The following is a 71,585-nucleotide window of genomic DNA, read 5'->3' on the forward strand; positions in this document are numbered from 1 at the left end:
TCTTCTCTAGGTTTCCTAGTGCTGTCACCATGCTGGGCTCAATTCACCTCCTGTTCAAGAAAGAGATCATGATGCTGTGACTGAGCTGGTTACAAAAGGAAAACTAACTGTGATAATTCAGATTAATGTACAGGCATCAGTTTTCCTTGGCAAGCTGTTAACACAGATGCAAGTCTTTACAGAGGCTCAGCTCTACTTTCTGCTGCCCAGACTCTCCCCTCTCTGATTCCCCAGCTCCCAGTGGAAGTGAAAGGGACAGTGCCAGGGCAGGTCATTTTGCTGCTTAGTTGCTTTCCTTGACATCCACTTACTTACAAACCTAAAAGCATAGTTATTCACTACTTCTTTTGCTGTCATAACTAAAGCCTGCCATCAGATACAAGAACCTCACTTCAAAATACACCAGAAGATTACCTGTGTCTCAGAAAGCTCTCAAGGGCAAGTCTAATTTACTTCTGTAGAGTCGAAGGGAGGGGAGAAGCTAGTGATGGAAATGTCATTCACCGGAGGGCCAAAACTAATAACATTGCACAGAAATAAAAATATAAGTCTATCCAAAAAGGAAACATAAGAATGCAACTCATACAACCGCAATTCAAAAATAAGAAAAATCTCAGATTTGGGAGGGCGATGATAGGGGGCCAACTCACTTCCTTGTCCGAGAGATACAACCGAAACACGGGCTGGTCCTAGGCAAGTCATTTAAAAAAGATTTCTAGTGCACAGAAGGCTGATCCAAACACCTGAGTTTACAGAGCCATGAATTCAAACCAGGGCTGTTCTCTTGGTGAACGGAACAGTGCTCCTACGGTGGAGCAAAGGTTAGGGCACCACAGCTACAGACTCACATCCAGAAGGAGACTTGAACAACCATGGGACAACCTAGGCAGAATTTAGAATATGCGATACAAGGCTCATTAATCCAGAAGTCCAAAATTCAAAGCCTAGACTTAATGGCTGAATCATCAAGTTCAAAATATGTGTGAAGTTCTGCTACTGTCAGATGTGAAAGAGAGCCACTGGGATTCATGAACTACACGAGGAAGTGTAAGTGCTGTGGGTTTTCAATTTCAATTTCCATGCTTTAGAACCCCTTACAAAGCAGTGTGCAAAGACAGCAAGTAGCATAAGGGAGTTGGTGTCACAGAAAAAAGCATGCTCAGGTTGTTTGCTTTACACTGCTTAAGCCAGAACTTACAGCAAGAAATCAGTATCAATAATAGCATTGCCCATTATTAAGGTCCAGGGACATGTTCTGGCCATATCTCAACTACACACTGGGAGCACTAGGCCACTGCATGCAGCAGGCTCATACGTTTTTATGCTGCTATTATTACTTTGAGTTCAATATAAGGAAACCCAGACTGCTGCCTGGGCAGGATGCGGTTGGATCCAAACTACTCCCTAGTCTGCATGATCAGGGGATGAACGTTCCTATATACACTGAGGTGAAAAAATGATGCTGGTGAGGGACTGCCAAGTCCTACATGCAACATACTGTCATCTAGGAGGCTAAGGCTCATGTCATATCCTTCCCACCCCTCCATGCTTTTTGTTTGGAATGGAAGTTTCTAGATCAGAAATGTCAAGTGAGGGAAACTTGCCACAGCAACTCTTCCTTCTTTCCTCATCCATCCTCTCATTCTTCCTGAACACCCAGTCATCCTCTCTGTTGGTCTGAGAAGAACCATCAGCTTTTTCAGGTTTTTCCTGGGACAGATATTTTTGAGCGGGTAAGTAACGATGCTGCTGTCAATGCTGAGCTGGAATGTATGCACCCTAATAGCCAATGAAAATTCTTGTGGTTATTTTTTATATGGTATCCATGGAGTATCTGCTTTCCTTAAAGACTTGTTTAGGGCTGAGAGGGGAACCACCCTACTTTTCCAATGGATTTGTGTTCCATGCATTTGCTTATCTATTCTTCAGTGTTATATCAAGTTGCAATACTTGATAAATGCAGTAAATCTAAATAGATAAATTAACAAAAATTATAAGTGTTGCTTTGAGAGTGATGCCAGCAGCTGTGATACAAGGGTAGGTATATATCAGTGATAACACATTAGCTGAGTGTAAAGCATTTTAAGATCCTGGATACAACAAAAGCAACAACAAAAGCCCCACAACGTGACTGCATTATTTATTCAATATAGTCTACACCACACGCTGCATTTGCATATAAAGAATACCTTATACTGAGTATACAGAGTTACAGAATGAAGAGGTAGGTGAAGTGTCTTGGATCATCTCTCCCATCTCCCTGCCAACACAGTATCTTTCCCAACTGGGTAGTTTTAGTGCTTTGTCCAGTCTAGATTAAAATGGAACTTAGTAGTTAGGCTTCTTTCAGGGATTCTTCCACAGCCCAACAGATCTCACAGTCAGTGTTATTTGATATCAGATCTCTATTTTTTTCATCTCTCCACTGCACCAAATTACCCTCAACTCCATTTTTTTCAGAAAACTTCAGTCATGAGATATCCTGAGGTTGGGACCCAATAAGAAATCGGCTTGATTATTCTTCACACTTCTTTTCATGCTCATGAACAAGTGATATTTGTAAACCCTATGTCGCATATATGGCAACATTAACTTGCACAACCATGTGATAACTGTTTTTAGGAATATTTCTCTCCTGAATGCAACCAATATCCATATGACTAAGTGTAACATTCCAAATAGGTAATAGTCAGTCATATTAAATTTGCCTTTAAAGAATTTTGTTCTCACCAAAAGTGGAGCTCTACCCACAATTGCAAATGTCCATGAGTCAAGTGTGCAAAATTCATCTTAAATTGATAACTTTTTTGTACATAAAAATGTTCACTTTTAAGCATTGTTTCCCAACCTGCTCGTGGGAAATTGGCATTTGAAGAAAATGGGCATTTTAGAAATGGGCATTTTAAAAAAAGGAGAACCTTGGCTTTCCAAGGGAACATTTCACATTTCTCACCCTGCAGTGTGATGAGGCAACATACTTTAAAATCATGTAATGACATATATTCACGGAAGAAGAGCCACCCAAGGTGGCTTCACAAGGAGAGAAGTTTCAGACATACTGCAAATAATGTTGCTGACAACTCTCCAAAATAGTGAGTACTCTTAAAATACCTTGACTTAAACTCTTTCCCAACATGTGACTGCTTGGCATGGTCCAACCCTGTCATTGGCATTCATTTGCAGATGACCTGCATGGCATATTTGATGTTTTGCTACTCACTGATTATGCACCTACACTAAGCTCATGCTGATAAAACTCACTCCCCACCATATCATCCCGCAGTTTGTATAAATAACAGCTGCCAGAAGAACTTCCTTCAGGACAGATGTAGTTGTTGGCTTTCTCACCAATGAAGCAATGCTTTAAGCCTTAAGCACTGATCTTTAAAATAGATATACTGAGGCACTGAAATGTTCTAAACATGATAGCCAGCCTACATGAATGGCATTAGTTCCTACTTACATACTGACTGGATCATTTATCCAGAGAAGGTTATTGTTTTTCTTTTTACTGAATATCACCTTCTTAACAAACACCTGAGTGTAGCATGATACTGCCCCTAAGAAAGAAAACCTAGTCTCAGTCATACCCTATGGATTTCAGGTTTTTGGCCATAATTTCTAGGGTCTCAACAGAAATGTTTCAAATAATATGCATGAGCTCTGCACCAGACACCTAGGCCCTAACTGAACAAAACACTTATTTTTATGGCTTAAGGTCATCCTAAAAACAAATTAATGGCCCTTCCTTAACTGAAGTGCTACAGAAATAGTATAATCACATCTCTATTCTTCAGACCAGGCATCTCCTGGCCCCATCTTACCCATTGTAAATATAACCTATTTATAAGGGGAAATTTGGGCATTTGATTTTTTTTGCAAATTTTTTCCCTGTTACTATGACAATGAAAATTTTCCTCTCATTAAAAAGGTAGGTACATATGTTTTAAAAATATGACTATGTGAAATGCAAGCAGTGAAAAAACTTGGAAAATTAAGTTTTTGTGGCTTCAGTGGAAAGGTCAGTCAATCAAACTTGGGATTGCTATCTCAGTTCACCAGCCCATATGGATTTAATACACAAAAGACCCATGTTTCCTGTGGAAACACAGCCAACCGCAAGCATTCATTTCCGAGTACTTAGGTATATTCAGCTGCGTGCACAAAAACTTAAAAGCATGGTCCTCTTAAAATATTTAAATTAGAAGTAATGTATCACTCATTTACAGTGTAAGAGTATTGGGTGTCCAATGGTACATCATGGTACCTGTATCTGCGGGTAGATAGGTAAGCAGATATGGAAAGGCATTTCAACAGATAGGTATGGTCTCACAACACGACTATTAACATATGGTATCCTTGGCAGCAGAAGTGGTCATTTAATGAAACCCATTGTAGGCTGTGCATGTAATTTATGTTTTAACTTTTGTAAACATCACCTAGTTGCTATGGCTGGAGGCTCTGTATAAATCATTAAACAAATATATTCAACAATTTACACGAAGTCAAGAAGCAGGAAATCTCCATTTCCATATTTAAATCTGCCCGCATGTACACCATTACTTTATTAACTTGCCAATATATGTACCCCATCTGCATACTGTATTGAAGACAGTTGGCTTTTTGGTAGCCTATACTTACAGAATTTTGTATGGAGCTATAGAAAAATAAGTTGTAGTGATGGTTTGTAACCTTTCTTCAAGTAACCAAGCCAAGAGAGGTCCACAACCAGATTAATAAAATTGCTGCTTATAAAGAAACGAGTCATGGCTACAAATTGCAATCAAATCGGGACTTACAGAGCAAGCATATATGATCTCTTCCAAGCTCACATCGGGCCTGTTCCAGCAATTGAAAAAGTCAGTCCTACCAGGGCTCAAGCACAGGCTTTAAACTTAATGTGAGTAATCACATTAGCATCAGTTGAACTTCTCTTGTGCTTAAACACATGTGTAAGTCTTCGTAGGATTGGTACCTAAATTCATATGGTTAGACTTTTATGGAATACAGAAACAGCAGAGTGCATAACTCTACGAAAAAATGTACTTTTATCATTGATTTTACTTACCCAAACAGTTCAGAGTTCTAATAAAAGGCACACAGAATAATAGTATGAAATTATTCTTATCCCTTATTCTCAGTAGCATCAGTCAATGAGAAGAAAAGACTACAGCCTATCTATATTTAATTATAAAGAAGGTTTCTCTCTGATTAATTGAATCATTAAACATGCACAGATACATTTCATGGTATTAAATATTAGTTACCTTCCAGTATATTAAGAAGTAAAAAATCAGAGTGGATTAAATGGGAAGAATTATTCTTAGTGTATGTCTTGCAGTGCATACAACCCTTCACTTGTTTCCCAGGAAACGAAAAGGAAGCGCAGACATTCAACACAGAACAAGAAAATGTGCATAGGCTGCAGAAAAACTGGCAAAAAATCTTGGCCTCTCTTTAATTTATTTATGGTTTTAGCTATTGTGCTGTTTACTCTAGCCTTTACAAAAGAACAATTCCAGCACTACTCATATTCCGGTACTGGGAGTTGGTGTTTCTATTAAAAATACAATAAAAATACTACTTTAGGCATTAGGAGATATGGAAAAACAGACCCAACCAAAATATCTGCAGCATATGTTCATAATAAGGAAAGACTTATCAAAACATTTTTATTTGAGAACCCATGTGTTTTAAGTGGCAAGTACCTGCATTAGCAAATGCCGTGCCTCAGTTCACAGGTGTACATATATATATACACACATATACACAATTTATGTCCAGATAATTCATTTCTGTCTGATAACTTCATTAAAAGAGAGTATAAAGGGGGAGATTAAAATAAAGAAGGAAATCAGGTGTCACTCACAGAAACGACAAGGCTGAGAGAATAGTTTGGAGCAGAGGTTTGAAGCTGCCATGCTGTGCCTTTCACAGCTGCCTACACTTCATGTCATTAATAACCAGTAAGTAAGATCTGCAGGTGGGCATATAGGGCACCCTGAGCCAAGAAGCTGTAGTTAGGGCTTCTGTCTCTAAGATGGGTGGCCAGGCTCATTTGCACAAGGCTGCTTATGTTTCCGTACAGAAGTGTAACCCTACTTAGCATAGCTTCAGGGAAGCTGCTCCAATACAGAGAATGCTAATTACTGTAACCAACTGGCAATGATGCATCCAAAATTAAATGGCCTGTGACTGAGCAGATGAACAATTTTTATAGCCCTAAGTTCAGGGAACATGGATATTCTGTCAAATTAACAGACAGTCTATTTGGTCTTAATAGGTAAATTGAAGTCTTTTTAAAAGACATTTAGATGTGCTATTAAGTTTTCAGTGTGAGTACAGTTCTCCTTCCAGTTTAAAGGTGTCCAGTTTGAATCTAAAGTACCTGTAGCCTATCACAGAAAAAAAGAAAAAGAAAAGCCACAAGATTTTATGGCCCTTATGAGCTTCATTTTCAGGTGAAGCTGCAACATGGCCTCTGCTCCTACTCTAGGTTCCTGTTCATCTCTTTGTACTCAGGCAAAATTCCCACTGAAGTCGATAGCAGCTCTGAGCACAGAGGCCTTCGGGCACAGACACTGCAGGCTGCCTCCTCAGTCTTCAATTCCAGTGAAATTTTGAGGTTTTTTCAGTAGAGCACTGTAAGATCAAAGTTTTTACTTGACTTTCTACAAGTAAATCAAAGCCAAGGCCAGACATAAATAGTCCTTGATTTTTCATGATTGTACTTAGCGAATGAATTACCTGTATATTTCAGCACAGACGATATAGCAGTCCAGCTTTCCTACAAGCGCTCTCAACAAATATATGTATTCATCAACTGACTTTATTATCCTCCTTAAAGTTACCAAGACACTTTTTCTGAATAACAGAAAATACTTCAGAAAACAATTGTATATAAACCACGTAGAAAAAAGTTCCAAAAGACAAATTTTACTGCCAGAGTGCAATCTTTTTCAAAGCATATTTTGTAGCAAGTGAGACTCACAAGGAAAGCTATTGGTGCCATATATCTGGCAGAATGGTTCATTTATAGATTTATCAGTAAGCAAGACTCTGGCTGCATTCAGGAAAAGCAGAGTTGTAAGCAAGTCTGGCTTAGTCTCCCCCCAGACAATAAACAGCTGGATTGAAAACCCGCTGCACCGAGGATATGATTACAGAAATGTCACTGAAATTGAGATCTTTAGTTACTTGTCAGAGTTCCCTTTTTTGCCAACCATATTGAATTCAAAGACAGATGTTTTGTCATCCCAGCTTCCCAATAGATAGGATGGGATTCACTTCATCAGTCTTAAGACAGAACTACAATGTCTGGTCTATTCACCCTAGGGTCCCTTTACAAGCATTGGAGAAAAACTAGGCACCTGTAGAATACAAGTCATCAAACCTACTTAGGATGTTTATCTGAAAATGTGATGCATCGGATCCTAGAAAGCTCTGTTTCTCTGCAGTGACTCCCAGATGGGTTTGGTGAGATTTGCTCCTATGTAGATACCTACATCTTTTGTTGGGTGAAGAAGAATCTACAAAGAAATTGTCACTCGTTTTTCAGACACCCAAGATGAAAGCTGCGTACCCTGCACACCCTTCAAAGGGCTCTTTATGGGTTCCTTGAAGAGTGCGTGCACACTGGGAGAACCCCTTTTTGTGGTCACCAGGGCTCAAGCAGAGTCTCCTTCTCCTTCACCCTCATGAGTGTGGAGGGGTGGGAGGAGCTGCAGAAATGAGCTCACCAAGGAGCAAAGCTGGCATAACAACTGCAGCCACCATTCAGCCAGAACTGATGGATATCGATAACATCATCAGAATATCTCTGCAGCTTTCACATTGGTCTCTCTCCCTCTGCTTATTGGCTGTTCACTCCAATTGCTTCTACCTTTGCTTTTCGATGTCTCCATTTCACTCCTAACATAACCCCCCCTGGACAGAGTTAAAAAACAATAACAGAAACCTTATAAAACTCCAGCAGTTCCTGGATATATGTTATACCCTTCCCTCCCTTCCTCTCTTGTCGATTTAAGATCTGTACAGCAGTCTATTTCTTAACTGTGCTTTTCCTCAGAGGCTAAATCTACATTTACCTGAGCTGCAGTGTCCCAGGAGCACCCTGAAGTCTCTGAAGTCATGTCTGACAAAATATCATCAACTATTAAAAACAGGGCGAGAAGTCTCTGTTTTAATCCGGTAACATAACCATAACAGACAACCAGAAAACATACTTGAATACTGAACATCTTTGCTAAACGTTATTTTAATGGAGAAACAGAGAAACTGGGACTACAGATTTCAGAGGTATGTCAAGCAGGAAAGACCCGGGACCAATTTGGATCTGTAGTATCTCACATACCTTTCTGGCAAATGCCTGGTCCTGCAAGGAGCTGTATATAATGCCCTGGTTGCCACTGCACTCCAGAGGGCTCTGATTTTGAGCCAAAGGTAAACAACACTTTTTTACATTTTTAACAAGAAACCAATTAGAAAGCCTTTCAAAGATCAGCTGAACTTACTAAATCAACTCAATCCACTTAATGCAAAATGTAGAGAGATAGAAGTATCAACTGCATATACTCACAGGAAAGACATTCTTTTTCTCTTACATTATTATAAAGTTAAAACAATTTCACTAAAATACACAACTTTGCATATTCTGGACTAAAAGAACTCTGTGTCTTTAGGGAGAGATTGGATTTTTTTTTAAAAAAAAAAAAAAAGAAAGAAAGATGCATTTCCATAAACTAGTGCTCGTATTCAGCTACTGGATTCATTCTCAGAAGTGCTGAAGTTGTTGAGCAGTGAGTTAGTGACACAATACTTCAGTGGGAAAACTCCAATTGGGCCATTTTGCAGGTGTCTGCAGCAAAAAGCCAGGAAGAGTTGGGGCACTGTTACAGTTGTCTCCCTCTATTGCTTTGCAGCTTTTCTTTTTCTTCTTTTCTGCCAGGAAAAAACTGTCCAGGATTACCGAGCTCGGTACAAAACTTAACACACTGCTCACATTCACACTAGCATCTGTCAAATCACTGGATAAACAGACAGCTGGCTCCCACCGCCACACTATTGCAAAGAAATGCTCAGAGGGCAATATATTTACCAGATCTCCTTAGCATCCCTCCTGTTTGAAGACATCAGCTGCAACTGGACTCAGAACTCACTTCTGATTACACAACATAGAGAGAATAGACAGGCATCTCTGTAAGGATGTAACACGAGTTAACAACACATCCCCTGTTACATGTGCTTGCTGGCACTCCTCTGCTGGAAATGACTGTCCCTGTAGCAGACAATACACTCCTTGATTTGCGACAATGCAAAAGAAACAAATTATGTCCGGCATCTTGACAGCCCATGGACAGTGAAAGCAAAAAACGAGTTTGACTTTGTAGCAAACATTAAGAGAACAGGGGTAGCAAACAGCTCAGAGGTCGTAAGATCTTAAACCACCACAGCTATTTGTAAAACAAATGGATTATTCGGATGCCCTCTGCACAAGGTGGGATGAGTCCCATGACTGAGTGTGGCTATCGATGGCTACAGGCTGTTCAGAAGGGACAAGTGAGGAAGGAGGGGTGGAAGGGTTGCCCGCTACATGAAGAAATGGATGGAGTGTGAAGAGCCATCTCCGAAGGATAACCACGACCAGGTTGAAAGATTATGGCTAAGAATCAGAGGCCGAGGCAACAAATGGACCCTTGTGGTTGGTGTCTACTACAGGCTGCACGGTGAAGGGGAGCCTATTGGCAAAGCCACCTAACTCCAGCTACAGGAGGCATCATGCTCACAGGCTCCCGTCCTGCTGGGGGGCTTCAACCACCCTGACATCTGCTGGAAAAGTAGCATAGCAAGCTGTAGGCAATCCAGGAGACTCCTGGAGTGCAGTGAGGATAACTTCTTAAGCCAGGTAATAGACAGCCTTACCAGAGGGGATGCAATACTGGAGAAGGCTCTGGGGAGACCTCATTGCAGCCTTTCAGTATTTAAAGGGGGCTTATAAGAAAGATGGGGACAAACTTTTTACTAGGGCCTGTTGTGATTGGACAACAAGTAATGGTTTTAACCTAAAAAAGGGGAGATTTTTACTAGATATAAGAAAGAAATTTTTCACAATGTGGGTTGTGAAACACTGGAACAGGTTGCCAAGAGACATGGTAAATGCCCCATCCCTGGAAACATTCAAGGTCAGGTGGGACAAGGCTCTGAGCAATGTCCTCCCTCATTGCAGGGACAGTCGGACTAGATGATCTTTAAAGGTCCATTCCAACCCAAACTATTCCATGATTCTATGTTGTCGCTGACACGATCCTTACAGGATGACTCTTCTGAAAGGGTAGAAAGCACAAACCAAAAAAACCAAACCAAATCAAAACAACAAAACAAAAAAAGAGACAATTTAATCGTCAAGATTATAGCTGCAATTGGACCAGATATGTTTAGTAACATCACTTGCATGTTACTGTTTCAGTATTGTTTCAGGTGTGCTGAAAGTGCTATGAGAAGAATTGTGTCCTCTCCAGGTGCATGGGACCAAAGAGCCCACACCCCTCCTTACAATGTTTCTCTTTAAAAATCCTTAGACTTTCTGTTTACAAATGCAACTTTTGCAAAAGCAAGTACTGGGTTTACTCCCAGGTGTAAGAGATGCAGTAGCAGACCCTGCAAGAGCACCTCCAGGTACCCTCACTGTCCTGGGATAGGTCATCACCTCACGCATGACCTCCACAACAGGGACTACAGCAGGGCTGGGGACATTCAATGTGTGTACCCACAAATGCACACCCTCAAACGGCTTGTCTGACATTTGGGGGAGGTCAAAGAGCAGCCAGAGCGCTGTACAGCCATCAGGAAGGCACTACCATCTGTGATGGACTACCAGGAATCAGGACACGGCCACAGAGGGTGGGACGAGAAACACCAGAGCCCGCTTTTTTTCTCCCCTCAGAAAAATCCACACTTACTCTCAAATTACTCTTTCTGCCTGGGATGGCAGTGGCCTGCAACTTCCAGCTAAAGTGATTTTATAGGTGACAGATGACAGTCAGCAAGCCCTACGGCGTGAGCTGTGGCTACTCAGGACCTTTCAGAGGAGGCGATAAACCTGCCGAAAGGTGGCACAATGTGCAGTGGCTGCACTGCTGGCTGGCTGCTCAAATTAAATTTTAATAGAACTTTTAAAAATAATTTCAGCATAAACCACAATGTATGTGAGTGAGCCTAAATTAATAAAAAACTATCTTTCAAGAATGAAGAATAAATGTAATCTGAGATCAATATTTATGAAGCTGTGATTAATTGACTGATGACCAAATGATTACAAACTTCTGTCTGAGGCAGCTACTCAAATGTATTAGCTTTGACAAAAAAAAAAATTTAAAAAAATACAAACTGGGTCAATGAAAAAATGCATTCCTAATCAATTTTTAATAGCACTTAAGATTTTATGATTTTTTAAACTTTCCTTTTAATAATTAATCAGAAAAATGAATCTAATTTAAACAAGGTGGTGTAAGGTGTTCTGTATCTGTTTGATGGTGTTCTTAATGAAGAAATTCAATTAGGGCTGACTTTTCATTATAAATCTCTGGTTTTAAGGAATGCTCTTATTGGCTGGTAAACATCTGAGACTGGGAGAATAACGGAGGTGAACCACACTGCTCAGCACAATCTACTCATTAAGATTTTAGACTGTTAATTCCAACCTCCCCTCATTTCCCCCCCCAAAAAAAAAAAAAAAAAAGAAAAGAAAAAGGAACAGAAAGTCCGTGATCTCTCTGATCTTTGTAACTTCTTTCAACTTTGCTGGTGTGTTGCTGCGCTTTGCCTTGTTCCTTGCAGCATCCTGGGGTACAGATCCTCAGCCGGCCGCAGGCACCATAAGGTGTACTGAAAGGCTGTCATAATTACAGTTTAAATCAAGGCCTGTTGCACCCGTGTGTATATTTTGCCAGTAACATACTCCATGGTCCAAACTCTGGTGTTAGGAGGAACATTAGAAGTTCAGCAGCAGCCAAAATTTGCAGAATAACAGCCCAACTTGAAGATGTTCCCTGTGTGGATAGATAGAAGGACCATTCTCCTGAAGTCAGCTAAATCTCTGCAGATGGAAAGCTCAGAGAGAGATTCTGTCTCTGCTATATTGCCTATTCTCTGTTAGATTGCCTATTTCACAAAGGCTCTGTATATACTAGCAAATAAAATAAGGACAGGACACAAAGCATGGCCTGTTTATCCATATCACTTGATGGTCAGGACACTGTCTGGTACAACTGTGGCTCACTGCAACCAGCCTTCCTCCAGACACTCACCTGAAAAGCCCACAGATATATCCTTAGGCTGAGACATACCATTACAGGTGGGTTAGGGAGTGCCTGCACTGCATAATACTTCTGGAGCTTCTTCCTGCCCTTGGACATCATTCTAGTATAATTCAGTTTGTTCGGATAAAATATTCATCTGAAAAACGGTCTGATGGGCAATCAACCTCTTGCATAACCCTCAAAAAGAAAAAGGATAGCTTAACGTCCTAGGCACGCAAGCTGCACCGACTTCAGATATAGCCCAGCATTTCTATTTACTTGTTTGGTTCCTTGCTGACACACAACAAGAAAAATGCGAAGTATCAGAAAAGTAAGATCAAAAAAATCTAAAAAAGGTTGTAAAAATGGGGTTTTTCTCACTGAACTTTGGACACCTAACAGTAAGATGTCTAGGTCTGAGCTAGTCACTTTGAATTCCTTTGTGGACCACGGTGCCCAAGGGCAGGTATATTCCACTTTAAGAGGAGATAAACTTACAGCTGTTAAACCCAAAATGAAAACTACATCTGTAAAAGCAATTTGGCATCTTTCACTATTTTTCGTGAAGAAGACTAACTGCACCAAGCTTACATAAGACTGTCAATCTCAAACATTATTAAATCGCCAAAGCTACGCTCTTACTCTGCCTCCAGCTCACTTACCCAACGGCCAGAGATTTACCTTCATTTTATATCCTTTCTGGCAGTGCAATATTTTTTTCCAGAGCCAAACCCCAAAACATTGTTTTAAAGAGATGAAATTCACCTGTGTTTTAAAATTAAAGCCACACAGGAAATCCCAAAGAGCAAGGAGTAAGTAGCAAGAGCAGCCTACAGTGCTCAGGCAGTACAGACAGGGCGTATCTGAGAGTTACGTATTTCCACTGAATGGCCTCCCAATGGCATCAGGAAGAAGCGATTAGGCAGCCGGTGAATCTCCAAGCCGCTGCCTCATAAGCAAGGCCGTCACTCTGCAGGGCTCTTCAACAGTAAAATCCTCAGCAGGGGGTACATGTTTTCACCCTTTCTGAAAGTAATGTTTTAAGGACCACGGGTTTGAATTTAGGCCCGCAGAATCCCACGCTTAAATCACTTCTTTACTCTTGGTTTTAGGCAAATTTCACTCTATATTAACCTAAATCATGGAAAACCACCTGGAAAACCCTTCTTAAAAGCTGAAGATCCAGCTTTGTTTCTTGAAGAGGAAACTCAAACAGACTTCACTGTTGCAGAAGTGGATACTGAGAGTGGATAGCCTGGCTTGGCAGCTTCCAGTCATTTCTAACTCAGCAGAATGAGAAAGAAAAAAAGAAATCAGTGTTTTATGTCTATTTGTGCAGGTGTAAACAACAATCTTCAAGTTAGGTTTTCATGGTACAAAGCCAGACATCCAAATGTATCCAAATTATTAGAACCAACACAACTGCACCAGTTACTTTTCGCTTATCAGTTGGGCTAATCAGCCAAGAAGACACAAACGTCACTGTTCACACCCTCACCCATGCTCCTCACTCTCTCTGCACAATGTGCTGCTGAAAAACATGCCAATGATTTACACACTTTAAGTCAAAAATACAGTAACTTTATTCGGCTTTATGAGTCAAACGATATGAGTCTCCAGTTGAAAAGACTTAACTGGCTCAGTTTAGTACTCTGACCAGTTTATCTTGTCCTAAATCAGTCCCTTTCAAGCTCCCATCAAGGACCTTTTCGGTTTTGTGATCCTGTTTCATATTCTCACTATTAATCATCTCAAAGTTTCTGAGATTTCAAGAGCACATAGTGAAGTGGCTAAAGCATTTCACAAATAAAGTCCTAATCCTGGGAGATCATTCGTGGTTAGGTTCTCAGTTTTTAACCCATCCTTTTAACCATCCTTTCTCTGTAGATTTACTAACAGCAACGGCCAGACGCCCATCTCCTGCCTGCCTGTTTGATCCTTACATCCCAGGGCCTCCGCAGAGGCATGCCAGGCATTCCAGGAGTTTTTTTATCTGTTTTATTCTGGCTCCAGCCCTACTGCAAAAGCACCCTCCACGCTACACAGACTCCAGAGTGTTAGGCAGCCTGGCCTCTTTAAATGTTTGTTACCTCCTGCGGTCACATTGTATTTCTTAGCTCCCCTTAGCTGCAGCAGATTCTTACCCCTCCAGCTTCCTTTGCCTCGCTCACTGCAGTCTCTCTCTCTCTCTCTCTCTCTCTCAGAATTAAATATTTTTCATGCCCCTAAAGAATTGGTAACATCATCCCATAAATTTCAACTAAACCTCAGGCGCTATTAGATCACAAATAATTTTTGAAGTATTCGTTCACTGACTAGGCATCCAACTTCAGCAGAAATCTGCTAAACAAATAAGTTTAACCTCCTTACACAGAAAATATATCCCTTTTAGCAGCTTATTCAGAAAAATAAGCTCCTTTACAAGCCATTTTTGGCTGAGAGAAAATATATTCATCCCAACAGAGCTTGTTCTCTAACAGGTCACTTTCCAGTTACGTATACTTTTTTGAAGCAGCAGAAGTCATGCCTTTGAAAGGGCTCCTGCTTTATCCCAGATTCATTTAAAAGAGTTTCACATGTCAACTAAGATGCATTTCCTTGGTTTTGATTTCTCTTTCATGCATTTACCCCTTCTGCTCTTTGTATTGTCTATTCACATTTATTTTTCAGTAAAAATCAATATAAAAATAAAGCTAAGAAAGATAAATAACAAGAATTCACTGCATTCCCATGCAGTTCAACGGCTCCACGATAAACACACTCAACAAATTTCAGGCTGCAGTGGTTCTCTTTAAAGCTCAAAACCCAATAATTTTACATTTCTCTTGCAAATATTCTCTGAGCACCCTCCTACCTAAATGGCAGGTCAGTTGTGCTAGCATCTCCTCACAGTGGATGTCCACTTATTCCAACTTATGATAATTAACAGTATATGTCCATTATGTTGCTAATTGGCTCTTTATTTTACTTGACATTAAATCATTTTTGCCAAAGTTTACTAAGAAGTGTTGTGTTTTAACATGTGAATACTCAATCTTTGTCAAGTGCACCTTATTCAAACCTGTCCTTTCCCACCTAAGGATACGTTATCATCAAAGCCGCTAGGCCTCTTCTACACTGGAATGTCACTGTGGATTAGTTTGCTCACTTTGTTTGCAGTGACTTACCTATATCAAATTGAAATGCATCCGTGCAACTCTGCTATGTCGGCCTAACATACTTTCCTTGTTAATCATTGCATCCACAACTTTACGCTTGTTTGAATTAGCTGCTCAGCATTCTAAGCATTTATCATGTGGTGCAATGTTAAATCACTCAGGTCTATAATTTTCAGCATGCTGTGGCACGTTTACAAGAAACTACAGGAATCCTGGGACTGAGGTCAAGCAAGCAGACTTCTAGGAGCCTCCCGTCCTGCCAGCACCACTTCCCAGCTGCTCTCCAGCAGCCTGGAAAGCGCAACACTGAGGCTCTGCGATTTGGAGAGTCGTCGACGCAAGCCGGGTGACAAACGTGAATTTTCATCCGTGGATTTGGCACCTCGGTTTCCATGGATCAGGACAGGATCTTCCATCGGCCATCATTAGGCAAGCGCCACCACATACAGCACTCACAGGGCTTGGAGGCTTATCGCAGTCCATGTTTCCTTGTCACCCTCAAAGCCACAGCTGTGTGGGCAGTGAAAGTCCCACCTGAGCCAACAGGCAATGCTTTGGGCCAAGAAGCAAGGGGTTTCCGCCTGCAAAGCTGGAGGGCAGCGTGGTAGCCAAGGAGCCATGCCAGGCATGAGATCACTGCTGGGTATGGGCTGCTGCAGTTGGGGAAGGGGGGCTTTTGCCCGGGGGTCTCCCCTGGAGCACGTTCCCATTTGCTGTATTGTATTTTGGAGTAGGAAAAAAAAAAGGGACATGGGGAAAAACACAGAAGGCGGCTCAGGGCAATTAACAGGATTAAAAAGGCCAGTTTATTTAATTTAGCACAATGAAACCCTAGCAGGGAAAAGGTTTATGGGGGGAAGGAGAGCCCCTGTAACCGTGTTGGCCTCCTCCTCCAAAGGGCCTTTACCAAGCGCTCCCCACGATGCCCTGTTCCCTCAAGAAGGCCGCGTAGGCCAAAACCTCCGCGGGCCCCCAGGGCACCTCCTCGGGGCCGCGGGCCGGCGAGGCCTAGCCCGGCCTGGGCCCGGCGGACCTCGGCGAGCCCCAGCCTGCCCTGAGGCCGGGCCTTTTGTGGTGGGGGGCGGCGGCGGGGGGGACGCAAGGAGGGCGGCAGCCGCCGGCGGCGGGCAGAGCTGTGAGGGGGCCGCGGCTCCCGCCCGCCCTCCAGGGGAGCGCTGCAAAAGCGTGCACCGCCTTTCCTCCGCCGGGCGGCGGCTTGGCCTCGCCGGCTTGCCGTAGCGGGGCTGGCGGGGGGCCGCCGCCGCCGCTGCTGGTGCCGCCGCCGCCGCCGCCGTCGTTACCGCCTGCGGGACTTCCGTGCTGGCGGGGACGTTTCGGGCCGCCGCGATGGCGCAGCACGGGCCGAGCGTCACGCTGTCCCTCACGCTGCCCATCACCTGCCACATCTGCCTGGGGAAGGTAACGGCGCCGCTGCTGCCCTTCCCCCTCAGTCCGCGCCTGCAGGCGGCCCGGTGGTGGGTACGGGGAATGGGGGCGCCGGTCCGGCCCGCTCCGGCCGGCAGCTCTTCGGGGGGCCCCGCCGTGGCCCGCAGCTCTGACCCCATCGGGTTTGTCGCTTTTAAGGGGCTGCTGCTCCGCGCTAGGAAGAAAGTCGGGGCGTGGGGTCTCTTCTCCAAGGGGGGGGAGGTCTTTTCTCGGGATGGTGAGGGGTCCCGGCTGCGGGGGGCCGGTCTCGGCTGCGAGTGAGGTTTGCTGCCACCGTTGGGATGGTGGGAACCGTGCGGCCCCCCGGCGGGAGCCTCCCCGGGGCTGTTAGAGGACGCTGGCGGCCCCAGGCCCCGAGGTCGCCCCCGCGCCGAAACGCGGGTGTATGGCTCCCAGGGTGAAGGCTTTGCGCTTCATTTTTTTATCTTCCAGTATCAGTAGGATAATCTGATTTAAAATATTAGGTGAGTTTGTGTTTGAGCGTGGTGCTGTGTGGTAGAGAACAAGTGAAACAAAGAGGGGATGTATAACCAAGTGGATTTAAAAAGTACTGAGCAAAACTGCAGCGGTCTGGAGAAAGTTTCCGTTTCCTCTTTCTGACCCTTTCTCAGTCCCTTCCTCTTCTCCCTCGGGAAGCGGAGGGCTCTTGCTAGTCTGCGCTTCTCTGAAAGCCCCAGAGCTCATTCCATAGCTGTCACTAATTGCTTCTCAAATTCTTTGCTCATTCCTTACTACTGGTTTCTTTGTGTTTCGTTTTTTTTTTTTTTTTTCTTGTTTCCTCGCTCTGCGAAACAAAACAAACCTCTTAAAGCACAACAGTAATTACAAGGGAAGAAATAGTCTTTTATGTTTGTACTCTGGCATTTGCTGTCTGGTTTCTTTCTACTTCACGTGGCCTTTACTCCAAGACCTTTTCTGCTGGAGTGGTAACAAAAGAATAGGCACGTTTGATGTATAAAGTAGGTGTAGTGCTGGTAGTGAGAGTAGTCAGACATCTCCCTTCTCCCAACTCTCTTAACTCTGACTGAGAGTGATGCTTCTAGTAACCATGTTTACTCATTTCTTGTTTTTTCTGTGGAAGCCGAGCGAGACTTCCTGGCTGTGGTCCTGTTACCTCTCCTTTTCTATTTATCTATTTAATGAAAATGGAGGAGAACACAAATTTACTGTGTCTGTAATGCAGAGTGGAAAAAAAGACGAGAGCAAAATCGATCTGACAATGTATTTGCTATTTGAATCTGATCCTAGTGACTGTCTAATTTAAACACTTGATAGATTCGTTAGGTATTCACTCATATTTTGCTATAAAGCCACTGGGTTATTTCAAGCCACTGTTTTCTGAAGTTGGTCAGGAATTGATGTTGCTGAGTCTGTACTGGAAGAGATTTCTACACTCTTCTTACTTGGTATCTTGCACTGAGGTAATATATTAACATTATATAAGTGAATCTGCTGGTAATATCTGTAATAAAGGTATTTGAATGCTTTCTTTTTCAGATGCATGAAGCTGTTTAAACTTTGCCAAAGTTGACAGCTCTGGCTGTCTTTTTTTTTTTTTTTTAATATGTATCTTTGTCTCTAGCTTGGAGCTTCATTGAAAAACTTCATCAGAAAAAGCTCTTCTCAAGCATGGGGTTAGAGGAAGAAAAAGATTTTCCCCTTAATTTAAACTAAATAACTTGCTGGTTTTGTCCTGTCTTGTAGGGGGGGAGCAGAATGTGTCATGGAGGGTTGTTTCTGTGGTTTGTAGCATGGACTTCAAATTGAGTAGCAGGCCCACCGTACAATCATAATGTACCTTTTGCTATCTCTGCAAAATTTGCAAAGGAACTGACTGCAAAATAGAAACTATTCACTGTGTGTAATGGTAAGGGGATAAAAAGAGATACTGAAGAGAAACTCATTCAATAATGCCAACTACTCATTGCTTTTAATGAAGCAGAAATCTTGGGGTGGGGGTAGGGAAAGTTACCTCATTTTGTTAGTGTGAACAGTGTCGTAAAGTATATTGGCAAGATGTGCAAATAACCATTTATAATAAGAGTTAATTTCTTGGATAAATTTCATGTTTGTTACCTGAATGTTCTTTTAACACAGTCTGGGCTATCTTCTAATGTATCTGCATTCATAATTAGCAAGCAGATCAGAAGCCATCTGCATCGGGCTGTTAGGTTTACTTACCCTAGAATGACTGTAGGTCTCTCCTGTTGGTTGTGGTGTTGACAGTTTGCTTGGGCACTCAATTCTTTGTGTGTTAAAACCCGGTAGGATGTCTGGGGATCTGTTCGCTGGTATCGCTGTGCCTGCTTTTCCATGCGCCTGCTCCTCCCTTAATGCTGCCTGAAGGTCCAGAAGTGCCTTCAAAGTGACACAGATGTCTACAGGATTTGATTTTGATCTGCGTAGGAATCGCATTGTTCGGGGGGGGGGGGGGGAATAAGGAAATTGCTCAAAATCACCTAGCTGATCAAGCCTTCTCAAATAAGCTGTATTCTTTCTAGGCATTATGGTCGATTAAGGAACTGAAACTGTGCTGTAATTCAAGTGAGATGCTTTTTTAGTAACGACTATGTTGTAATCTCCCACCCCCGGGGCTTGTGGCAGTCGGTGGCTCAGGGTCTGGGGTGAAGGGCAGCGGCACCCCACGCCATTGTGTGACATTTCAATAGTGGCTTCTGCTGTTGTCGCCTGGATTGCTTTGTGTGGGTCCTGAGTCAACAAAAGTATAAACCTCAGCCCTGAAATGAAACTAGTAAAGGTGTGTAAATCAGAAGCACTGTACCCTGGAGAGTAATAAACATGACTTACTATTTTGCTAGAGATACGGAGTAATCATTCACATGCAAGAAGTGCGCTTCCATGTCAGGTTTGGGGTAACTGAGGGTCTCTTGCTCCCCACGGGGGAGACCTGTGCTCCTGAAATGTCTTTTCCTGTTTGGATTATTTTGTGTTATTCTGCTCTGTATCCTATGATTGTCATCCGTATAACCGTTCTCACGCTGTTTCTGAGTAAGAAAGAAGTACGGCTAGAGAAAAAATTGTGGTTTTCTTCTTTCTTATAGCTGCTGGTGGGAAAGCTGGGGAAAGCTCTTTTTCTGGTAAAGAAAAGCAGTAAATAACAAGATTATTTTTTTTAAATAATTGAAATTGTAGTATTTAAATGTTTCCAAAGTATTGGTATGCTAATGCTTGCATTAATCACAGAAAAACCTCCTTAATTAGAGGTGAAAGTGTGCAGACACTTGGAGAGATCACTTCTTCTCTCTATGTTCACGCTTTCAGTAACTTGAGTTTCTGTTTGTATATAGATAAATCATTTAGCTTCCAGGACTGTCATATTGGAGGTTTTAGGAATATTGTGAATCCTATAATGTGACAAAGGCATCGATAGTAGATTGGAGAAGAAGCTGAGAGATCTGGGCCTTAATTCAGGTCCATATGTATTTCAGTGGTAAAATGCTTGGTTTTTAGCTTGTGCAACACTGACTTTATGGGTGTGATTGCTACAGGACACATCTAATCTGTTTTCCCAAGTGGTTATTGACTGTCCTTTCCAGTTGCTTGCTTCTGCCTGCCAACATTTCATTTTTCCTTTTTAGTTTAACTACTTTACTAATAGAATGAAAGAGGAAGATCTTGGGGATGATGAGGACTTTAAAGTTGAAAGGATTCTCTTGAACTTAAATTTTAAGTGCCACACAGTAGAATCTAAATTAATAGGTACTGATACTTCTGTGTCTCAAAACATGTTTCTTGGGCAAAGACGGGGTGGAGGAAAAACAAATAATTATTTCTAAGACTCCTAACACAGTTACTGATGTTAGATCTTAAGAGATTTGAGAGTGTGTATTACAGTAAGCTGTAACAGAAGCTGCGATAAGGCAAAAATGGAGGGGAAAGTCTTTTTCTTCCATATCATATTTGGTCCCTCTATGCTCACTTACTTTCAAACAGGGCTTATAGTTAAATGATAAGAGAGAATAATGCATTGTCATTAATATTTTCTAAAAGTTTGTTTACCCTGCTGTTTTGGGAGGGGAGGGGAAGCTTCTTGAACGGATCTGTGTCTGATTGGAATATTTAATCCTTCAGTTAGCTGCCCCATTCTTGGGTAATGACTTATTTAGTAGCAATGCATATCTATCAGGAGGCTTGAATTGGTGATTGCTGGTTCATGTTTCTGCTCTGTGGTTTTGGCCCTTACCCTTTTTAAAGCTGATTTCCATGAAGCTGATTATGTGCGGGCTAGAGTTAATCCGTAACACTATCCGTTTCAGTGACACCTCTTCCAAGGCAAAGTATTGGTTGTTGTCAGGAGCAATCCAGCATTCCCTCGCTTTTGGAAATCAGTTAATGTGTGTCTTTTGGTCTTCTTCTACCTAGGGAGGCAAATGCATTTCACTGGAGTGGTTGGCTGCAGTTCCTGGAGGCTGTGGGGTGAAGGAAGGGTGCCCACCACACTGTGTCTTAATGAGCTCTTGGAATCAGGAACCTTAGTTTTGCAAAAATGGTTATAGCTTTGGCTCCTTCAATGATTGGGAGGTTTGGTGGTGTGAATCAGGAGGTCACTCCTAACTAGCCCTGTGAAACAACAGTGTCTCTTTCCTGCAAGACCAGCCTTGCACTGAGAGATGGAGTAGTGTATTTTCATATTCCATTACCTGAAAGAGTTTTAAAGCATTCATAGTGTCTTTCTATTTGTTTTCTTTTTTGTTTGTTTGGTTTTTTTTGTTTGGTTTTTTTTTACCCTTAATACTAAAAGGTCCGCCACCCGGTCATCTGTGTCAACAACCATGTCTTCTGTTCCATTTGTATTGAAGTGTGGCTGAAGAACAATAATCAGTGCCCAGCTTGCAGGATTCCCATCACGCCTGAAAATCCTTGCAAGGAAATTATAGGTAAGGACAACTTTAGGCTTTGAAATAACTTTCTGGTAACTACTGCTGGAGGAGATTCTTTTGAATCCAAAGATGTCTGGTTATTTTTTCTCTTGTGTTTTTTTTCACCACCATCTAAGGAAGATCTGACTTTAAATCTTTCTGGAAGCACACATAATAGCTACAAGGTAAAAATTCCAAAGATGATATGGGTATTAATGGCTAGATTATTCAAAGGCAGCAAGAACACCACGGTTCTAATGATTGTTTTTTAAATCTTGGTTGGACAGTGGTGCCTTTACCTGGAAAAAAATGCATCTTGCTTTGAGTAGTCTACTTATGCATTGCAACCTGTTGACCCAGAAGAATAGCATTTAGCTGAGGAAATGTGTACTTAAATCCAGAATCTTGAATGAGTACATGGTCTTTTTTTTTCTTTTTTGTTTGTTTGTTTAGTTTTGTTCAGCATTTCATCCCTGTTGCTTTATTTTTAAGAAAATATCTCTTAGCACAGAAATAAGACAAAGCTGCAACACCTGGATGAGGATCTGAACTTCCCCAGAACTAGGAAATACTGCAATCTTTATTTGACATAAAATGTCAGCTCTGCTATTTGGTTCTGAGAGAAAAATATATCTGAACAATCTCACTTTAGAAACTTACACTATCTTATACTAATTAAATATATGTTTGATTCCCTCCCACCCTTAGCTCTGTTTTAATAGTGTGGCCTTAAATAAGATAGGATTCTGTCAAGGAAAATACCAAGTTAAAAAATGCAAAAGTTGTCTTCCTGCTCTCAGTCAGGATTTTGACTTCTAAACATCACTAACTGATATTTCTGTTTAATCTGTTCTGAAAATGAGAGGACATCAAATCTCCCATGGTCGTAGATTGGTCCAATATTAGTTGTATTTGTAGCTGATAATATGAAAAGCACTGTAAGGTGGATTACTAGTATTGAATTGACTGAAAAAGGAACAATATTAGTGTTTCTTTCATCCTGTGTTGCTTTAGGAGGAACAAGTGAAAGTGATCCTATATGTAGTCCAACAGTCAGAAAACATCTACGTAAAACAAGGCTTGAATTGCTCCACAAAGAATATGAGGTAAGGACATGGGAGTGTTCTGACTTTGAGATGAACTGCAACTGTTAAACTACTGCATACAACTGGTCCTTTGGCTTTGAGTCCCATTGGTTTTAGTTTGAGTAAAGGTTTACACTGGGTCTACATGAAACTGAAGTGCATTAAAATCCCATCTTCTGTCTAAGGTTACGAGAGAGCATTTGCTGGTGCTTGAAGTGGTCCCGCTGAAGTCATGATAATATTCTTTCTATGCCACAGGTTGCAGAGTACAGCCAAATCTATAGTTCTGTGGGAATTCCACCCCCAGATGGTATGAGAGGGTTTTCTTTATGCATATTGGGTGTTGAGGGGTTTTTGTTTTGTCTTCAATACATATGCAAACATTTTCTGAAGTAATTCCCTGTTGCTCAGGGAGACTAAATTCCTTCTTAAAGAATATTGCCTACTGTAACCTTCTGACATAAGCTAATTTTTATCATTGTTGCCTTATTGTTTTCTGAAAGTGAGTGAATGCTTGGAAGTTTATCTCCGCACTGCTGCTGGAAAATATTCTCTTAGGACCAAGGTGAAAAGGTGTTAATAAGGAATATGCTTAGTTTGTTTTCCCAGCTGTTTTTTCCTTAGTAGCAGCAGTGTGAAGACATTGTGTATTTTGCAAGGAAACCTGTCTCAGGGAGGAAAATGAGTGAAAGGAAACGGACGCTGTATATATTCTTAACACTGGGGGAGTAAGGGCAGTCTTCTGTGACAAGCTTGCCCTGTAGCTCAGCTTCTTTCATCCTCTAGGAAAGAAGGAATCAGGAAAAGGAGATTTCCTGCCTTTCTGTTGAATCAGCTCCAAAATCACACAGATAGGCTTAGGATAACATAAATCTCTTCCAAAAAAAATGAATTTAAAATGGTTGCTCTCAGACTTGGGGAAAAAAATAAAAGCTTGATTATTCATGCAAATACACCTTGGATTTATGTAAATGCCATATATGGCCTGCTTTAGTAATCTGACCTTGAGCAAGTCAAGTATTTAAGTTGCTGAACAGTGTGGAAGACATGTTTTCAGGATAAATTATTTCTTTTTATCCCTTTAACTACAGGCTTTTGAAGGATTTTGCTTCTCTCTGGCTTCAGACCGATACAGCTAAGAGCTACTTTGCATTTTGAGAGTCTTTCCTAAGATGTTGCTACTTTTGTGTAGCTGGAGCAGCCTCTTCCAGGCAGTGTTTTGTCCATTTTAAATCTTGAGACTTTCAGCATCTGAACACGTGATGTTTCAGAATGATATGAAACGTTCTCAAATAACAGCAAATGAGTCAGCAGAGGACGACCTTAAGAACACTCTTGATACAGGAAATCCTCCCACAGAGTGCCCTAATAATAGATTCATGCTGCTGAATGCTTTGAAGCTTTTGGTCTGCCTGCCAGTTTGTTCAGGGTCCTTTATGTAGTGAAGGGATTCCCTTCATTAAAACCTTCACTATGCTTGAGTGTGCAGGTTGATTAAAATCCTGCCTAGAGCACAATACATAAGCATGCTTAGATATATGTGTAAGTGAAGGCATGCACCTGGGCTTGCAAGAACCCATGTTTCTAAAGTGCTGTGGCAACTTGCCAGTATTATTTAATTAATCTCACACATTATTTTAATTCCTGTGAATTTCTGACACCTTTAGGATGAAATAGAATCCTTGCAAAAAGAAGTGGAAGATCTGAGAGGTAAAAATCTCAGTTTACAGACACAGCTGAAATCTCTTCTGGATCCTACAGCATCAGCTTTGTGTTGCCAAAATGAGGAAACTAGCCAGTCATCAAATGAAGCAAGTAGCAGTGGCCCAGAAACCCCAGAGGAATGGAGCCAAAAACTGAAAGCTGCCAATGATATATATGAAAAAGTGATGGATAATGTGGAAAAGCTGAAGGAGGTAATTAATACATTTCTTGTATTCTCAGCTATCTTGTAGTGTAACTGTTTCGTGTTGTTACATGGGAGTGAGAGCTAGCATGACCTCTGGGTACTTCATAGATCCAGAAGAAAGAGGAAAAAATTGAATTCCAGTGACTGTTGTTGGTGTATCATAGTATTTCCATGTAGCCTTTGCAAGTGTCAGCTGTTATTGCTTGTTCTAGTGAGTCTTGTCTGTGACTCTTCTTCAACTCCTCTGTCACTCTATGACTGGGTAATTGGATTATAGTAGCACTTGTCACCAGTATTGATGACCAGATTTTTCAGGCTTGCAATAATCTATATAATATATCTATTTTACAACATTCAGTGCCCAAACACAGTACAGTTGGCTGAGGCAGATTTTGCACTATTGCCCTCCCTGCCAGCCGATACTTTTGGTGCAATTTGCTGAGAGTAACTTGACCCTTTGACTGAAAATAGACAAGCTTCAGCATTTTACAACCAGAAGATCCTTTACTGGAAACCTGCATCTTTTTTATACATCATGAATGTAATATAAAAGAAAACCTGATACTGCAGAAGGAGGGATGCAGGAGATGTGTGAAAATACATCTAAATAAAAATATCTTGCAAAATCTACCTACGAGCACAAGAAGGATCACCTCAAACACTGAAGAAAGTGAAATTTCAATATTAATTTGAAAGGCAAGATGGAAAGAACTGGACTTGCATTTATTCAAAATGCTGCCTTTATTTCTTCTATTAACAATCCTGGGTTGCCTCCTGCAGAACTGAAGCATTATGTGTTTGGGACTTTTTTTTTTTCCTTTGTAAGCATTTTAAGTGTTTACATCTTTTCTACAGACTCAGAGGCCCATTATACTGTTCTCCCGTTCTGCTGTTGTTAGTGGGACACTTCTAGATTTGCCTCTATGTAGTCTAAAGCAAATTCTGGCATGGATTGGACTGTGTGATAAAGGAATAAACTAAGTTTCCAAAATTAGCTTTTTCAATAGCTTAGCTAGACTCAAGACTTCAACTTTACAGGCTGGGATGCCTCTTCTGCCCTCCTAAGAGGTTCTCAGGAGCTTCAGAGTCACTTGTAGTTGGCACAAAGATTCACAGCAAGGAGTTCTTGTCTGCCTAACTTTGTTTTTCCGTAAAGTTAGTGTACTGCCTCCTTCTTTTTTTTTTTTTTTTTTTTTTTTTGTGGTGACTGAGGTAGTTAACTTTTTCCCCTAGGTAAGTAAAAAGAATATAGCAGGGACTGAGGGAGGGATGTGTTTGGGGTTTGTTTTTTTTCAGTATAACTTCAGCTTTAGCAAGAAAGGGGTTTTTATGGAGTCTCTGAATTTGATAAAGGGTTAGATATGAATAGAGTTTTAGATGGGTTTTAGGGACCAGATCTTAACCTGTGGTCATAGAATCATTTAGTTTGGAAAATACCTTTACGATCAAGTCCAACACTCTCTTCCCATCTGTTGCCTGTTCAACAGCTGCTCAGTTCCAGAAGTACCTAAAGTTACTTGGCTCTTCTTTTAGACCTTGTTTCACTTCTGAGCATGCACTGACCAACCCCAGTCTGAACAGCAAGACCTCTTTCCCATGTACACCTAACCTGGGACCAGAAACCTTCTTATCCCCTGAAGTATCTGACCAGGCAGATACTTCAACCACCTATTGCTTCCCAGTGAGACAGGGTCCTTCAGAAAATGTGGTTGCCATCACTTTCTTTTTAAAACCAGACTGAGTCAGGAAATAGCAGCCACCTTTATTATTTAATGTCCTGGAGCAGAGACTCCCAAACTAGGCGTTATTACTTTGAGTGGAGTTATAACAAGTATGGAAGTGGTGATACAAACCCAGTAGTAGAAATAATAGAGTACACTTATTAATTGGTTACATGAACTCGTTAATCTAGACATTGTGCTGCAAGTGGGTGTCCCTTGCAGATTACTGGCTTGAGGGTTAGAGCACTCTCTGGGAGAAGGACACCTCAGAGAGGTTCAGTCCTGCCTTGCCATGTGACAGCTGGATGCCCTACCTACCAACTTTATGGCTGGGGGAACTGTGTCTCTGGAAAGAGATCAAGGTCTTTGGCCATGTTGTCCAATGGTTTGATGCTCCTTTGGAAGTGAGGTGTTCTGGATTCTTACTCATTGCTTCCAGGATAGTTTTTTGTGGTTCTATTTTTTTAAATACCAAATAGTCGACACTTGGCTCATTCCTTTTTTACCAGAAGTCTCTATTTACTCTTGTGGGAGTGGTGGTCATATAACTTTTTTTCTGCTCCATTCCCCCTAGCCCTCCACTCTCTTAGCCTCACCTGGGCAGATTGCTGGGGATATTTGTATAAGCATTTAGAGTTTTCTGCCTCTCTTCTTGCACTGTTTGATGCTTCTGAAAAAGTACATTTCACTCCTGAGCCCAGTTGCATAGTTCCTTCTTCAGATCTAACTCTATATCATACTTTTATTATGCAGTGGAAGCGTCACCTAATTGAGGCTATGAATTATGAGTCCTGGACTGGTAGTGCTGTTTTCAGCATACGGAGATTGAGCAGACTATGAAGCGCAAAAAGTATTTTCCACTTGTTCGGATGGTGGCATTCCTTGTTCTGAAACACGGCAGCAGGAAAACTTCTCTTTATATGAAGTATCTTGTTAACAAGGGTGTCTACTGAACTGAGAAGAAGGAATTGACCTCAATTCAAGGAGTAAGAAGGGTTGTGAATCAGGAGTCTTAATCACAATGTCCTGGAAGAAAGTGAAGAAAGACTGCAAATAGCTTGTCATAATGGATTTACATCCATAGGATAACTATGCTTTAAAAACAACAAGCCAAAAAAAGCAATCTTACTCTAATTTGGAATGGAGGAAGCTGTTCAACATTAGTTTTGCTGATACCTGCACATTGTAATGTTAATGTACTTAACATATTTAGTCATGTGGAAAAAAAAAACATGGAATTGCCATTAGTACATCTCCTTAATGACTTTCTGTACTAACATAGCTGTGTTTATTTCCCTAGATAGGACACTTGCGATGTATTTTGGGAATATAAATAAAAAATGTCTGTTCGCTATTCAGTTTTGCAAGCCATTTCCCATGGCGATTTTTAAGTGGTGTCCCTGTCTGAAGACTGTTTCCTGCCTTCACATTTCTAGTTCTGTCTCTTTAAAAAGGAGAAACAGCTTGTCCTATAAATATTAGAAGTCATTTCTGTTTTACTGTATACTTATTTTTTTGCTTTTCTTTTCCTTAGGCAAATAAGAAACTGAGCATGGAAAACAATAGCCTTTTAAGAGAGAATTTGCGACTAAAAGCTGAAGTTGATAGTAGATCACCCCAAAAGTATGTGAATATTTTAAAAGCTACCATATTTTATTTATAGACTGTTTAACTGTTGTAGGACTTTAACCTAAAACTGTGGTGGTGTACATGGTGTTACAATGTGTCTCCAGGTAGACTTTGGAATTTTTATCCTGGTAGACTTGGGTGACAAGTGCAACTTAGAGAATAGCAGCAAGTCTACAGTAAAGGAATATGACATGACTACGAGTGCTATTCCTTGTGTTATTTGGATCTTATTGAAGGACTGGATTTACTAGTTGAATTCTACAGTTAACTTATTTTTGTTATTGGGAAATGTCTAAATCTGGTATAAGGTCTGTTACTGAGTGCAGAGGTTCTGGTTGTTGGTGTTTGGTTTGATTTTTGTTCTTCCTTTTGCTGTCTTCAGGGTTTGTTCTGTGGACTTAGGTTCCCTGCTCAGGGGAAGTCCCTGATAGCTTTGTATCTGGGCAAGATAGGTAGAATTGAGCTTCTGCAGCATGAGAACATCATTCCCAGAACTGACACCTGTGTTTAATACTATGTCTTAAACAGTTAAAACATCCACGGCAATGACGTCAAAAAGCAGAAACTTTGCCATACTGATTACAGCTGTGTGCTAAGGTACTTCTCTTTGGAAGCACTTTGTGAAACAACCTGTCCGTATTTTTAAAGTTGTGTTCTTTTCTTTCACTGGTTTTCTACGTTTTTTCTCTTACTGGTTTAGAACTTGGAGAGCTAAGAGCAGCATTGGCTAAAGGTTTATACAGTGCTTTTGAGGAGGGACACTGAGGGGTACCTGTGTAACGTGAGAACAGAGCTCTCTGGATTTTGTTGTAGTTCACAACTCACTGGAAGATGAAATTCATGCTTATAGTGAGCTTGCTTGCCAGGCTGCTTGTCATTCAAGACCACAGGAAAGAAGATGCATGATCCTTGTGCTACGCTGTTAAATGCATAAAAGTACGTTTTGCCCTCAAGTCCCCTAATAAGGGAGATAGAACCCTGTTTAAGGTCTTGGCAATGGAGAGGGCTCTAATGGCATGGAATGTTTTTTCCCATAAGGTTCGAGAGGGATTTGGCAAAGATTGTGAACTTAAACTAAATAGATGTAACTAAATAAATCCTAGAAAATAAGAGCTAGAAAAGACCAGATCATCTAACTTGATTTAACTTTTCTGATGCCAAGTAAACTCCCCAGTGGAAAGAATTTCTATTTCTTCCAGCTTGTGCGTGCTTTACCATCCTGTTGGTCAGAAAAATCAGGTATTGGGAGTGGGGGGTTTGTGAAGAACTAGTCTTTGTTGCAAGGTGATTATTTTCCCATCTTTGCCACTGGTCTAAGCCAGTCAGTTTCTTCTTTAGAAGCACAGATATAGCCAAATGTTATTAGAAATTGGATTGTGTCAAGGTCTGTTTTGCACCCCAGATACCAGCTAGATTGACCTGTCCATGTCTCTACTATGAAACTTCCCCCCACCACCGCCCCCCCAGTCTCCAGAACAAATAGTCACATCCTACCTGCCTGTTGGGAATGATCTTTGGCCCATGTTAACTCTAGAACTGTGCATGGGAATTGAGGACATGAATTGAATCGGGCTTAAACTGGGCCAGGAACAGTTCAGACACTTTAGGAGTTTGCATGTCTGTACCCTGCTTCTGCTATCTTCAGCTTTGGTTTTATTTTGAGCACAGTGGTATACTACAAGAATTTAAGTATATGCAGGAAAAATTTATCCTAGAAGAAACCCTTCAGCACATTAAATTTAGCAATTTTGATTCACTCTGCCTATATCCATTCAGTTCTAGTCATGTTTTCTAGACTGAATTTGTCCACTTCTTCTACATAAGTGTGACTTAAGAAGTGAACTTCTGATTTATTTGGCTTTGCTCTACTCTCAGGGCTTTTCATTTTTTTCTGAAGCAATAATGCTTAGAACTGGGTACTAGATTCCAAATGAAGCCTCTCAGTAGCACTAAGTAGAGCAGAAAAACTCTTGTGTCTTGCTACAGCATCTTATATTGATATCTTGCAATGCAATTCTTGTGTCTTCCTTTTACCTGGCACTTGTAGCACAAATGGCCAGTACTAGTTCTGCTAAACAGCTACTTTGAAAGTTACCTTCCTACTTCATTTTGCATTTGTGCTGCTAACATCCCCTTTCAAAGTGTGGGACTCTACCCATTTATTGCCTTTCTTCAGGTTGATGTTTTGATGCACATGTCAAGCTTAAAACAATTCTTCTGAATTCCAGTCAGATCCTTCAGGTGGTAAAGTCTCTCCCATCTTCGTGTTTGTTAGCAGATTTGATAAATTAACTTTCACCCTTGTAGTCATTAGTCTGGTCGATATCTAAATCAGACCTAACATCAAGACATTTTTCAAATGTTCTGGTTCTTATGGCAAACTTTTTGATAATGTCTAAAAGGTTTTCAACTAGGCTGCACACACTGAACACAGGTTGCAATAAATATTTTCTTACTTTGCTTATGAAATCAGAATTGAAGGGATAAGCATCAGAACCCAACAGTGTCACTATAATTAAGCTTTTCTGTGCAGGTACGTTGGTTTGTCAGTACAGTTGTTTCAGTGTACTTTATTCAGAATTGTTCAGGATGTAGTTTTTGGAAAAAGTTTTTGACTGGCTCTCTAGTGCAATTTAAAACAGCTGCCAACTGGATCTTTGTAATTTAGTGTCACCACCATTGTTTCATTTGTCATATATTTTTTAGATTCAGATTGTTAGGTATGGATTCATGCTTAAACAGCTGGCTAGGTAATTAGCTAAAAGTTGTATCAAATTATTTTCGAAAGGTTTGTCAGTATTCAATCCCTTTATCCCAAATGTAGTTCACTTTGTGCATAATGACACTGGAGCGAAATATCACAACCTCAATTATTTTAGCAGGCTTTGCTTTATAGCAAAGGAAACACTGATGGCAAGTGAATCCTCCCTTTGTAAAGCAGACTCTACCTCTGACATCATAGGAAAAATATAATTAGCCTTCTTAAATGGTCAATAAAAAAACTTTCCTTTTATCATAGTCTACAGGTTTTTCTTTGTTTGTATCCATTAAAACCTGCTGGAAAATGTCATGTATGTCAATAAAATTGACATTGCAGCCATGTCAGGGATTTTTACACGATTTTTTAATTGATGATGCTGATTCATTAGATTTTATTTTTTTTCCCCCTGAAACATTTTTGAGAATAGACCTTCACCAGAATACTATACCATCATATAACTGGGACATAGGTCTGAAAAGCAAATAGAGGTAAGTTTCTTTCTTGCTCTGATTCTTACCAAAGATCTATAGTCTCCCATTTCTCAGGCAAATTAGACTGAGTGTTTGGTGGGTGTTGCTTGCTCTTCGTTTGCTCTTTCTCCTGAGGAATTTTCAGTGACTTCCATTTTCCTGATACAGAATGAGAAAACTTCTAAAACTTAAGTTTTGCAGGATGATAAAGCCCTATTACTTCCAGCTCTACTTAAAATAGAAAACTGTTAGATCTATTGGCGAGGCACAATGAATCTAAAAGCATTTTTGGCAAAGGGATGTTTGCTTTTTACCTGAAGGAAAATAACTAGCAAGTCCATCTACTCCAGGGTATAGTGTATTTTATGAATGGTTAGATTCAAATTAGCTTGAACCAGACTTCTGGGCTTCCTAGGAGTCTTTTCCCTAAATATTTAATTTCTTCTGCCAGTTAAAATCCCAGTCTGAAAAACTATCTATAACATGCAGAAAATTGCGTTATCTCCTTTCTCTGGTTTTGTGAGTTGATTTATTGTTGTTGTTTTGGGTTGGGTTTTTTTTTCCTTTTTCCAGTTTTACTGTTTTTCTTGTCTAGATTTGTGACTTCAGGTGCCTGCACACTGAAATCTAAGGTTGTTGACTTCTGAGGCCATTCCATACAACATTCAACTTTTATCTAACTCAAATTTTCTACTCACGCCAGACTATTTAATTCAGTCTGCATTTCACTGAGCCTACAAATAGGCTTCTAGTAACCTGTGTCCAGGGTGCACAGGGTAAGAACGCTATCTTCCTTGACAGAAAACTGGGCTACATTCTTACCTCCCCACAAGTGTGCTGTCCCAGAGGAGTGGCCGTTTTCAAAGATCAACTGCAGTTGATCTTTTAAAAGTAGATAGGAGAAACTGCTATTTAGTAGCATTCAAAACAACTTTGAGTTCTTGAGTCATAGCATTAAGTTCTGAGGAGGCATCCATTCCAGGCGTGAAGATGTAAACCTTAAGCAGATGGGTAAGGATATTCAGATCTCACTGCTTGGTTTTGTGGTTTTCCTGGTGGACTCTTTGTAGTAATTCTGAAGTAATCCTTTCTGGCTTATGCTATTCACTGACCTTGGGTATAATCTGACTTTCCTACGTGGAAGACCAGTGCTGCTTCACTGAAAGGTGTTAAAATGGTTGGAAAGGCTTTACACATTAGTCTGAATTCACCCAGTTCCCGAAGTGAAAGGTAAAGCTGTTTTCAAAGAGTGTACCTGACTTGGTGGCTGTTCCGTTCAAATCCTGCTGTTCTACAGTCATCCAACAAACAGTAAAGCTTAGCCTCACTCGTGTGATGTGAAGGAAGTGGATTTCCCTGATGCTCAGGAGAGATTTCATGTGGAATGCCACGTGTCTTCAGGTTGGTTGTGAACTGTGCAATGAAAGGGATTTACTGCCCAGTATTTGTTTATATTGAAAATAAATTCTGCTTTGACAAACTTAGAAAATTAGCTATAGCAAGTGTTTTTACTACTTCCTTCAAGAAGAAGCCGTTGTACACTTTCTTCTGTCAGCTAGTGTGGTCTGCAGAATGGAAAGCAGTAGTAGGTTATACCCAGGACTACTTCTTCAGTGGAACCAAATTCCATCACTAATTCTTTTTTTTTTTTTTTTTTTCTGGCTTCAGATCTTAAATAGAGCAACCTGCATGCGGTATATCTCTTGACTGGTTTTGGGGGGTTTTTTTTGCTTGCTAGGTAAGGGCCCCCATCTGACAGTAGCTTTGTTTTTTTTCTTTTTAAATATACCTATATGACACACTTAAGACAATTGTATATAACCTGGGATATTGTCTAGATGTTACTGCAGATCACCTTTCGTAGGTGATGTAGAGGATGAGTGCAGAACTCGCTCTTGTCCAGCTGCATCTGGTACATGATATCACAGAAGGACTGTAGAAACTAGTACGGCTTTCAGCTGTTTTGTTCTTGGATTTTCTACCTTTTTCTTCCCATCTAACTGCAGAACCCAAGAGAAAATGTGTATCTAAATGATGGGACTGGGTTTGGTTGTGCGCTCTGGTGTTATCCTGAACTTGAACTCTGACAAGCCCTGACTGTGCATTGTCATTTCCTACTCCTCACCCTTTGTTTTCTTTGGAGATGGATCATGCTCATGTATCTGAGCCACAGACTGGTCTCCAGTCTGGGCCATTGGGTGATTAGAACTAGAGAGTCATCTTCCATGGCATCCTTGCAGCCCCAGTCTTCTGTAAATGATCGTACAGGAAAACTCTTTGCTGCAGCTGCTTACTGTCCACAAAGATAAATGTTTGCATGAGGTTGTGTGGTTTTAAACTGAGTTGATATGATTTAAGGGCTCAAGTAGGCAGTCATGCTACAGTCAGTGGTCATTGATATGTGAAAATAAAACCCTAAAGCTGAATGTGCCGAACTGATAGATGAGAAGAAACAAATGAAGAAAATTGCTCTCTTGTAGGTGAGAGACTATTAAACTTCCCGAACAGTTTCTAAATGGACATCTTCAGGAGTACTTGAACATAACTGAGGGAACAGTTGTGGAATAATGTGAAAGGGGGTTACTCAAACATTATAGCTATAATGTTAGTTCTTCTTGCTCACTGTAGGCAAGAGCTGACCACAACTTGCTGATTGGTGTCAAGTTAGAATCATGCTGGGACAAGAACCACCACCCTGACTGAGGAAAGATCCTGAAATATGGGGTTCAAGTGCTCATCTGGACATCCAGTGTCACCTCGGACACTATAACACATCCAGTACACCTGCATGGGGCTGACAGCTGTGGTACAGGTCCTATAGGGCACCTGTGTCCTTCCAGAGCGATAGCTCGAGGCCAGCGCTCATGTAAAAGACCTTAGGCCATCTAAAATGTCACTAGGTGTCTGTTCAGTTGGGATTTGGATCCTTCAACAATGTTTTGCTGTTCACTTTATGAGTGACCAGTAGTTTCTCTGGGCTTTCAGTTTTCTGTAAAAAGCATGTACTTGAAATAAATGCAGTGAGATACAAACTCATTGTTTAAGTGATACAACTAAAGAACAAGACCCTAACTCTCAAAAGACTTTGTCCGTGCATGAGAATCTGAAAAGTGCTCTTTACCATGTGTATGCTGTATGTACTGCATTCTATTATTATTATCATCAGACCATAAATTTTTGGCTGTGGCACAGTTCACTGTACATCTGAAGAGAAAAGGAAGAGGAAATCTCTTAGGAGAGTGGTTTGGTTTGGGGAGATAGGGAGAGTTCTGGCTTCTTTCACCAAAATATGCATGTCTTAAACTCTCTGCTGACCTGCCAGGTCAGTCATTAAAACACCTATGTCATGCTCTGGTCTGGAGTAATTGGTTTAAATATGTGCATTGTAATATGGCTGTCTTAAAAATTGATGTCCTTGAAAATTTGGGAAATAAATGCATGCAAGTCTCTGAGCAGGAACAGAAAGCAACTACTGTTCTGGTGCTTAACTGCAGAGGTAACTAACTGTTTATAGGCAGCATGTCATATGCTCCATTTCTGAAAACCAAAATTCCCAAGCACATTCTTCTGCAATAGTTAACATATTAGTGATGCTATTTGGCTTTGAACAATGTACTGTATATTTTTATTTTTTTTTAACCTGAGGACACTTGTTGTAAAAGTTGCACTTGAGAATACAGTGCTGCTTCCTCATAAGCAAATCTCAGACTGTCACTAATGCTATTTGCATTAAATAAACATATTACAGCATTTTTCCATTAAAAAGGAATTGCCAGGTATGCATATAAATGTAAACATGTTTAATTTTTATGTCAAAGTGTCTGTTACAGCAGACTCCAGAAAATCTTGCTTATTTTAGATAAGCATTTTCCCGCATCTCTCACTTGGCTATGAAGCTAAATTGTATTTTTGCATCATCATTAATATCCTTTATTAAGCAGTGTAGTGTTTGCTCCTGTGAGGCTGTGTGAACAGGTCTATTAGAGAAAGGCAAAATAAATAGTTTTGGATCACCCTAAGAAGCTGGAAAGGTCTTGCTTGAGCCCTGTTGTGCTACAGTGGCTCCTTCAGTATCATAAACCAAAATCTGAGCTCCTTTTACTGAAGGAGGGAATAAGCCAAAATATGTCGTGTATGAGGATGCTTATTTCATTGTAACCCCTTCACCTGATAAATGTAATTGAAACATTCCTGAGCTGTCTATAATTCTGCTTTTATCTAGGCTCATAGCGGAAAGAGAGGAAGTCTTGTGCACCCTTTCTTCCTTTTCCCTCTTGTATGCAACCAGAAAGGGATAAACTGCTACAGTCACTTGAAAAAACTTGTTACCTATAGAGTAAGCAAATGAAAAATGGTCTATGTTCATTTTTATGCTGACAAAGGTGATTGGGTAGAGGTAATGTGGAGGCGAGGGGGTCCTTGCCTTGATAGAGTTCCAATCCAGCCAGCTTCTTTTGCGGGGCTGGGGGGGCGGAATCTTACTAATTGAACACTCCTAAATAGAAAACTACTACCTTGCCATTTTGTGTCTACAAAGCAGTGAGTGGCACATGCCAAAACTATGTGAAGCTGATGTGATTTAAAAAGTGGTCTGGTAGCAGTGCCGTGAAAGAACCGACTTAGACTGTTGTGTGAATCTTAGCCACTACTGAACCATCTATACCAAAATCTTTGAACTCCTTTAAATTCGCAGAAGCAGTTGAACAGTGAAATATGTCAGTAGATCTGGTCACTCGTGCCCAATTTGTTTGGGGCTTGTGATACCCCTTATTCCTTTCCCCAGCTGCCCCCATAACTGTATTGCAGTTGTCAGCATAGAGCAGTTACCTGCTGCTTTGAGTTCAGGAATTCAAGAAACAAAACACAGTTTGGTTCTTTGCTGGAAATGGACATTTTGCCAGCATTGTCGCAGGCCACAGCTGTACCACCTTCAGACCTCAGTGGTCTATGGGTTGCAGTAGGAGCATTTTCAAAGAGGTGAGGGGATAGGAATGAGGAAAATGGAACGGGAATTCCCTGTGACTCTGGAGGATGGACAGACAGACAAACAGGGTAGAAATTCCAGGCAGTGCTTGTGCTGGAAAAGTGAGTATAAACTTGTGCTGTAACATGGAGCTACAAGATGGAAAGCAGAGGTTAGTGTAAGCCCACATACAGAATTGTCATTTCTTTGTGATAGAAAACCTTATATGTCAGAGTTGTAGGGTGGCTGCAGGTCCTTCCCTCCTTCCTAATAATACCAGAACTTTAATTGTTTTTTCTTTCTGTAAATTGAAAGCTTCGGATGGAGCAGGGAATTCCCTGGTGCCCATCTGTCAGTGACAGGTTAGAATTAGTCAGGGCATATAGCTGAAACCTTCACCTGCCCTCTGGGGAAGGTCAGTCTTGAAAGCTGGTGGAGGATGGGGGGAAGGCAAGTCCATATCTTGGCAGTTGAAAATGTGCTCGAGCTGGAAGCCCCGCAAACACACAACTTTCACGAACCACAAGTGATAGGTTTTTTTGTGTTGGAGTCAAGGAAGAAATTAGATTGTTCCAGTTTTAAAGCTCAAAGAAACCAGTAGCTCTGAAGCTAGTGGAAGTACCATCCACATGATGGCCGAGGAAAAGCTGTATATCTAATGGGAACATAATTGAAATGGTCTATATAAGTATTTGAACCACCTCAAAGGACTGTTGCAATTTCTGAATTTCATATTGGTGTTTTGTATTTGACAAGGTGACATTGTGTAAGAAATGTATTGTAAAACACTGCTGTACCGTAGGAAAATGATTGAATGTAAATATTTCAAGATGTGGACCACTGTTCAAATGTTATCATAAATCTTTGCCATTGTTTTAGGGGATAATTCTTCATGCATATTTGAGTTGAATTGATAGAACCAGCCCCTGAAAGGGTAATCTGCTTGTTACTGCCTTACTACCACTAATAGTTTAATTTTGGCTTTTCAGGTATTCGCCTCCACCTGTACGTTTATGATGATTTTTTTTTGTCATAACTAGCAGAGAAAAGTTCTGACTTTTGCCTTCAAATTAACACAGTATTTAATAGCTCTGTTCTTTCTTGCAAAGTAAGCTTGTAAAGCATCATGAGAATGTCTTGTTCCAGCTTAATGTTTTCTTTCTTTTTTACTTCTTGCAGGTTTGGTAGGTTTACAGTAGCTGCACTTCAGTCCAAAGTAGAACAAAGTGAACGTGAAATGAACCGTCTAAAAAAGGCACTGGAAAGAAGTGATAAATACATAGAAGAAATGGAGTGTCAGCTTTTGCAGCTGAAAAACGCAGGCGAAGGAACCCAGACAGTGAATGCTGTTAGTGAGAGAGCACTTTCCACAGATGCCAAAGGAGCTGAGAGCAGCGAAGATACAACATGTTTGAAAAGCCAAGTTGAGGAGAAAAAAGCTTTGACTACCAGTCAGAGTCCTGACAGTCTGGAACAGCTGACAGGTGGTGGAACTTGTTTAAGCTCTTCTAGTCAAGGTGGCTCAAACGGCTCAAATACCCAGAGTGCCCCAAAGAAAGAACTGTTTTCAGGGTGTCAGGGGGTTCTCCTGGATGAAAATACTAGTAATATGGATACCTGCTTAGAAGAGCAGTGGAATAAAATTGAGGAATGTACCCCATATAAGGATGAAGAACTTTATGATCTTCCACCACCGTGTACTCCTTTTCTGTCTCTTAGTCGCCTTCAATTGAACACTCCTGATGGAAAAGAAAATGCAAGGAAACCATCAACATTCCTGAGAAAACTGAAATTTGAAGAGTTTTGTGACACTTCAGATGATTGCAGCAAAGATTCTTCAGAGCACAGCACGAGCAGCTGTAATAGCGACAAGAAACTAAACTGTTTCACTACAGGAAAATCAAGTTTTTGGGGGACCTGCCCAACAAATTTTGCTGAGAACTTAGATTTTGATGAATCAGAGCAAAATTCGGTAGCTGGTCAGTCAGATGAGACCTCAGCAAAGTCCAGTGATAAAACAAGTTCTTGCTTACCTAAGAGGTTACATACTCTCTGCTCTTCTGAAATGAATCGCACAAGAACCTCCAGTGAGGCATCTATGGATGCTGCCTACCTTGATAAAATTTCTGAGTTGGACTCAATGATGTCCGAATCGGACAACAGCAAGAGTCCATGCTATAATTTCAAGTCCTCCGATCTCGATAATTCTTCAAAGTCAACAGAGTGCTCTAAGCTTCTGAATGAAACTGAGAAGAAATTGGAAGAGATGAATGAGGAAGAGAGTATGAAGTGTCCAGACACAAGCGATCTAGCAGTTGACAGAACTGGCTGGAAACCTGCTATGTTTTCCATCCTGTCCCCATCCGAGGTAGATATGAATGACCATTTTCCACTGTTTACAGGCCAAAACGTAGTGGCTAGTGATACCAAACCTCCAAACTGTTTATTTCAAAGAGACTTTTCCCAGAGTTTACTATTCAGTAATTCACAAAGGTTGTTTGAAGAACAAAAGTTTGGTTCTTGCTTTTTAAAGATGTCATCTGATCTGCACAACCAGCTTAATCCTCCTTGGGTATCTTCCTTTATAGCTGAAAGGAAAAATAAAAATGTCAGTCAGTCAACCAAGAGGAAAATTCAAAGCAGCCTTTCCAGTGCTAGTCCATCGAAAACCACCAAAAACTGACTCTGCTTGGAAATCAAATGTGACTCAGTCATCAACCTGCAAATGTTTAATATTTACAGGTGAACTTAATTTTTAATGACTTCCATGCAATCTGATCCTGTTTCTTTTGACTACGTGAAAACTGAACATTCCCTTGCCCATTGCAAGCTCTTTCCTAGGGAAGAACCATTTGAGATTCTTTTCTTTGGCTGGGCATTTTGTTTACTTGGGGGTTTGGGGGGTTTGGGTATTTTTTTTTAAGTTTTCGGGTTACGTGATCTTTGAGTTGTGAGCACAGCTAATGGCTCCCTTGAACAGGACAGTTTTAAGTGGTCTTGTCAAATCAGTCATTTATGTAAGAATTTGTTTTAAAGGTTACGCTTCCTATTCCTAAAGATTACATTTTGTGCGTGTAAGGCAGCTACTGGCTATATATCCTATGGATTCATGAAATTGTTTTATAGCAATGTCAGTTTTGCCATAAAACTTGCCTCCCAGAGGAAATGTTGCTGCTTGGACTATTTCATAGCACTGTACTGTACTGATACTCTTGTTCTAAGTGGATGTAAGGTAACAGCCTCTTTTCTTTTCAGGGTTACAGCACTTCAGTTAGAAAACATCTCTTTAACACTGCAAACATGGCTTGTATTTTTTGAACTTAAGCACAATTTTTAATTTAGTTCCCAAAAAGCATTGTTATTCTAAATGTGCTCAGTATGCCTGTATAGACCATAAAAATGGGTTTGTATGCTAATGACTTGTTTACCTAATGTGCACTGAACATTTTACATTAATACTGTACCATTTTACATTAATACTGCATGCTTTTCTATGTGAATTGAATAAAACATGTTATAAGCACTGTAATCCTTGATGTTGCCTCAAATATTGAATTAGCAAAAAGAGAATGGGGAAACTTTTCCTTTTCATAATTTGGAAAATACCTGAGTTTTGTAAAACATAAATGTGGGTTTATTCACAAAAAAAAATCAAATCTCCCTTCCTCCTTGTTAGACGTATTACCATTCTACTGTCAACATCGATACAGTTGATGGAAATGGCTTTCGGCCTCTCTGGAGGTGACTCTTCCATGTAGTATTGCATAGGTCAACATAATGTGATGGCCTACTACAGGCAGGAGACCTAATTAAGCAGCAGAGCAAAATTGGTTTCTTTGCATTATTGTGTTTAAGGTTGTTGTTTTTTTTTTTTCTAAGGGCATATTTAATTGTAAGATGCAGGTTTTTCTTCCTATATAGGCCTCTAATGGCATTTCTCACAGACAGACATCCTTGCTTCATCAATACCTACGATATGAAAAATCCATCTGATGCCTTTTGTCCCTTTGTAAAGAGGGATAGCCACTTGGAGAAATTTAGTCCACTGGCTCATCTTCTGCAAAGCTAAGTCCTATAAGCGGTTTGAACAAGAACCACATTTCACATTGTAATGCGTGCATGCATTCGTGCAAGTGGTGTGTGCATTCCAAACTGGGACTTTTCTTTTTTGAGAAACAGCTTTACCAAAAAAAATCGTCATTCAAGCCACACATGTAAAGACCCTTTCCTGGTGACAGGCACAATGACCGTTGTGCTTTCATATACCACTTTCAGTCTACCACCCAAATTTTAACCTTCACAGAAAAATCTAGTTGTTCAATTTTAACATATTTTTCAGAAATTAGGGAGCTGACAAAACCATATGGACATGAGCTGCTAGTTGATTTGGTTAGTTTTACTAGTAAGTAAAACAAAAATCCTGCTTTGATTTAACCCTTTGGGAGGAGAGGCAAGGGCTTCTCAAATACGTTCTTAAAGCATCTTTGTATTGCAAAGCAATCACAAATATGCAGTAAAGAAGTGTTAAGATTGTTTTGTTTCATTGTGGGGTTTGGGGGAGTGCATTTATGGGCTTAATTTTATACTCTAGTATACTTCTGATACACATGTAACTTTCAGTGATGGAAACATGAATACAACTGGTATCATACTTGACATCAAACTAGAATAAAGGAGAATGTTGGGGGGTTTTTCATGCTGTTTTCTAGTCCTTTGGACAGGAACACTGCTTATGGGCTTGCTCTTCAATATGGGTATTTTGACTTCACGTGTCACGCAATTTGAATGTATAGAAGAGCTGAGCCTATTGTTAGAAAAAATGCTGAAGATAAAGGTCATAAACTTCATGTCTTATTCTCAAGTGGGGACAGAGAGGCATTTCAGGCTTCTCACTTGGAACAGTTGTTGGACCATGTACATTGTCGCTTACAGCCTCCCAGCTCCGGGCTGGTAACTTCCTACGTTGTGACAAGAAAGTGGTTGCAATTATCTGTAATTACTTGATTTCCAAGCTCTCTCATACCCTCAGATCTCAGCTGCAGATACAGCGAGCAGATTGTGATTGTGTCCAGTGCTGTAAGTAGGAACATTTTGTGTGTCACAAGTTGTAAAGCTGAAACAGATCTGAATTCTTGTGTCTTAGTCTTGTTTTGTTTGGCTGGGGTTTGGTTTATTTTGGTGGTTGTTTTGGGAGTTTGTTTTGTTTAACTGAGTGCCTTTAAAACAACTACCACACTCTAAATTCCACATTTGATTTGGTTAATGTCGATTGTGTTCCTTTTGGCTTAAAGTTTGACAGAGTGGTACAATGTTGGAAATTTAAGCAGTATGTAATGAATGGGGTTTCTTCAGTTATAAATTTCTTGGCCATAGGTGGGGTTTCAGTTCTCCAGGCTGCGTTCTGTCAATGCTGCGCTTGCTTAATCCCTCGCTGCACTTACCATGTTCTCCGAATAAAAGGGCCTAAATGAGAGTCCATTATTAATTTTTATGGTAGTTATCTAGTTATGTAGTAATGTAGAACAGGAATATACAAGATCTAAAACTTACCTATTACAATTTTGATTAAGACAATAGACATTTCAAAGTGATGTAGAGATGAGATCTATGATGTCTAATAATATTTAATAGCTCATAAAATTTTTTACTTCATCTAATAATACTTACTGTACTAAATACCAGGTAACTTGCAGTGTTTGACACAGGAGAACACTCTCCAGGAGTACTGGTAAACACAGGAGAGATTGCTGCTGGCCTCAGTTCAGTGAAATCTGTTGAGTTATACCTAAGAGCAAGAATGCCAGGGTCAGATTTTCACTTCGTTGTAGGCTGTTTTACCTACACGCAGTCTGACTACTCCTCCTCCGTGATTCTGTGAGGGGCTCTTGAGAGCTCAGTTCTGCTTGGTGTTGCTTCCTCAGGTAACAGGCTGCTGGAATGGCTCTGCCTACCAGCACCAAATACTGACTTGGGCTGTGTTTGGCTTTTAATGTCCTTTATTGTCTTTTTGAAAAATCTTTAAAAAGGGGGCAAGGGGGACAATGCATAGTTTGTGTACACAATACAAGGTGTGCTAACTTGCATTTCCCTTCTTTCCCCCTTCTTCATTTCACAACTGTTTCCCTCACCAAATAATGCCATTTAAAGGCAGTTTAAATTAACTAAGTTTGCTCTGAATTCTTGTACAGCATCAAAGTCCTGTCTCTGACTTCCAGCAGCCACAGGCTTGAAAAACAGTCTTTATACACCTGTTCTGTACTGTGGTTACAGTAATATTTTGCAAACAGTGAAGCTGAAACTCCTTCCTTGCTGCTTTTGGCGTAGGACTGTCCCACCTGAATAGACTGAGGCTTCTCCTCCCATCCCAGGTTTGGATGAGAGAAAAAAGCACCTCCAAGGTGATTTGATGTGAGGTTCATGGTTATTCCAAGGATTGCCTGCAGTCAAAGGTGATAAGCAATCTTCTCTGGCTACTAATCCAGGTCTGGCCCTTCCTGCGCCTTGGCCCCTTGCCGCAGTCCCGTACCGCTGTGACAAGCCACCAGCTTGTCAGGCCTGGCCTAAAGGGGTGCCCTGTCTGTCCTGCCTTCGTGGCCCAACATTGAGCTATTGCCTCAGCGTGCCTTAGCTCTAACTGGAAGAGCCGTCTTCATTAGCTGAAGGATGGAGAGAAAAGCACAGCTGGCATGAGGGAAAGCCTGCGTGTGCTTTGGTAGTCGTGAATGTAGTGGGAGCTAGCAGGGGAAGATGAAAGTGGGCTGAAAAACAAATGAAGTTTTAGTATTCCTGATTTTTTTCAGCTTTTCTTGGTAGAAAGCACGGCCTCCTTTCTAATGCTCTTAAGTGGCTATGTGAGTGCTGTCTGCTGTTTTTCAGGGAAGCCAGACGGACACTGTCAAAATACATCAGACGACTACTATTTGCGCCTGATGCTCATCAGCCAGGTCATCTGGTGCCGGTTTCAAGCCGGCAAAATGTGCCGGGGAAGCCTGGGGACCGGGCACGGATGAGAGAGGTCCCTGTCCCTTTCCCGGGTCACTGTCCCCTTGAAGCACGCCTGAGGGCTGGGGGTCGAGGCCGGAGCATCGGGGACCAGCCGCAGGGCTGGGCGGCTTCGCGGCGATCCGGACCTCACTGAAAACCTTGTCAGCGATGATGTTTTCCCGGGTGATTTCGAGCTGGCTTCAAATTTGAGGGGAGAGAAGTGTTCGCACTGCCTCCCAGCCTCTGGCAGGACGGCGGCGCGGAGTCCTTATTCCCCGCCCGGCGGGTGGCGAGGGGATGCGCCTGTCCCCATCACCCCCCCGCCCGGGGCTCGGCGGCACCCGCCTCCACCTGCTCGGCGAGGATGCAGTTAATTAACCGGGCCGGGAACCACCGCCAGCCCATCCGACCCCAGCTACCCAAAAAAGGCCGAGGGAGGCCGGATTTCGCCCCCCCCCCCCCCCCCCCCGCCGGCCGCAGGCTCAGTCCTCCCGCCGGCACTGCCCTTCCCCACGCAAACACTCCTCGGGGTTTTTTTTTTTTTTTCTCTTTTTTTTTTTTTTTCCTTCACTGTTAACAAAACCTGGTGATTAAGACGCGAAACTAACAAAGAGTTTTTCTTCCACCTTAACCTTGCACACAATCCTTTAACAAATTAATTAATCCTAATGAATTAACACTTCATTTATTTAAACGCGCTACAGTTCATGAATTAAATTTTCATGCAGTGATTAAAGGCTGTTAAAATATGCATGATTTCGTTAAAATTTTATAATAAATCAGGGCAATGTGTTACATGACAAGGCAACTACTTCCCAGCCCCTCGGAAGGTGCTTTGATTCGCGCGGGGGGGGGGGTGAGGAGCCGAGCGCTCCGCTCCCAGTTTTGGCAGCCGAGCGCATCCCGGAGCGCGGTGAGACTCGGCTGACGACCCCCTGCCCCCTCTGAGCCCCTCTCCGGGTCTTTCGGAGAGAAGGACGAGAGCGGTTTATCGGCTACCCCGTCGCGAAATAACGTCCTGGGAGCGGGAGTGACCGTGGGCGCGGGTGAAAACCACACACCGGTTTACCCACTGAGCCGGTGTGGAAAGCGAACGTGGTATGGGAGGTGTTTTGCTGGAGGGGCTTCTCGATGTGTTTTTGAATTCCTCCGCATCACTTAAAGAGCGAGAAACTTTACTAGCAACAGGACCTGCAGTGTTTTCCAGCGGACCTCTGCCTGGCTCCTCCGGTCTCCTTACTTTCCCGAAAGGGGGGGGACGTTGTGAACTACCTGGGGACTTAAATCACCATCGAGCGTTTCAATTTTTAATATGACAACATTCTACACTTTGGCTGCAAAAGCAATTATTGCGGCTTGTACATCAGTAATTAGCAGGTCTTTGCTGATGTAAGGAAAGTCCTCGTTGGGACATGGAAATACTTTTTGTGCATTCACCCAAAGGGTTGGTTGGGGTTTGTTGGTTTTGTGTTTTGTTTTTTTTTTTCTTCTGAAGGTTGATTTTTATCATCTAAAGGGAAAATAGCTTTTACACTAAATGGGATATTGACTTTCTGTGAACTTCGCCAAATAACACATGTACTGTAGGTTTCCTCTCAGTGCTTTCACTGACACTCAGGGTAGGACAAATACTGCTACTCAAAAAAATGTAAAGCTAACGTTTCGTGACTTAAAAATATACAGAAGGTTTAGAGTGAGCGGTTCTATAAGCTCCACGTTACCTTTTTTTTAAGTCGGGATATATAGCAAACTATGATCAGACGTTAATACTTAATATCCCAAGCTTTAGTATATTCATCTTTGGGGAATCCTAAAAAAGAGAAATCAAATACAATGGGTTACAGTAATTAATTTGTAAATCGTTTCACTGTGGGAATAAGGGGTTACTTTATTACTTTCTCGAGATAGGCAGTTCAGTCAATTAAGGAGATCTGCCTATTTCTTGCATCTGAAGCTGGAGAAAGCTACAGGAGACAAGTAAATGCGTTATATATATATATATGCCTCCGTCGCTTTATTGAGCATCTTGGGCCATAAAAGTAGGGCTACAGCATGGTCGTATCTCCAACGAACTCGCGCCTCAAAGCCTGCGAGTTTATTGCCATCAGTATTCATGAGGCCGGACGTATCCACGAGGAATAGAAATAACAGCGAACATTAAGATAAAATCTATTACCAGGCCCGTGCGATGCTGAGCCTGGCTCAAGCCATCTTCCCGGGGAGCCGGCTGTGTGTGGCGGGGAGAGGGGGGGCTGCCGGGGGCTGCTGACAAGGAGGGGTGGTCCCCGGCAAGCCCTGGGGGGACACACCGCACCCTCCACACACACACACACACCCCCCCTCCGGGCAGCAGCCCAAGAGCTCGGTGGGGCAGGGGGAGCAGAGGGGGCTGCGGCCCGGAGACCGGCTGCAGCACCGCAGCGGGCGATACGGTCGGGGCAGCGTCAGGAGGGGCTGCAATTTTAAGCGTTGCTTTAAAGGTTAGAGCTTCCCCTTAAAATAAATAAATAAATAATGTCCCAAAGACTGCGAAGGAAAGTTTTTTTTTTTTTTCTCTTGGTCTTGATAAGCGACAGACCAAACAGTCCCTGAGAAAAATCCTCTCCTCCCAGTGGCGTCTACCCTCTCCTCTCGGCACCTCTGAAAGATCAGAGAGAGGGAAAAGTTGGCTGCGACTCCCTACCGCAGCTTCTGCCGCCGGGGGCAGCAGGGGGGACCAGGCGGGAGCCGGCAGCCGCCGCCCCGGGAGCCGCCAGCAGCCCGACGCCTCCCCGGGGTCCGGAGGCTGTTGCCCCCCCGCACCGCATACAGTCACCCCAGGCCCTCGGGCTCCCGCCGTGATCGCGCCCCGGGCGATTTTAATGAAGAAGCGAGGAGCAACCTGCCAGGGGGTGTCTCTCCAGCCGGGAGGGACTACTTCACCCCCTATTTGCCAGACCGAGGAGAATCCAGCAAGATGCACATCGCAAGCTGCAGAGACAACGTGTCCACCCCTATCCCTGCCTCCAGAAGACACAGGGAAGGTGGGACAGAAGGTCCTTAGAACATCTGGAGGTCTTCGCCTCCTCAATTTACAGCTGGCGCTCGGGGCGGAGTTGGGAGAGTGGCTGAATTTTCTACCTTTCTGGCCGAAAAAATAAGCACGTGAACAGAAGGAGTCGTTTTAAAAGTACTGGAGGGGGTCGATGTTCCTCCGGCCAAGGTGAAGGTCTGGCCCAGCAGCGCCTGCCCGAGCTGCCTGTCCCCTCTGCCGCCGGTGCGGTGGGGTCGGGGCTGCCTCGCTGCCCGTGCTGCTGCTGCGGGCAGGGCCGGGGCCCGAGCTGCCTGCACTCCTGTAGACGTGCCCCAGCCCCTGCCAGCCCAGAAGTTAGAGTCCCCCGGCCGCAGAGGCGAAACAAGGCCGGCCGTATGTGGGGAGGAAGGCAGGTCATCGCTTAGCCTGGACATCCACCCACCCCCCCCACGCCCGGTGGCCTCTGTCGCCGCTTGCACATTTTCCCTTGCTCTCAGCGTTTCCCTTAGGGAAACCTGATGAACTTGGCCTGACAGCGTCCTGGCGAGCCGGGGCCGCGCAGAGACACGCAGTCCAACATCCACGCATCCCAGGCGAAGCAGTCAGAGCTGCCATCCCACGTCTTCCTCCACTGGGCGAGGAAGTCGAGCCCAGCTTTCCGCCTCCCTCCCCCGCCGGGATCAGCCAAGGAGCCCCGCCGTGTGTGCCGCAGGCTGGCTTGCCGCCGCTGCCAGGGAAAGGCAGGCTGCTCGGGCCTTTCTCCTGGAGCCGGTCGCTTCTGAGCAACTTGGCGAAAAGCAGTGGTGTCTCCCACTTTCCTCTTCCTCTCCATCCCTTCCCCAGGAGGCTTTCTCTGTTTACAAGGCATGGTAGTTTAGAAATAGCTAGAATAAGTCATCTGACTTTAAAAAAAAAAAAAAAAAAAAAAGGAAGGAAGGAAAGAAAGAAATCCACATGAAGTCTGATTTGGCTATTCTGATGCAATGATTTCGATAAATAAGGAGAGCTCAACCCCTCTTCAGACCAGTGTCTTTGAGTTTCAAGTTCAGCCCCCTCAGAGATGAAGTCGCATTCCGCCACCCCAGGGGACGAGGTAATGGATGGAGACCTGGCTCCCTTTCGCACAAGTAATTGGCAGTCGTTCCCTCCTTCCTCCCGGACTGGATGGGGAGCTGGGGAGGGCTTGTGAAGACAAATGTGGACTTTACCCGAGGTTGTGGTGTCTGCTGTGCGTGCTTGCGTGTGTGCGTGCCCTTTCGGCTGTGTTTATGCGCATAAATAAAAGGCGTTCAGGAGGACCAGAGCAATTCCGATGCACTCCGAGGCTGTCACGTCCCTGACCCAAACACCCGCTGCCTCTCCCTGCTGCCTGCCTGCCTGCCTGCCTGCCTGCAGCCCTGCTGAAACAAACCCCGTAACATCTGGTCGGTGACCGAGCGACGGCTCCAGCGTGTCCCAGGGGACAGGATTCACCGGGGGGGTCGTTCCCTAGGGATTCACACTAATCCCACAGGCACATTAGCAGATTCACTCCTTCGACAGTTTTGCCTCCAACTTCATAAGCAGCTAAAAGAAAAAAGAATCTGCTCTAAAACGGGACAGTAACCCCAAATCACTCATAAAAACAACCGTGCGTTATTAACCCTAATGCTCACTCCTTAACCTTTTCGTTCAAATACAAAAGTATTCACAGAATAAACCACAGAAAAGAGAGAAAGAAGAGAGAAAAGACAGAAAGACAGAAAGACAGAAAGAAAGAAAGAAAGAAAGAAAGAAAGAAAGAAAGAAAGAAAGAAAGAAAGAAAGAAAGAAAGAAAGAAAGAAAGAAAGAAAGAAAGAAAGAAAGAAAAGAAAAGAAAAGAGGAATGAAAGAAAAAGAATTAATCTTCTCCCCAGATTACTTGTTCTTTTTTTCCCCCAGGCTGCATAAGATGTAACCGACTCGTTTCTTGCATAAAAAGTACCTGGCTAGCAAGAGAAAGAGAGAAAAAGGGGGAAAGGACAAAAAGTCAGAGAGACAGCAAGAGAGGAAGAGAGAGACAGAGAGACGGACAGAGAGAGAAAGAGAGAAAGAGAGGAGGAGAGGAAGAAAAAAAGAAAGAAAAGAAAGAAAAGAAAGAAAAGAAAAGAAAGAGAGGAAGAAAGAGAGGAAGAAAGAGAGAAAGAGAAAGAAAGAAAGAAAGAAAGAAAGAAAGAAAGAAAGAAAGAAAGAAAGAAAGAAAGAAAGAAAGAAAGAAAGAAAGAAAGAAAGAAAGAAAGAAAGAAAGAAAGAAAGAAAGAAAGAAAGAAAGAAAGAAAGAAAGAAAGAAAGAAAGAAAGAAAGAAAGAAAGAAGGAAAGAAAGAAAGAAAGAAAAAGAAAAAAAATCTGTTTGCGATTGTCTTCTGCTTCAAACCACACCAGTGAAACTTGGGTTTTCCCACGGCGGGGAGCGAGGGCTGGGTAGCCAGGAGGAAATGCCCGATTTCACCTCAGCGGCGTTCCCCGTGCAAAGCACACGCTCCTCGTGGGCGAAGCGGCTGCCACCAGCGGTGCCTACACCGTAATATTTGCGGCAAAACTACACGGGATGGGGGCAAATGAAGTTACATGGAAATCGATAGCCTCCGAGTGCTTCAAACAAATGTCTGCCACCGCGGTGTTTCTCAAGGAGCCCATTTACGATTCTGGAAAGTAGCGGGGTGCGGCTGGAGGACGCCCCTTTCCGCCGTGAGGGTCCTCGGCCTCGGCAGGGCCACGCACCTTTATGTTTCGGTGCCGAGGGTTGGGCCGGTTCCTACCGCCGCTCCGAGGGCAGGGAAGGGGCTCCCGCACCCCGGCCGGCCCCGCCCCGGGGGCGCCCGCCGGCTCCGCGCCCCGCCGCCCATCCCCGCCCCGTCGGGGCGCCCCGGAACGCGCCGGCGGCCGCGCAGCGCGCACGTGTGGCAGCCACAGGTGCCACAGCCGCACGGTGCTCGGCGTCGCTCGCTATAAGACCGGCCCCGCCGCCGCCGCCCCGGCGAGACGGGCGAGGGCTGCGGGAGATGCAACAAGGCGCGGGGAGGCAGGGACCGGGGGCGGCGGGAGGAAAAGGAGGAGGAGGAGGAGGAGGAGGAGGAGGAGGAGGAAAAGGAGGAGGAGGAGGAAGGGGGGGAGACAGCTGATGCCTGTCAAAGCCGGAGCCGCCGCGCTCTCGCGAGAGCCCGCCCGGCGGTAGCCACGGGATGCGGGGCTCAGGTGCGGGCAGAGCGCAGCGCAGCGCGCCCGGCGCCGGGCAGCGGCAGGCAGAGGAGTGAGACGGCGGGGGCCGGAGGGAGCCTCGCCGCCCGCTCACCCACCTACCCCAGCCCCGGCCACCGCGGCGGCGGCGGCGGGGGCAGGGTCCGCTGCGGCACCGCCGCCACCGGCTCCGCCACCGCCACCCGCCGCCGTCCGCGGCTTCCCCCGGCGGGAGTAGAGCGCCCGGAGAGCACTTTCCCCCCGACTTTAGGAGTGTTTGTGGATTTACATGCCAAGCCTTCAAGATGATGTCCATGAACAGCAAACAGCCGCATTTTGCCATGCATCCCACCCTACCTGAGCACAAATACCCCTCTCTACACTCCAGCTCGGAAGCAATAAGAAGAGCATGTCTACCAACTCCACCGGTAAGGGACAGGCAGCTGCAGCTCTCTTCTCTTTTTCTTTCTCTCTCTCTTACACACACGCACACACTCTTTCTTTCTCTCTCTCTCCCTTTTCTGTATACTGCATGTATGTGTATGTGCATTAATAAAAAAACCGCTGCGAGGCACATTTTGACAAGCGGCGCTTAATGTTTTTTTCATGTCTTCCTCTGCAATCATCTGAGCGCCTGTGATCTTTTTTGAAAGCGGTGTTCACACGAGTCTCCGACTTCATCCACTTTCTGTATTAATTTTTATGACTCGGCCTCAGAAAAGGAATGCGCTTTATGTGCTCTTGTGTTTGACACAATTCCCCAGCTGAGAGTTACAGATCCATTTCTTCTCCTCCTTTCTCTTCTTCTTTCGTTCCTATTTTTTTTTTTTTAATTTATTTGTTCCCTTTACGCCCTCGTCCTCTCTTTTTCGGATTCCCTCCCCGGCTTCCTGCCCTTTCTACCCTTCGCTTCTTCTTTTCCTCTTCCCCCACCCCCCACGTCCTCGCTTTCCCCCCTATTATTCTACCCCATCTCCTATTTCTCCTCACTTCCCTGTGCTCTCTCCCGCTTCTCGCATTCACTTGGCTCGCCCCACACACCCCCCCCCTTCATACGCGCATACTGCTGCCGGCTCCCCCCGCACGGTCACCCCAACTTTGTCCACCTTTCTCTCCCCTCCCTGGCTCCCCTCCCTCGACTTTCCCCCCCCCCCCTCCTTCCCCACGGCGCTCCCGCAACCCCACGCTTCCTCCCCACCGTCCCCTTCCCTCTCCGCGCTTTGCCCCCTCTCTGCCCTCCTCCCCGGCGCCCCCCTGCCCTCCTCTCCCCGCACCCCGCTCTGTTTTGTGTCCCTTGCAGCTGCAGAGCAATATCTTCGCCAGCCTCGATGAGACCTTGCTGGCGCGGGCCGAGGCTCTGGCCGCCGTCGACATCGCCGTCTCGCAGGGCAAGAGCCACCCCTTCAAGCCGGACGCCACCTACCACACCATGAACAGCGTGCCCTGCACCTCCACCTCCACGGTGCCCCTGGCGCACCACCACCACCACCATCACCACCACCACCAGGCGCTGGAGCCCGGCGACCTCCTCGACCACATCACCTCCCCCTCCCTGGCCCTCATGCCCGGCGGAGGCGGCGGCGGAGGCGGCGGCGGCGGCCACGACGGGGCGGGCGGCGGCGGCGGCGGGGCCGGCGGCGGCGGGGGCGGCGGCGGCGGCGGCGGGGGCGGCGGCGGCCTCATCTCCACCTCGGCCCACCCGCACTCGCACATGCACGGCCTGGGCCACCTCTCGCACCCGGCCGCCATGAACATGCCGTCGGGGCTGCCGCACCCGGGGCTGGTGGCCGCGCACCACGGGGCCGCGGGGCAGGTGGCCTCGGCGGCGGCGGTGGTGGGGGCGGCCGGCTTGGCCTCCATCTGCGACTCGGACACGGACCCGCGGGAGCTGGAGGCCTTCGCCGAGCGCTTCAAGCAGCGCCGCATCAAGCTGGGGGTGACCCAGGCCGACGTGGGCTCGGCGTTGGCCAACCTGAAGATCCCGGGGGTGGGCTCCCTCAGCCAGAGCACCATCTGCCGCTTCGAGTCCCTCACCCTCTCCCACAACAACATGATCGCCCTCAAACCCATCCTGCAGGCCTGGCTGGAGGAGGCCGAGGGCGCCCAGCGGGAAAAAATGAACAAGCCCGAGCTCTTCAACGGGGGCGAGAAGAAGCGCAAGCGGACTTCCATCGCCGCCCCGGAGAAGCGCTCCCTGGAGGCTTACTTCGCCGTCCAGCCCCGGCCCTCCTCCGAGAAGATCGCCGCCATCGCCGAGAAATTGGACCTCAAAAAGAACGTGGTGCGGGTTTGGTTTTGCAACCAGAGACAGAAGCAGAAACGGATGAAATTTTCCGCCACCTACTAGGGGCGGGCGGGAGGGGCGACCCTGGCACCGGGGGGGCACCGGGGAGGGGGGGCCGGGCCGGGGCCGCGGGGGGCGCCCACCCACCGCCGCCGTCGCCCGAGACGCCGTGGGAAGCTCCTGGGGACCAAGGGACGATGTAGAAATTAAATGCGAACTACTCGATGAGCGGGGAGAGGGGACGTGCGGGGGGGGGGGGGGGGGGTTGCGCTATCAATTATTAAAACAAAAAGACACCGGGACACCAACGAGAAGAAAGAGGAGAGAGAGGAGGTAAAAACGCTCTAGAAACCCGTGGGGGTAATTTCTGCGGCCCCATTGCCCCTTTGCCCCCTCTCCCACACACCCTCTCCGACAGAAAGCGGGAGAAAGAGCAACTTAAAGCGTAAACACACACAGACACACACCAATAAATACCGTGACAGCAACAATCACAAACCGAGAAACCTAAATCACAACTTTCCGAAGAAAAACAAAACCGACCAACACACCCGGAAGGCGAAACTGTCGGTGATGATGCTACGCTTGGTTTGGGTCTCTTTTCATTACTTTCTGATTTTCTTTCTTTTCCCTGGCTTGGTAATGAATGAGGACGACGGTGGTTTGGTGTCGGGGGTCTTTTTCTTAAGCTGGTTTGGATTTGGATTGTTTTGTTTTATTTTGGTGGGTTGTTTGTTTTGTTGTTTTTTTTTTTTTTTTGTGGTTTTCTTTTTTTTGTTTGTTTGTTTGGTTTTGTTTTTGTTTTTTCCTCGAATGTGGTTTTTCGCGAGGCTTTGGCGATGGGTCTTGTCTGTGCTGGGGGAGCGGTGCGAGCTGGGCCGGGTCGGGGCAGCCAGACCTCCCGAGACTCGGGAGCGGTTCTTTCCTATCCGCTGTTGCCTCAATAATCCTAGCTAGCTCAAGGAAAACAAACAAACAAGCAAAAAAGTTACTCCACAGCCCCTTTGTTTCTCTTCCGTCGCTTGCGTGGTTCGCGTTTCCATCTGTGTCTAAAGACAGGTCCCTGTCTCCGCAGAGATGTGTCTGGAGATAGATGCCAAACCTGCCAGAGCAGGGATGCTTTCCGAAAGAATATGTTCAGACTCATTAAGGCTCGTGGTTAACTATGTCCTCTCCCCTCCCTCCCCACCGCTCCCCACGCCACGGCCCCCGGCATCCCTACCAAATTTGCTGGATTTAAGTTAGCAGCGGGCTGCCGTGGGAAGAAGGTCCTGCCTTGGTTTTCTCCGAGGGCTAGGGGTTATTGCACCCGGTAGGCAAACGAAACCACCAGTGTAGGGTTTGAAATGACGTCTGTTTCTGAGGGGTCTGCATGTTGGGAACAAACACGCAACACCTCCCCCGCCCCCCTTATTTGGCTTAAAAGTCGTTTATTTACCGTTGTAAATAATAAACGGTAGGTAGAGGGTGGCTTTTTGGGGTGTGTATGTGGGGGGGGATCAATTTGCACTATCACAGTCTCCCGGATTGGAAGCGATTATGTTATTCCGTAATAACGATGTGGAACTATTACTAATAATAGCCAAGGTGCATTATATGTCTCGCGGTTTGTAAAAAAAAAAAAAAAAAAAAAAAGAAAAGAAAAGAAAAAGAAAAAAAGAGATCAGAGCTCGTTAAGCAAAAACTGCCAGCTACGTGCAGAAGCCATTGCTGGCTCTGACTGTTGCCGAACGACTGGTAAGACTTTCAAGAAACAAGGAATTTCGGAAAAGAAAATCCCCTCCCGTTTAAATCAAAACAAACAATAGACTGAAATTATGCATGACCTAAAAAAAAAAAAAAAAAAAAAAAAAAAAAAAAGAAAGGAAAAGAAAAGGCATAGAAAGATCCGTGATAAAGTCTTGATATTATTTATTTATTTATTTATCTATTTCTTTTATTATTATTGCTATTATTATTAATATTATTATTTTGTGTATCATTGTTTGCAGCGCAAACATTCTATGCATTTTGAAACTGAGCACTAAATAGACTAGCTTCTGGTAGAATCTTTTGTGGATGGTGTAATTTCACAGTTTAACTGCCTGTTTTCACCGAAAACACAAACATTCTTGTCACGTTCTTGTATTTAGATTTAAAAGAGGAAGAAAAAAAAAAAAAAAAGAGAAAAAAAAAAGAGAAGAAAGACGATTGTAAATATTTTCTTTAATGCACAAAAAAAAAAAAAAAAAAAAAAGGTTACAAACTGCAACCACGTGTGGATCCTGAAATGTTTCACTGAATAATCTACCTGTCCATGTATGTTTGCTGAGCTTTCTCCTTGGTTGTGTCTTTACTCTATTACTTTTATTTCTAACAGAAATATTTCTGTACACCAAAATACAACAGGGAGATGCGTCCCAGCATACTTACAAATAAAACAAACGTGAAAACAGAATAGTTATTATTATTATTATTGGGTGCATTTAAAAAAAAAAAAAAATATTTCCGAGACACGGCTGGTAAATTCAAGGTATGGCCGTTAGACGATAAGACTAATTCTACCAAAAAGAAAATAGTGAGAGATGTATTTTTCTGCTAAATCCAGAAATCATTACTTTGAGATAGCTCTTATGTGAAAATCGGTGCTCTGAATAAAATTAACTATATATTAGCTGCGTGTGTTTCTTGAAGTTTATTCTATAACTGCAGAATATAAATCAAAGTAAAATTTAAGAAGGACTTCTGAAGTATTTCTTTTCAGTTTGCTGGAAAGGATTATGCACCTACGAAATATGTATAAAGAAGAAAAGCTTGGGTGGTTTCAGGTTTATATGTTGTTCTGACTAGCCTAATTGCACTTAATTATGTAACAAGATACTTTATTTTTATTTTGGGTTAATAAATATGAAAATCCTAAACTGATCTCTCCTTATGTTGTAAATGCAATTGTTCATTAGGAACGTATAGGATGCCACCTACTGCTTCAAGTGATCAAAGAACCTCTTTCTATTTTCTGATGACCTGTGACTAGATCAGATGCCAAATGTAAAAAGTTACTGAATAGCTGGGATTATTTCTTCTGTAGACATATTTTAGCCAAATCTTTTTAATTTCGCCGGTAAATCTGTGAATCAAGACACGTGATGTTCAGAAAAGAATAATACGTTCAAAAAGCTGTGATTTTAAACAACTGTTGATGTTAAAAAATAAGCACTAAAGGTATTTTTAAAAAACCATAGGTCTCGTCCACCGGAAATTGACTTGTTTCTGTTGTTATTAACTTGAAATGTCATCAGAATTTTTAATAAATGCATTTGTAAAAATATTATTTTATAGAAAAGTATTACCGGATATCATTTTTTTGGAGAGTCAGGAATGAACAAATAAAAATAATTACAAATGTTGGGTTTTTTTTTTTTTCATCTGCCCCAAACGATTGAAATGTTACAAGCGATACCACATTTGTATTATACAGTAATGACCGATGTATGTATTGAAAAGTTAAGGAGTTTTTGTTTTGTAATAAGTACAATCCTTATCGAGTACAAAGAAAAAAAAATATGTTAATAAAACAGATCGTGAAAATAAAAGCTTTGCAGAGTTTCCTATTTTTCACGGTAGGAAACTGTGCAAAACCGGAATGTCCTGCTTTCGGTCGGAATAATCTGAATAGTTCATAAAACCACGAAGTACTCATGAGACCTTTTAAATAAATGCGAAAGAAAGAAGGAAGGAAGGAAGGAAGGAAGGAAAAGAAAGGAAGGAAGGAAAAGAAAGGAAGGAAGGAAAAGAAAGGAAGGAAGGAAAAGAAAGGAAGGAAGGAAAAGAAAGAAAGAAAGAAAGAAAGAAAGAAAGAAAGAAAGAAAGAAAGAAAGAAAGAAAGAAAGAAAGAAAGAAAGAAAGAAAGAAAGAAAGAAAGAAAGAAAGAAAGAAAGAAAGAAAGAAAGAAAGAAAGAAAGAAAGAAAGAAAGAAAGAAATGTGTTTATATTCGTGTTTATAAGGTCTAACCTAAGGACTGTTAAAACTTTTGCGTGCGAGAAAAAAAGTAAGAGAGAAAAAGACGAAGAGACAGAACATACACTCGCATTTATTCCCCAACAGTACGCAATCGCCTGCATACAGAAGTGCAATCTGTGACCAAAAAAAAAAAATACAGATTTCTCTCCCCCGCCCCCTTGTGATAGGGGCAGAGGGCCACCTCTGATGGCTCCTGAACTTCACCGGTTCAGCATCTGTGACCCTTGCCGAGGACACTTCGGTACTGCCGTCCCTTGAAGGGGCTTTTTCTCCACACCTGAGGTAATCTCGCTGCTTTTCTGATGTGATTTTTCCAGTCCCAAGTCCGCAAAACCCGGGCTGGCTCCCGGAATTTCCGCTTAACACTTGCTCTCCGAGTGCTTTCAAATTAGATTAGGCCATCATAAGTGAATAACAGACACCCACTGCCGCGATCGTATTGATTTTTACTCTCCTGTGATATTAAGACTAATTCGGTCCCGGTTCAACAAGTAAAGAGGCTCCCCAGAAGGGGAATGAAGTGTCCTACAGCACAGATTTTATGGTTTATGTGACTCCCTCCCCGCCTCCCCATGTGCCCCCTTTCCTCCGAAGAGGAATAGATTTGTCGAAAGATAATTATTTTAACTCTGACGGACTCGAGCGCATAAAGCTTGATACCGTCGCTGCTGCCCTGTGTTATTCTGGCATTTCCCAAACGATTTTAAATCCCTCCAGTTATTTATGTCTCGCTTTTTTTTTTTTTTTTTTTTTAAAAAAAAAAGCTTTATTATATTTACCTGCTGATTCCAAAGCGGAGGAAAGCCTAATTGATTTTTAAAAGATCAGCAGCAGAATTCCAATCCGCTTGGGAACCTGTTTCCACCTGCCAGAGGAGGGTCTGATTACGGGTAATTATGTTATTTAGGAGTTGATAGACCAGGGGAGCCCGCTGCTCCCCAGCCCGGGCGCGGAGGGGACCCACGCGGGGAGAGTCGCGGCGCGGCGGGGCCGCCGCCATCACGTGCGCCGCTGCAAACACAATTACGGAGCCGCCGTTAATAATTCATGGGCTGAGATTTAGAAAATTAATAAAATGAATTATAACAAGAGGCTAATTAAAAACTTTAGTAATTGTTGTCAAGACAGCTTGATGGGAGGCGTGCTGCACGAACCCCCCTCCCTGCTTCCCCTCCTTCCCTCTTCCCCCTTCCCTTCCGCTTTGGAAAGCATTCCCCCCCCCCCCCCCCCCCCCTTTGAAACCCCTTTGCACCTGAAGGAGGCTCAGTTCGGGAGAAAAGCAGTGGATGAATATATAGGTCAGCTGAATATATAGATCCCAGAGATGGCACAGAGGTGGTAAAACTGCAAACAAGCCTCTTTGCGTCATGGCAAGACAGATAGGTAGGCGGGTGAGTGGATGGTTGCATGGATGGATGAATGAAATCCAGGGCTCAAAAGTTAATTTAAAATAGGATGTCACATATAAATCTTTGAAGAAGCAGCAGTAGGAAAGTGGCTCCTGCACCGGTGGGCCCCAGACCCGCCGCCGGGCGGACAGGCAGCGGCTGGGGGCAGGCAGGGACAGGCAGGGACAGGCAGGGACAGGCAGCACCCCGCGGGTAGATAGAGCGCACTTTCCGCTTTTGCGGATAGCAGCGGCAATAGGTGCGGGGCCCCCACCGCGCGTCCTGCGCGGGGGCTGCCTCCGCGGGGGGCGGAGGGGCCGCGGGATGCTCATTCCCGCCCCCCCCCCATCCCCCCCACGGGGTCCCTCTCCTCCTGCTGGGTTAAGATGCAACTTTAAGCCGGACTCAGCGCGACGTTTCCGCGGGCAGACGGGCCGGGGAGCCCGGTTTGCCGTACCGGTGCGGATTTATGGCCGTGTCACCAGCCAAACCCTGGCCCGGGAGCTGAGCCCGCCGCGGCTGATTGTCAAGGGGCAGCTGCGCATGCAAAATCTGCTTCCCAAATTGGTCTCTGGACTTCCGCGGAGTCACAGCCCCTTTGGGACAGCAGGAGTCCTCCTTTGAACTGCCTTTTAACTCCTTCAGCCTGCTCACCTAAGTGTGCCAAAGCATCTCTAACTCCGAGGGAGAAGTTAAGCACCTTTTTTAAAAAAAAAGAAAAGGAAAAAAAAAAACCAAACAAAAAAAAAAAAACAAAACAGGAAGCGAGGGCAGGCATTCCTTTTAAAAAATCTGATGTCGTAAGACTTTAATCACTGTAATTCTTTCTATCTTTCTGTAAGAGTTTCTATCAAAATTAAAAAAAAAAAAAAACAAAACAAAACAAAACAAAACCGACACACTGCCCTGGCACGTCGAAGACAAATTGTAACTTCTCATTGATTTTCGGAAGCGAGTCATAAAACTCTCCGAATAGTGTCCTTCAGTGGGAAAGCCGAGCCACCCTCCCGCTCGCCCGGGGCTGAGGCACGGAGCGGTTCCCGGTGCGGAGCCAATCCGCCCCAAGGTGGGCTTCAGCAGCGGGAGCCCGGACACACGCCGCGCTGCGGACACACGGCTCATGCTGCAAACATCGGGGGGCGGGCAGGGAGAGAGCCGTACCTGCATCCCTCGCCAGGATAAAAGAAAGCAAGTTAAAAGTGCAAGCCAAAGCTAAAATGTCTAAAAGCGGTGGGTCTGAGGGGTTTTTATTACTGTTGTTATTATTTTTTAAATGTTCCTTGACAAGAGGATAGCATGTCAACATGAATACATCCTTTTACAGGCTGCGTGGAAAGGAGACAAGGCGGCGATATACATAACTTAGCCCTTGATGATGGTCATTATGTAAACCGAATTACCAACAAAAGTTTGTTTGGTAACTAATTATAGCTCGCTAAATATCTACCTCTCTCCACTTCAGCATAATGTATACAAACTTTTGTACACGCGGATCAGAATAAAACAAAGTGTTGACAGCATCCAGCAGTGGAAATTCACTTACACAAGACTTTTTTTTCACTGAAGTGTTGACAATAAACATTTAATGAAGGCAGAGACTTGGATGTCTCCAGACAGTGTCAGAATACTTTAAACAGACCATTAGCATGGCTTCTTCTACTTCAAACAGAGCACACTATACCATAACATTATAAAAATACAAAGTATGAAACAAATAATCTGTTTATACAGATATTTTAAGCTGTTTTCACCAGCTCTGACATCCCCTGTATTTAGTAACAGAAACTTACTCATTCAGATTACTCGCGCTTAAAAAAATGTTAAATACAGTTAATGCAATATTAATCGCCCTTTGGTGATATAAAATGCAATATTTTCAGGCAGCTATCGAGCTTTTCTAGAGGAAGAGCTGATGAAAACAGTCACAGCTGAATAGTGGAGAGAAAAAAGCTCTGTATTTATTGCTTTTGTTTGGCTTTTGGCTACAGAGACAGGAACATTCTAATGGGGTAAGGACATTTATTTTATCTGCAATCTATTGCTGCTAGAGCAGGAGCGGCAGATGGGGTTTGGTGTTATATTCACAGAGTAATTTAGAGCAAATCCTAATAACTAATAATGATTTATGTTAATTTCAATCACTTATGTGACTTTATTAAAGCGCTGCTGTAAGAGGAATAGAAAGGGGGGGGGGGGGGGGGGGTGTGTGAAAGGAGAGACTGGAGAGAGACAAGCTGTGTCTGTCTGAAACCGAACCGCATGCTCGAAAGGTTGCTGTGGTGGGCTCCAGCGAAATTTCTGACCTGAGGAAGCAGTGACCAGCACCAGCTACCGCGCACGGCTTGCTCTTGAGACCGTGTATCGTCTGCGCTAATCTCTTAAAAGAAAAGCCCCGCGTAGAGCCCCCCTCCACCTACGAGAGGCAAACAAAAATAGAGAGTAAGAGAAGAGCGAGCGTGCGAGAGAGACTCGTGTTATGCAAAATGTATTGATTGTGTGCGAATAATCTGCGATGCTGGTGTGCTGGGCTCCCGAAAGAACAGGAGGAGGCTACTGGCAGAATAGCTAGAAAGACCCCAAATGTACAGTGTGAGAAACTTTTATTCTGGGCTGCTTCAGCGTGGTGGAGGTCTACAGTTCTCTACTCACGTTGCATCGCCTTTACTCCTCACCGCAAATCTCTAGGATTCTTTTTTCCCTTTTTCCCACTGGATTTTATAGTCTTATTAGGGAAAAAAAAAAAAAAAAAAAAAAAAAAAAAAGCAGCTATTGCAATGAGCCTTCCGTATTTCCCTCTATAATCATCAGTTTCATTAACAACTGATAATAGCAGTGTGCACACACGTAAACACAGGCGCACACATCGTCGTCTGTGCATTGAAATGAGAGATGTTTGCAAATGCCAGGAAACCTCAAACCGACTAGTGCTGCTCTGCATAGGATCGGTTTGATGTAGGAGAGAGGAGTACTTACAGGATTTTGAAAGGGAGGGTGCTCTTCGCTTCTGGCAATTTACTTTCCCAGCTACCTTTATGTGTTTTTCTGCCTTAAGGCATACAGTCTGAAAGTAAAACAACATCAAAGCTCCTTATTAACACTGTTTTCCTGAAATAAGAAGATGAAGCTACCTGAAACGTTTAATCTAGTGTTAGCATTTATTTCCCAACAAAACAGCCAGAACAAAGTTCAAAAGAGCTAGGGCAGTTATCTACAGGAGACTAAAAGGCAAAGTGCAGGGACTGATTTATGTTTCTGTCAGAACCCTTGAAATGGATTAAATAAACCTTAGTTTTTGCTGCATTCTCAACCACTGCATTGTGTACTATAATTCGCGTTTCCAAACCACACGGCTGGGAGTAACCCCTCTCCCCCACTGCCAGCTGCCGTAGATGCGACTTTCCTAACTTTTGGGTTATTTGCAGAGAGCTGTCTTTTCCGCTCTGCAAGCTGCCACTGCATTTTAAATGTGACCGCTTTCCACGCAAGGCAATTTTTGCGTTCTTTGTAGTAAAGGTTTTATATATAGCAACACCTTTTTCCCTTAGATTAAAAAAAAAAAAAAAAAAAAAGGGGGGGGGGGGCGAGAGAAATCCCTGTTTTTTGGGCTAGGAGTGATGTTGCTGTCGCTTGCCACCTCTTCGCTTGAAAGCGGCTCAGGGCTTTCACATCCGTGTGCGTGTGCGCGCCTGCTTTTTGAACTCTTACCGCGGCGGAGACTCCGCGGCGCGGGCGGACGTGCTTGCGCGCAGGCGGAACGGCGGGCGGGCGGGCGGGCGCGGCGGCGCTTCAGCACCACGGAGAGCTCCGGCGGGGCCGCGGCGGGCGGCGCGGGGCGAGGGCTGGCTGGCTGCGCGGCAGCCTGTAATATGGTAATGGCCGTAGGGTACGCCTGAGGTACCAGCTCAAGCCGCTTCGCACACCATATGTCGGGCCGTTAGCCACATGGATCTATTAATCAAAGGGGGAGAGAGGGGAGAGGGGAGAGGCGGGGGGGGGGGGGAGGGAGCTTTTCATACCCCACCCTATTTTGTTGTATACTTTCTCCTTTCATTTCTCTCAGATATAAAGACCCAGAGTACCTCGATCACACAACTTTAATTCTCTTTTGAGCCGCTCTTTTACACCCTCGCGTAACCAGCTCAGGTCAGCCCATAGCGAGATTTGGGGGGGGGGTGGGGTGGGGGGGTGGGGGGAGTATGATGTGTCACGTTTCCCCCGGCAAAGGATTTGGTTTGAAAGTGCTGCTCAACTTCTGTGACAAAGGGGATCTCTGTCCGCCCCTAAGACTTCCCCTTGCGGAGGCTGCCTCTGAGGGGAAGGCTTTTTCCAGCCAGCCAAGGGTCACCTCCCCTACGCGCAGCCAGACCTCTGACCGTCCTTACCGCTTTTACATGTGCCCTATTACCTATTGCAGCGCGTCATTGCTTCACGGGAGGTTTGTCCCACGGTGACTAAACCCATGAGATCCACGAAAGTACAGGATCCACAAGAGCATCGGGAGCGGGGGAAGAAGTAGTCTGTGCAGGAGAGTGGTGTAAAAGTCCTTGTGTATGTTAATTTGTTACACAGCCGTCAAAACGGGACCAGCGGGCTCACCCAAACTTCTGCGACTCAGCAAATAAAGATGTGCCTAATGCCAAGACTTAGCTCCCGAGAAGATACACGGGCTCTCGGGTCTGGTTTCTGCTCCTTGCTTGGAAGATGGAGTGTTTCGGGGGGGGGGACGGGGACGGGACTTTCTCTTCAGGGTTAGAATGAACATACTCACATGGGCTCCTCCTGGACCCTGTTGGCCAGCCCGTAGGTGACATGTCAGGGCACAGCTCGGGTAATCAACACTCCCAGCCTAAATCCAAGACTGCTGGATTTTTTTTTTTTTTCCTTTTCTTTCATGATGGATGAGGGGGGACGTTAAAGAGACTGACCTTTTGCTCAGGCACATGTCGCATAAAGTTTTGAAATTTTAGATAATTATAAAGTGCTCCAGCGGCTCAGGAAAGTTATTGAGTGGCGGAGGAGGGGGAGCACAGGACCGCTTCAGTGCGCCAGGACCCTGCGGCAGGGTCCCCTCGTGGGGACCGTGCGGGTGGAAAGGACAGATTCCCCAGCCTTGGTCTCCAGGCCAAGCGGCACCCACGTATGTACTGGAAATGGTTGAAAAACACCCGGAGAAAGGCAAAGGACGTGGGGCTAGACGAGAGACACAGAACACACAGAGAAACTCTGCTTTTTATAAGTTTACATAAAAAGCGTAAGATCTCCTAGCTATTTGAAAGTCCCTCTGTTGGTACAATGCATCAGAGAGGCAAGTCAGAGGGTAGAAACGCTTGAGACAATTTCTGCGACTGCAGACATAGGATAGTAACCCTATTGATTGTGTTGTACGGTACATTGCATAGGTTAAGTTGAAATCAGTCTTTAAGACAGACTTATTTTCTGACCTTTTTTCCCCTTTTGGTGGCTGGAAACATAATGAGTGTGTCTGTTCTTAGACCTAAAGCTGGCACCTGTCTTCCGGAACCTTTGCTTTAATACAGATTGCATTTAACATGCGAAAAATATGAAAGCCTTTCTAAGCAATACTTTACATCGAGACAGAGGTAAATGCACGGGGTGAGTGTCAGTTGATTCTGCATTTCCACCTAGCTAGGGAAAAGCTCTTATTACCTTTAAATTTTGGTGCACACACCACCCATCATTTTCTTCCTCTATTTAAAAGGTAACCCATATATCTGTCGTTTTAGGTTTCCAAAGACTCGTAACTTAATTCCTTCAGGCTATTCATCAGCACAGTAATTAAACTAGCAAATGGATGTAAATAAAGTGAAATTGGTTTCATGACAGATGAGCCGAAGAGGCCTCTGACATGAAACAAGCCAGGACAATAATTATTTCTGCACCGGGCTATATGAGGAACTCCATCTGGATTTATTAGGTGCTGCAAGTTATTTGCTGGGAGCAGGCAAGACAGGAGGACTCACTTTAATTTGACAGGATTTTTTTTTTTTTCTTTTTGCATCCTAAGTAGGTTACAGAAATATAAATCTGGAATTAACTTTGCCAATACTGAGAAGCCTCTACCCAATGTAAAAACTCGGCAGTGAAAATAGGTAGTCGGAGAAAGGTTTATGAAATAATTTCTTCCCAAATGCTAAATAGGAGAAAATTACGTTAAAATCCTGCTCTCGAGGTATCCCCTATTAAAAAAATAATCCAGATCACCGTGGCAGCCAGTGTATACTTCTCTTTTCTACAAATTTGCATGCAATGCAGTGGAGGCAATAGAAAGAAGGCACATTTGGAGAGCTTGGTAATTCTGAAGAGCTTCTCTTCAGAAAAAAAAATAACTATCATCTCAGCTAAATGGTGTCTGGTAAGATCCCCCGCTCCCTTTTCTCCGTCAAGGAAAAGTTTATACCTGCGGAGAAGAGAGGAGCAGAGAAAGGCTCTGCGAAGGGGATGGATTCCGCAAGGCTCAACTGTAATTGAAGCCATCAGGTCCAGCTTGGAGTGGAAGTAATATACAGAATAAATAAAAAAAGGGCTCTCACAGCAGGTGCAGATTAGTCCCTTTTCCTCTGAAAAGATTAGAAACTGACTGCTTTATGCTTAAACGTACTCTCAATTATTTAAGCGCCCTTTCGTGATTAGCAAGTAAAAGTAACGCTCCAAAGCGCTGAAGAAATGAAGCAAGAATAACATCGCTTTCCCACAGCTCACGTAGGCTTTCCAGCACACGCCTAGCTCCCTGCCGGCTAACAACGCTCAGACCGGGGAGCTCTCTTAGATACATACACCTGTAGGGTGGGGAGGGGGGGAAAGGAGAGAGGGGGGCGAGAAGGAGGGAGGGGGCAGGTTCAGCGTGGAAAAAATTCCGCTGTCGAGGCTGTGTAGGCTGCAGCCCAACCTTGTCTCACAGACAATTGGGATCAGTAGACAGATTTTCCCAGGAATGCTGGACATTCAACACCCCTTCCACTGGGAGGGGGAAAAAAAAAAAAAAAAGAAAAGAAAAAAAAAGGTCTTTCACCAAAATCCCAAACAAAAAACCCCAAACCACCCTCTTAGAATGGGCTGGAAATGAACCGAGGACGCCTATGTTTGCATACGGCAGTTTGATCAGGGTTCATATCTTTCTGCAATCAAATCAGAGGCATTTTCCACCCTTCCTCACGGAAGGGACTGTGATAACTGCAAAGCCGGGGAGAGATCCTAAAGGGACTGAAATCCCCTTATGTCTGAAGCTTTCCCTTTTAACACACACCAGACTAATTATTTAAAAGTTCTTGTAAAATTAGAAGACATAGCCCAGTCCTTTAATTAGAATACACTGTGAATAGGGATAGCATATGGAGGGGAATGTCAAGAAGAGGGTGCCAGGGGCAGATCCTAGGAAATCTGTATTCATTTCTGCCTCCTATTTGTTCAGTAATCTCTACCATCATAACTAAATCTTGGAGCACTGATGTAGTTCGAGTTGTTGTTGACTCAACGTCAAAATTCAATCACTGGGGGTTTTGCATCAGCCGGGCTACTTATTTGTCTAATAAATCCGTCATTTTGTAAGAAAAATATTTGAGCAGCCGTACTTGACCTCTTGGTATCCACAAGCCACATTTATTTCTACCAGTTTACAAATGCAAAATGGAGATGATCATCTTAATGCCTCGAGGTACTGTGTTGATTTCTGATTGGATTTTAGATGGAAATGTCTATTTTAAATACCCCGTGATTAAATTGTACATATAATAGAATTCATGCCTCTCAAATCAAATCCTGATTTGCAAACTCCGATTTTATTTTAAAAGAAATATTATTTAGGCATAAATTGTTTTCTTAAATGATTTGTTAACCCCCCCGCTGTAAGATTTTATTATAAGCCGGGCATCCTTCTCACTGGAAAACTTATTTTGACCCTGGACCACCCGTTTCTGATTGAAAGGTGTCAGGCGAGGATGGGATGGAAGCACACCCGTTTGAGAGCTCTGTCTTAGTTCGTGACATTCCGCGCTGGGGGATTTGCTGCCTCTATTTTTATGCACAATTCTTTCGAAAAGGGGGCCACGCTGCACAAGTTTAATTGGTGTGGGGGGAAATAACTTTCACGAGAGCTTTTTAGGGAGGGGGGGGGAGAAGGGCAGGAATACGGTCACTGTCAGGAGAGGAGAGATTTGGGAGCCTTCCGTCGGGCTTCAGCCCCAGGGAGCCGAGGCGGCCCCCCCACCCCTGCGTCCTGTGCCGGGCCGGGCCCCCCGCGGAGCAGCGTGGGTCCCGCGGGGCCAGGCGCGACGCCGGCCCCGGCTCCTCTGCCCGGGGAAGCCCCAGCGCCGTGGGGCCGCCGGCGTGGCGGCCTCCCTGCGGCGGGGGAGGGCCGGGCCCGCATCCTCCCGGCCAGCGGGGAGCTCCGCCGTGAGCTGCTTTTTTGGGGGACGCTTGTTCCGTTCAATACACACCCCCCCTCCCCTCCCCCCCCCGCGCTTTTTCGACTCCCGTCCCCTGAGCTTTCCCCTTGGACGGCTGCCGGGGTCTTTCCGTCTCCATGGAAATACAAACGGCCGATGTCAGCCCGGGCAGCGGTCATTATTCCCGTATTAAAGTCAGCTATCGATTCGTTCCCCCAGCACCCACTCGTGTCGGGACCACCAAGGGCCACGTCTGCCGAGCTGGAGCCCGCTGGCTCCGGGGGGGCTTGGCAGGCAGCGTCCCCTGGCAGCCATCCCCTGTGAACTCCTTAATGAAGTGCAAGGAAGGGGGGGAAAAGTGAAATATTTCAGCATATTGAAAATATTAATGTTGGCTTGTAGGAATTAATGTAATGGGCTATAGTTATTAACAACTTATAAAGGCTTAAATCAATATAAATTAATTTAATTATGATTTCTAATTGCATTATGCATGATCAATTTGAAACACTACATTAAAGATAATTAGAGCAGGGTGCTAGTCACTAATCACTTCCCTAATGGCTTAATGAAAAGGAATGTCATGTATTACCTATGGGGTGGACCCATGAAATAATATAAATGCTTATTTTCCAATAGAAAATAATTGTACCTTTTAAGAGACGTTTTAATCACTTTATTGTAAATACAAAACGGATTTGGACTTTTTATGCTGCCTCACTTAAATTTTATTGGTGTTGATTGAAGTGCTGATGTATTATGAGTCCATCTATTGATGACATGAGGGAAGACTAACTTTTATGTAAAAGTATCATGCTGTCCTCAGAAGCTAGTGCCAAGAGGTCACCGTAGATGGAGGTCCTAGCTTAGCATAATGGGTTTAACATTTCCATGACATCATCAGGGAATCTGAAAAGGAGTCCAAGGATAATCAGAGTGGTCATTCAGAAGCAGAGTAAATATTTTATGAGGATATATAGAAGACAGGAAAGAAGGTGGTCAGAAAGGTGAATCTCTACTTCTCCATGCTCTGTGAAGGTTTTTCACTTGGTACCAATTTTGATTGAAAACTTGTGTATTGTTAATACAAAAAAAGGCAGAGCATGACCCTTGGACGGATGGATCCCAATTTGTTTTTCGCGGCGATCTAAATATATTTGTATTCATTGTCGCCCTCATGGGTTACAGATTATTTCTTTCTTACTTTTCAGGTATAAATACATCCTTACTTGATTCTTCATTTGCTCTGCACATTGTCACTTACTCAGGGGTCTGTTCCTACTTTAATAACAGAAGTTCATTTATTGTTAAAATTAAAAGCAACCGACATAAATGAATGCTTTGTAAATGGATGGTGTGACGCAGATTAGTTGAAAATGCTTTCCCTGTGATTAGCTTTATTTTCAAAGCTTTGCCTAATAACTGAAGCAGTACTTGCAGCATACATCTTGGTTAGACTCATTATGTAATTCGTAGTTTTCAGAGAAGTACTGTGTAATTAGGGAGACAGATTTGAGGAGAACAGTAAAGAACAGTAGCGTGTAATACCCACATTTGCCACAGCAAGACCTGTTTGAAGAATTTTCCTTCTATTAAGGCCTGATTGAGACCAAGAAGCTTTGGGACTCCTGAGGATAACACCGTCTGAATGAAAAGCGGAGTGAAGGAGAGAGCCTAAATGTCACCCAAGGAGTATAGCCCTTTAAGGCTAAGTTATTAGAAACATACTGATTTTAGTACTGAACTATGACTGTAGATGACTGTGGATGACACGCAGCTGTTCTTATTTAAAAGACTCCTGTTTAAAAGTGCAGAGTAGAATAGTTATTTTTCCCCCCCATGTCCTGCAGAGAGAAGGTGGAAGCAGAAATAAGCTTACTTTGCGGAACAATTTCTAAGTATTCCAGTGAAGTGGGACAAATTGCAGGATGAGCCTGGTCATTCCCTCTGTTGTTCACAGCTTGAAATGATGTGGCCTCATACTGCCAAGATCCAGTGACAAGATCTGAAAGTAATTCATGGAAAGGTTTTAAAAACTGCAAGTAGCCCAAATTCCAACTTGCTGGTTTTCTTAAGAAAAATACTCCACAGTATTGCTCCTGCAAGGAAAGTTCTGATATATTGGAATAGCAGTAAATATATAGTCTAAAACCTTGAAGTAAGGATGGGATATTAACATGGCTTAAAATATCCAGGTGACAAATGCCTTATAAATACTAGTGGAGATGAACTCTTGTGGCCTATGTCGCTTCAGCTGTCATAACTATTCCAGCTGCCATGACTTTCCCCCGCTATGTTGGTCCATCATCGCACCCCAACCTCTGCCCTAGATGAAATGATTTCCACACTATTGTTCAATCTTTTCTCAGGAGTGAGGATTCCCCCAGCATGACTCTCCTGTAGCCAGGGAGCTCACAAGGAGAACAGTCCACTGGATTTCACAGATTGGCTCAAGGACTGAAGCCTGTATGTAAACTCATCTTGTGATATGCCTAAATTTTCTCTGCCATGAATAAATATTGCACCAGCCTACATTTTTTCAGCCTGCACCAAAGTTGGGGAAGTCTTATCTACAAAAAGGTGCAAGTGGGGTATTAGCCAATACAACTGCTTTTGAGAATATTGATTTCTTTTTTTTTTCCTTTTTTTTTTTTTTTTTAAGTACAAGAGAAAAGAAAATCCTTGCTTGTGCAGGGAACCCTTGGTTGTAAAAGCCTCACCTATCCACTGTTTGAGTGGTTAGATTGAGAACCACATGGAGTCTCTGTTTCATGTTGTTCTTTCATACAGCAATTGATTTTAGATAGCACTGTGAACCAAGGATGGAGCACGAGCGCTGTTTATATGCCAAGGAAAGGAATGGAAATAGTTGCGTGAAATACACTGACAACTGAAGTCTATAGCCTTGCAGCTATGGAACTATCCTGTGCTGCTGTCTCTATACTAAATCCAGTAGTTAATAACAAAAACACCTTCGTAGTTCAAATGCATCCTTCCATCCTCATGGAGACCCTCTGGATGAGTGGCATGTTTGTAATCATGGCAATTCACCAGAGCCTTAGGCTTAATTTTGGAAAATTTTTGCCAAAGCTTTTGTTGAATATAAATTTATTTTTTTCCTCACCTAAAATCAAACAGAAGTAAAATTTTAATTCCTTTAAATAGTTTATTTAAAAAAAAAATTACATTTGCTGCCTGACATCTCAATGCTTCCCCTTTTCTGATTGACTGATTTTTGCACAAGCCACTGACAGCTGCAGGCAAAAGTGTTAGCAGAAACTTTAATAAAGCCTTTGGTTTTTAAAGCTTCAAAACTAGATTGGTAGTTCTGGTTCTTAGTAACAGAACTAAGCACATTTTGATCAGTGGCTCATTTTAGTGTTATGCAGGTAGGCTAATTGTGTCTGACCAGGTTGTCATCGTGATCTCGGTGGTGAGATGCCATGCTTGGTGTGAGTACGTTGGGTTGCAATGCTGTATTTTTTAAAAATTTAAAGAGCTCACAGGCTGTGCCACAATATCAGATAATTGGACACTGGGTATCATGATTTTTTGAAAATGCACAGGGTTGTGCTGGAGAAGTTTTTAAGTAATATGAAGCAAGGGAAGGTCTTTTCAGCAACCATGGGAGATTGAAGAGGATGATGCTCTTAGCATGTAATTAAATATTAATAAAAAGGAGAGGTTGGACTTATTTTTATTCTCTAAAACATTGTTAATAGGTCTCAGTCTGGCATTGAAAACATTAGGCACATTGCTCTGTGTCTCACCTTTTTAACCCTGTTTGCATGTTTAAGTAAACACATCTTAAGGTCTTTTGTGCTTGTGATTGGTGACAAAAACAATCTGTATGTTAAATCAGTGCCGGGCTCAGGAGAGGAGCGTATTCTGGTTCAAATTCATCCCATTGCAAACTGAGTAAAGCATGATAGCCACCAACTGTTCTGTCTGCATTTGAACTGCATATGCTTTGGTTGTCCAAAACAAAGGACAAGAATGTGGAGCTTATACATATCTGCAAAAAATGTAGAAACATTAAAAAAAAGAAATTGGATTAGGAAACAGATGAATATAATGACCTTCCTTACTCTCAATTATATGCTGCCAGCTAAGTGTTTGAGTCTGAAAAATTGCACTAATGAAGCTATTTGAAGGCTTTTGTGGACAACTGCTTCCTCTTTGAAGATTAAATGAATGATGTTGATGTGATTAATCTTAGTACAGGGAGTGATGCAGCAGCCAGAAAATACCTTGGTGATTTTCATAATTAAACTGAATCAACATTTCAAAGAAATGCCAGTGTTATCACTTGTATATTAGAATTACATTCATTAGACAGAAGAAACAAATAATTTGAGCAAACAAGATTTTCCTTTTGGTGTACTGAGACTTCTGTCATGTCTCAGAGTATCTTACTATAAATCATCATTACTGTTTAATTTTATCCTTGCTTTTTCAGTTACTTGTTTTCTGTTTATTTTTTCTTAACCATCCTAATGATTCATGGTTACTTGCTTCTTGATTACTTATTTCAGTATTAAATAGCCTCTCCCAGTTTTCCAGTTAAAATTGCTTGCCCAGTATAGGATTTCAAATCATTGTCACTGTAAAATGATGTGAATAGTTGCTGGTTTACGTGGATAATGGAGTCAGGCATTCCAATGATCTCTAGCTTTACAAGGGCTCATCTATAGAGGATAGGACAAGCCACAGAATATATGAGAGACAGCAGTGACAACAGCCTCTGCATGAGACGGAGAACGCAAATAGTAGTTCACAGTGGTCTGTGGAAATAATAGTTTGGGTCAGATTCTGCATGTTTAACTCATTCCCTGAGAGTCTTCCAGATTTTGGTTGGACTGCCTGAAGTAATAGTCCTTAGCAGCTGCTAAAGTGGCAGAATCTGGATTCACATAATTGAGCAACCCCGAGTGGTCTTGGATAGCGCATATTTAAAATATTTGAACAATATATGTGCACTATTTTGTGACATAAGGGACTTATAGTATTAAATATGTTCCCCAACATACATGTTTAAACACACACATGCACACACATATGCACTTGTATACTCATAAACAACAAACTTGCCAACCTGCCAAACAGTTTCAGCAGGGTAAAAACAATGAACATCACAAAAATACAGTCAGCTGCTTCTTTAATGCAAATGAAAGTGAAGGTGCAGGGTTAATGATTGTTGCATCAATACAAATTCACTGTATTACTCTTTCTATCACCACTTCAGATTACTTGAAAGGTTTCTCTGTGACTTTGGTAACCCTGATATTTACAGTGTACCTCTAGTCATTGCACAATCTTTCCTTTCATAGTTGCTTAATAGAAAAAAAGAAATGACTTCTGTAGCTTAGTGGATAAAAATCTAGCTTTTCACCTTGAGGACCTCAATTTTAGTTCATTCCATAATCTGAAGTGAAATGAGCTTTGTGGTCTCCACACAATCTCTAAATTGGGCAATAATCAACACCACCAAGCTGAAATTTTCCTCCATATTCAGTCATGGACTTGAAATGCCCACTGATCCCAAGGAAAAGGTTTCTGTGATACTGTCTAGATATGATGTAAAGAAAACATTCCTCTCACACTGCCTGACCTTCAGTCCCTTCACCTAACATTGTCTTTCCATGTAGCTTACTCCATTTACCCCAGCTCGTTCCTCCTATCCCACTTCTCATGTCTTTATAGAGGAAACATTGTATTTGCTCTCATCCCATATATCCTTTTGTCCATATCTCTTACTATTCTTCTTTATTCTGTGTTGAGTCTCTTAGGTTAGGCACTGCTCTGCACAGTGCTTTGTAGGTGACTGAATAAGCATTTCTTACTCATCATCATCATAAATATGATCGCCACCACTACTAAGGCATATGCAGGTGTGAAACCCCAAGGTACAGGCTGTAATTAACAGCCCAAATGTGAATCCAATGGAATTCATGTGTTGAAGCGATTTCATATGCACATCTGTCATGCTGGGTGGCAGC

General features: G+C 43.4%; 2 protein-coding genes across 2 annotated transcripts; both read left to right on the forward strand.

The window, feature by feature from the left end:
* The first annotated feature begins 16,666 nt into the window (after positions 1-16,666).
* Positions 16,667-39,847, forward strand: OBI1 (ORC ubiquitin ligase 1). The gene is made up of 6 exons (XM_075741628.1): positions 16,667-16,873; positions 21,663-21,798; positions 22,795-22,886; positions 24,533-24,781; positions 28,030-28,118; positions 37,498-39,847. The coding sequence occupies exons 1-6, from the start codon at positions 16,802-16,804 to the stop codon at positions 38,999-39,001; spliced, it is 2,142 nt and encodes a 713-aa protein (XP_075597743.1). The 5' UTR covers positions 16,667-16,801; the 3' UTR covers positions 39,002-39,847.
* Positions 39,848-49,536: 9,689 nt separating this feature from the next.
* Positions 49,537-51,859, forward strand: POU4F1 (POU class 4 homeobox 1). Its single transcript, XM_075742956.1, has 2 exons — positions 49,537-49,940; positions 50,813-51,859. The coding sequence occupies exons 1-2, from the start codon at positions 49,818-49,820 to the stop codon at positions 51,857-51,859; spliced, it is 1,170 nt and encodes a 389-aa protein (XP_075599071.1). The 5' UTR covers positions 49,537-49,817.
* The last annotated feature ends 19,726 nt before the right edge of the window (positions 51,860-71,585 follow it).

The sequence above is a fragment of the Balearica regulorum genome, chromosome 1, assembly GCF_011004875.1.
Source record: "Balearica regulorum gibbericeps isolate bBalReg1 chromosome 1, bBalReg1.pri, whole genome shotgun sequence".
Classification (NCBI taxonomy): domain Eukaryota; kingdom Metazoa; phylum Chordata; class Aves; order Gruiformes; family Gruidae; genus Balearica; species Balearica regulorum.

Coding starts and splice junctions, on each gene's coding strand:
- OBI1 (XM_075741628.1), top strand. CDS start 16,802: ATGGCGCAGCACGGGCCGAGCGTCACGCTGTCCCTCACGCTGCCCATC. Junction 16,874..21,662: donor GCCACATCTGCCTGGGGAAG/GTAACGGCGCCG, acceptor TAATACTAAAAG/GTCCGCCACCCGGTCATCTG. Junction 22,887..24,532: donor TGCTCCACAAAGAATATGAG/GTAAGGACATGG, acceptor TGACACCTTTAG/GATGAAATAGAATCCTTGCA.
- POU4F1 (XM_075742956.1), top strand. CDS start 49,818: ATGATGTCCATGAACAGCAAACAGCCGCATTTTGCCATGCATCCCACC. Junction 49,941..50,812: donor CATGTCTACCAACTCCACCG/GTAAGGGACAGG, acceptor TGTCCCTTGCAG/CTGCAGAGCAATATCTTCGC.